Genomic DNA, 72089 nt, shown 5'->3' on the forward strand with positions numbered 1-72089 from the left:
TTATATGATTTTTTTAGACATCTACACCATTATAAGATTCATTCAAATGAAAAATGTACCATGTTTTGTAATTTGCAATTTTACTATTCATTAAAGAAATTTTGACAAAACAACTTTGAACAAAACCTAAGAATCATCTGCTAACATTATAAGAATCATCATGCAAAATATACCAACTAAATGAAAATTTACTTTTATTGCTTCATATTCATGAACTTAAATGTAAAACCTTTAAGCATCAAATCATGTATCATGCAAAATATACGATGTTTTATAATGCCATTTTATAGTATGTTTTCCTTGAACAAATTTATATTAAAAGTTAAGTATCAACCCACATCCATAATAGCTCTTTTATACAATATGATGATCTGTTCATGAATACAAAATGTATATCATATTTTATAATGCAGTTTTAAGTTACGATTAAACATTTTAGACATCTATACCATGATAAATGAAAAATGTAGCATGCTTTATAATTTGCAATTTTACTATGCATTAAAAAACAAGACAAAACAACTTTGAACAAAACCTAAAATCCTGTCTATGTTGGGTCCCTATAATACTAGTAATTACCCCATTACTATTGTAGTTGCATCCCTTATTAATATTGTTGTGCCCCTATTATCCCCATATTGTTATTACTGTGCCCCATAGAATCCCTCTATTGTTATTTTTGTGGCTTTATATTATTATTGTTAGGTCGGCTGGGTTATATTGTGACTCCTTAGACTCCAATATATAGAAAGGAGGTTTTTTCATTTGAATCATCCAAGAATTTCTCATTTATGTAATGTAAAGGAGGTTTCCCCCTCGAAGAGGCTGAATTCTAAGGCGTGGATCTCTCTTTTCTATCTTTTCGTGAGCTGGTTTCATAACATTTGGTATCAGAGCTTTGGATTCTAGGGTTTCGCTGCTCCAAACAGGTCATCATGGCATTTTTGCTATAACTTTTTTTCTGCGACGTTTCACAAGTTTCAAAAAAAAACCCATTTGAGAAGATATAATTTCAAAGCTTTTCACGCTATATTTGCGGAGATATGATCTGAGGAAGTTGGTCTTTTTGCAGACTCCTGAATTACATTCCAAACAGGTGACTTGGGGAAAATCGTCATAACTTTCTCTCTGGGGATCGGATTGAAATTTCGTAAGAAGGTACAGAAAGAGGACAGACTGTAGTTTCTTGTATGCATTTTTTATATCCAAAGGTTGAAATAGTGACTCGTGGCACATCGTACAAGTTTGCTCTACTGAACTAGTCTATAATCAAGTCACTGTGGGAGATTTTGCATAAATCTTCCTTGGAGAATCCAATTTGGGTCAGACTTGTGGCATTGGAAAGAGGACACAGAGGGCTACTGCAGGTCACAAATTCATAACTAGATGATTGGAAAGTACAGAGATACATCAGAGGCAATATCGAGCTCCTACAAAGTGAAGAAAGGTGTGTAGATTTTCTTAAATTTTTACTTAAGCTTGGTTTGAAAATTTATTTTGAAGGAATTCAAAGGGCATAGTAGAGAATTATTATCGGTAACTGATGCCCCAAGGAAAGAAAATGCAAACATCTAGTAAGCAACCTGAAATCTGTAGCATAACTCATGAAGAAGAGGAAGAAATGCTACATGATATATCAAAATTACAAGAACAAGTGCAACAAATGTCACTGTCACAAAATCTAACAGAAAATAATATGAATGGCATGGAAGCTAAGATGGACAACTTGAATATAGATTAGAACACAAATTTGAAGACAGGCATGGTAGATTTGAAGACAGATTTAACAAATTTTCTACAAGAAATACTTACCAATGGTGAAAAGGTAGTAAAGGAAACTCATGATGCGAACAAAAAAAATGTTAATCATGATTTATTAGACTCTAATGTGGGATCGAAAACCCACCATATTCCAAAAATTGATATGAGGAATTTTGATGGCAAGGATCCCGCAACATGGATATTACAAATGGAGCAATTTTTTGATCTCAATAATGTGAAAAACACACAAAAGGTACGTATTGCAACTTTATATTTGGAACCAAATCATCTTGTATGGTATCAATGGCTTTGCTCTCGTAAACAAATTATCACTTGGGCAATTTTTACGGAAGAATTGATAGCACATTATGAGGATACAAAAAACAACACTTTTTTAAGCCAATTGATAAGTCTCAAACAAAAGGGTTCAATAATAGAGCACATTGAGGAGTTCCAAAAATTGAACATAAGGGTAAAAGATATTCCAGAGGAGCATAGGATTGATGTGTTCATAGGGACTTTAAAGGATAATATCCAACATGATGTTCGCCTTTGGGAACCTGATTCATTAGAGAAGGCATTCAGGTTAGCAAGAAAAATGGAAAGAAAAATTATGGCAACCAGGAAGCATACCACTCACAACTATAAAAATGGAAGTGTGGTTGCTCCTAGTCTTCCACAACCTATAAGGTTGACACCACAACAATTGGAAGAAAAAAGAGCAAAAGGGCTTTGTTACATTGGTGATAGCAAATACGCTAAAGGTCATAAGTGTGCTGAGAAGAAATTATTCTACATAGATTGTGAAGAGGAAGAAGAAAAGGAGCAAGAAAGGTCAAAATAAGAGGATATACTCCAAGAAAAAAGCCTAGATAAAGAAGAAATGAATCCGACTATATCTTGTAATGCATTGGCAGCAATTACCACTCCTCAAACCATTAAGATAGAAGGACAAATCAAGAAGAAAAAGGTACTCGTGTTGATTGATTCAGGAAGTACCTACAATTTTGTTCATTGTAAGGTATCAAAAGAATTGAATTGCTTCTTATACCCGGCACCAGAGTGTCAAGTGATGGTTGAAAATGGAGGAACAATAAATTGCTCTGGAAAGTGCCATAATATCAAGCTATCGATGGGAGAATATGTATTGACTAGCCCAATGCTTTCCATTCCAATGGGAGGTGTTGATGTTGTACTAGGAGTACAATGGCTACATTCATTGGGTACAATAGCTTTCAATTTTAAAGAACTTTTCATGAAATTTTCCGCGGAAGGAAAGGAAGTTGAATTAAGGGGTATTGCAGGGAAACCGGGAAAGATAATTAGCTCTAATGGTATGACAAAGCTTCTAAAAAAGTAACAAAGGGGTGTAATTGCACAATTATGTTCGCTAGATGTTTCCACATTGCAATCATCTATTTCTCCAAATCTCCAAAAAGTCTTAGACAATGATTCCAAAGTATCTGAGACTCCCAAAAGTCTCCCACCTATTCGTGATCATGATCATGCTATTCATTTGATTCCAGGAAGTGTTCCTCCAAACATCAGGCCGTACAGATATCCCTATGCCCAAAAGAGTGAAATTGAACGTATGGTTGCAGAAATGCTAGAGGTTGGTATAATTCAACTGAGTCAAAGTTCTTTCTCTGCTCTAGTAGTATTAGTGCACAAGAAGGATGGATCATGGCGCATGTGTCCAGATTATAGGGAGCTCAACAAGCTCACTATTAAAGATAAGTTTCCCATTCCCATCATTGATGAATTACTGGATGAATTGCATGGATCAATTTACTTCACCAAGTTGGATCTTCATTCAGGGTATCATCAAATCATAATGAAGACTGAAGACATTTCGAAAACAGCATTTAGAACTCATGAGGGTCATTATGAATTTTTGGTCATGCCTTTTGGCCTTACCAATGCACCTTCAAGATTTCAAGGTCTGATGAATTCCATTTTCAAACCATTCCTTAGAAAATTTGTGTTAGTATTTTTTGATGATATACTAATCTACAGCAAGTCTTGGAAGGATCATGTTGAACATGTTGACAGGGTGCTACAACTATTGGAGGAGAAACAATTATATGCAAAAAGATCCAAATGTTTCTTTGGAGTACAAGAGGTGGAATATCTGGGTCATATTGTATCTCATGAAGGAGTTAAGGTAGACCCTAGAAAAATTAAAGCCATTAAGGAATGGAAAATCCCCACATCCATAAAGCATCTACGAGGATTTCTCGGGTTGACAGGGTATTATCACAAGTTTGTTAAGAATTATGGGAGAATAGCAGCACCTTTAACAACATTATTGAAGAAAGATGAATTTCCATGGACTCCAGAAGCAACAAAGGCCTTCGAACATCTTAAAGAGGCAGTGTGCCAAGCACCGGTCTTAGCTACACCGGACTTCACAAAAACCTTTATTGTGGAATGCACTGCTTCAGGAAATGGAATTGGTGTTGTTTTAATGCAAGATGAAAGACCCATTTCTTTTGAAAATCGTCCAATCAAGGGAAAGTTTTTACACAAAGCTATTTATGAGAAGGAAATGTTGGCAATACTCCATGCACTTAAGAAATGGCGGCCCTACCTAATGGGAAGACACTTCAAGGTAAAAATGGATCATGATATCCTTAAATACTTTTTAGAACAAATATTATCCTCTGAAGAGCAACAAAAGTGGGTCACAAAGATGTTGGGTTATGACTTTGAAATCATCTACAAAAAAGGGAAGCAAAATGTGGTGGCAGATGCACTCTCAAGAAAGGATGAGGATGTGGAAGCATTGTTGTGCGCCATTTCTATTATCCAACCAGATTGGATAAATGAAGCAAGGGAGGAATGGAAGAATGACGAAGAAGTATGGGCACTTATTCAAAAGTTACAACAAGATTCCAGTACGTCTGATACATTTAGCTGGCAAAATGATTCTTTATGGTACAAAGATCGCTTATACCTTTGTAAGAATTCCCAACTAAAACAAAAGATTCTTATGGAATTGCACACTTCTCCCTTAGGAGGGCACTCAAGATTTTTAAAAACTTACCACAAGGTTAAGAAGGAATTTTTTTGGGATGGCCTTAAATCAGATATTCAAAAATTTGTGGCAGAATGTTTGGTTTGCCAACAAAATAAATCTGAAACAATTAAGACACCGGGTGTATTACAACCTTTATCCATTCCAAGCCAACGTTGGGAGGAGGTTTCAATGGATTTTATCACAGGTTTACCCAAGTCTGAGGGAAAGAGTGTCATCATGGTGGTAGTTGACAGACTTACCAAGTATGCACACTTTTGTGCATTATCACATCCATTTAAAGCCAGTAAGGTTTCTACTGCATTTATGGAAACAATTCAAAAGCTACATGGAAACCCAAAGATTATTGTAAGTGACAGAGATCCCATTTTCACTGGAAATTTTTGGACAGAATTATTTTCTTGTCTTGGTACTCAGTTAGCTCATAGCTCATCTTATCATCCTCAATCTGATGGGCAAACTGAGATAGTAAACAAATGTTTGGAAGGATATCTTCGTAGCTTTGTATCAGATAAACAGACACAATGGGTCAAATGGTTGCCTCTGGCTGAATGGTGGTATAACACTTCCATACAGCAACAAAAATGACCCCATTTATGGCACTTTATGGATATCAGCCACCATCCATCACATCATATTTAAGAGAAAATTCTAAGGTTGAAGCAGTGGAACATCACATCGAACATCAACAACAAGTCCTTCAACTCTTAAAGGATAACCTCGTGTTGGCACAGAATAGAATGAAACAACAAACAGATCAACATCACAGCGAAAGAATTTTTGATGTAGGTGATTGGGTATTCCTATGGCTACAACCATATAAGAAAATGTCCCTCAAACAAGCTAGGAAGGATAATAAATTATCACCAAAGTATTATGGTTCGTACAAGGTGTTGCAAAAGATTGGTACTATGGCATACAAATTGGAGCTTCCTGCAGCTTCTCGATTGCACCCAATTTTCCATGTTTCATGTTTAAAGAAGGTTATAGGCGACAAGCTCCCAATTCAAACAATATTGCCAGAACTTGACGAGGAAGGAAAAATTATATTGGAACCGGAAGCAGTCACAGAAACAAGAACTCGACAGCTATGAAATCGATCAATTTCAGAGTATCTTATCAAGTGGAAGAACTTATCCACTGAATATTCCACATGGGAGGATGAGAATTTTATACAGAAGCATCCAAACTACTCAAGTGTTGAGGACAATACTTTTTTTGAAGGAGAGGGGCATGTTGGGTCCCTATAATACTAGTAATTACCCCATTACTATTGTAGTTGCATCCCTTATTATTATTGTTGTGCCCCTATTATCCCCATATTGTTATTACTGTGCCCCATAGAATCCCTCTATTGTTATTTTTGTGGCTTTATATTATTATTGTTAGGTCGGCTGGGTTATATTGTGACTCCTTAGACTCCTATATATAGAAAGGAGGTTTTGTCATTTGAATCATCCAAGAATTGCTCATTTATGTAATGTAAAGGAGGTTGCCCCCTCGAAGAGGCTGAATTCTAAGGTGTGGATCTCTCTTTTCTATCTTTTTGTGAGCTCGTTTCATAATAGTCTACTAACATTATAAGAATCATCATGCAAAATATACCAACTAAATGCAAATTTTCTTTCATTGCATCATATTCATGAACTGAAATGTAAAACCTTTAAGCATCAAACCATACATCATGCAAAATGTACCATGTTTTATAATGCAATTTTATAGTATGTTTTACTTGAACAAATTTATATTAAAAGTTAATTATAAACACACATCCATAGTATCTCTTCTATACAAGATTATGATCTATTCATGAATACAAAATGTATACCATAATTTATAATGCAATTTTAAGTTATGATTAAACATTTTAGACATCTAGACCATGATAATATTCATGAATGCAAAATGTACCATGTTTTGTAATTTACAATTTTACTATTCATTAAACAAATTGGAATAACAACTTTGGACAAAACCTAAGAATTGTATCTACTAACATTATAAGAATCGCCATGCAAAATGTACCAACTAAATGCAAATTTACTTTTATTTCTTTATATTCATGAACTTAAATGTAAAGCCTATAAGCATCAAATCATGCATCATGCAAAATAAAGAGTACTATTTAAAATGCATCAAACCATGCATTATGTATTATGCATCCAAGGGATCTTCACTCAATGAACCTTTAACATAGCACATGCGTTCATGGCATACTAAACAATACCCTTAATTTGACTACATATTAGAAAATATCTTTAAAAATAATATTATTTAGCCCCATACCAATACAAATCCAATACACCTTCCCAATTAAAAAAAACCTACTTTCACTAGATATTGTAGGTTTCCATTTTTTTATTAGCATTTTTTATACCCCTTTATACTTTTCCATTAACTTTGAGCTCCATTTTTTATACCTCTCAGTGTTAAAACCCTTTAACCCCTATTATATGCTCAATATATGTGACATTTTTTCCTCAACATATATCCCCCAATATGAACCCACGTGGTATGGTATTTCTCCCCCAATAAATCCCCCATGTATGCATCAAACCATGCATCATGCATAATAAAAAGTTTTATTTAAAATATGTCCAAAATTTATATCATTATAAAAGTAAAGATAACAAAAAATTGTCAAACAATTATCTTCCACAAACATTATAAGAATCATCATGAAAAATGTATATAAACACAAAAATTAACACATATTAAATATCAATTCATAATAAAGAGTTATATTTAAAATATGTCCAAAATTTAAGTTTTTTTATACAAAATTATATTTTTTATTATTTTTCGAAGTTGGAGAAGTAATATTTCAATTGCATTTTGGAGACACATGTGTTCACGTAATAAGTTTTTCAACTCTTTAAATAAATTGAAAAACCAAGAGTACCTTTTTGAAGAGGACTCGTATTCAAAGATAGTGGTATATTTTGAAATTTCTTTTTTGTGTATATTTTATGTTATTGATTTTTTATTCAACCCTTTGAATTGTGAAAAAAAATTCAAGAGTTATGTTTAAAAGAAATTAGATGAAAAATATCATATGAATTCCAAACTGTCAAATTCATATTCCATTGGATAGAGGATTCTTTCATGAATCCAACATGATCAACTTCGTCACTTAAGGACAAATTCTACCCTAAATTAGTTAGGGTACAAAAAGGGGTTGAAGAGAAATTTGTAGAAGGGGCATTGAAACTATGATTTTTAGGACCTCAAGAGCTTGATTGAGTGCTTCAAATGCTTGATCGAGTGCTTAAATTCAAAATTCAAATTGCTTGATCGAGTGTTAAAGAAACCCTCCATTGAACCATATACATGATTAACGAATGGCTTGATCGAGCCATTAAAAGCCTAACCCGCCATTAAAATATAGTTTGATCTAGATATAACCCTCGATCAAGACATTAACTTAGGTTAGAAAGCGGTTCGATCAAGGGTTTGCTTAAACACTCGATCAAGCATCATTTTTTTCACTAAAACGTGCCCTTGTTTTGTCAAAAAAATATAACCCAGCTCCATGCTATCACCCACACACACACACACACACACATACAGATTACTTTACCTTTCTTTAAAGTTGATATAAAAGTAAGTTACTTCACATGGACATTAAAATATTTTATTTATGGTATAGAGTGAGAGTGAAATATTTTTACGACATCTCCTTCATATTGGGTTGAAATATCATTAACTAATGGAAAGTGAAATATTTTCACCAAATCTCCTTCGTATTAGGTTATCATACTTTTAATTAGAACTATCTAAATACTTATATTAATTTATATGTTTTAATTATAGTGGACATTGTTTTTTATTTAGATAATATTTTATTTTTATTTTACAAGGGACACATGCCAACTCCATGTTAAGTATAGACAAAATCAGACATCGCTCTCACATTGGGCTATAAAATGTTCCTCTCAGCACAATCAACAACAAATCGAACGACATTGTGAGGTTGAGATTATTGATGTTTTATAATGTTTTTAATTAAAAATAACTAAACGTGCATAGTCATTTTTGGTTTTTATTATAGCTAAGATTGTTGAGAGAATATTTATTTTAATTTTAAGAGGGACATATGTCAAATCCACATTAAGAATGAACGAAATCACACATCACCCCCCTAATCAACTGTAAAATGCTCCTCTTGACCCAACCACCTTTCTTGATTCAATTCCGCTAATAATACCACCTTCCTTAATTTAATCCCCGATATAGCTTGCTTAACATGATTTGTAAAATAATCATTGTTTCCACTTATTAGAAAGGACTAATCAATAATCATAAATATTGTAAATTAGGTGGATGGTAGGAATTTAGCCTCCATATAATATTTTGTATGCTATCATCAGGATAGGTAATTGGTTTTAATTTAATATTAATAGAATATTTTGGATGTTATCATTAAGATTGTGGGAAACTTGGTCAATCCTAGACACCCCTTGAGATAGTTTAATCCCTGCAAAGGTGGTTTCCTCCCACACTAACCAATTGGTCAACATCTCATGGGCTAAATCCATGGTTTAGATTTATCTCCAAAGTAGTTATGTTACTTTTACGCTTTTATTTAAATTTAATAATCAAAAGTAATGTAATAGGAAGAGGTGTTATATGAAGTATGTTATGATTTTTTGGGCATTTGATATTGATAAGTCATGGTATCGACCCATGGTAATGTAACAAAGACTATTTACAAACTAAGAATATTCATGATAATTTTGGGTTGGATTTCCATGATTAATAATCTTATTAGATGTTTTTTTTCAATGTATGTATGTTTAACTTATATATTAATTATTTCTATCATTAATAATAATAGTATTATTTTATAAAAAGTTACAATGTAGTTAATTCTTATAATTGTTTTAATTTTAGAAACTTGAGATGTTTGATTAAGTAAATGTTCTGATTCTTATTATGGATTGATGCTTATAGGCATTTGCTAGCCATTTAATTTATATGACTGTGTTATATCATACTAATTTAAAATAAAGCTATAATTTTATTAATTTTCTTAAAAAAAAAAATAGCAATGTGAGATGTAATATGAAGTAATTGTTTTGATTCTTATTATGGATTGATGTCTATTGGCATTTACCAACCATTTCATTTATATGGTCATGCTAATAGCTATTCCTTTCTAATATTGATATTATTCAGTATTTTATTTCTTACTAACCATGCATATAGGTCTCAACATACTTTGAAATATATTATTAACTTTAGCCAAAGACTTGCATTGTTGTGATTTATCTTTTACTTTGAACTCATTAAGTTTTAAATTATCCATGTTGTAGGCATCATTAACTAATCACATATGAGTCATTTTTTTGATAGGCATGTCTACTTTGGAATAGGGATTCCAAAATTTAATTTAATTATTAATAATTTATAGGCTAACCTCCATGGAATATTCTTAGTATTATACACAAATCAAAGGTTGATATTTATCTTCAAAGTAGTTATGCTCTTATTACCCTTTTAATTAAATTGATTAATTAAAAAAATGGCATATAAACAAGTGTCATATGAAGTGAGTTATGGTGTTTGTTCATGTGGTATTAACCCATTGTATTATAACAAAATCTATTTATAGATTAAAGAATCTTAATTGTAAAGTGTGAATAAATCTGTATGGTTAAGAGTTGTTGGACACCTAATCTGCAAAGGTTTCATGCAGAATGTGAACACTCACCAGAGTCCAACATACCACCTAGTATGTTAAGACCAAGGGTCATAATGAAATGTATAAATGTACATTATTGTGAATAATAAATGCAATGAATGTTTAATCCTATATGATGTCTTCTCCATGTGTGTGTTTAACATGGTATTAAAGTAAACAAATTTTGACCTTGCTCCATTTTAAGCCACTAGTTTTTGTGGTCTTTTTGTGCATGTCAGTCTTGCATCTCTCCCCAAAATCCCTAAATAGAAAACATTTGCATCCAGACATGAAAATTCACACGTTTTCTCTTTGTTGAAAACACTGAGGTTCTGTTGATATACTAATGGTCTATATGTGCCTATCTTAATTATCTATCAACGTAACATCATTTCTGTAATCCCTACCATAATATATACACCTGAATCTACCATAATGTCTACATGGTAGTTTTTTGTCATAATTTTTAGGCCAACGAATGCCATCAAACCCCTATTCCAATCCAAAGATTTCTTTTTTTTGTTTTGCACACATTTCCAATGTCTTGAAGCATCTATGTTTTGGTTTGACTCATAGTTATAATGCATAGAATACTCTGCTCCCTCTGCATTGAGTATTGTATGTTTTCTTCTCCCCATATGTATTGAAATATGAACGTTAAATATCTATTATAAGTTACATTGTTCGTGTTGACATACAAAATGTTGAATAATGTGGACTGTATTGAATATTAAAACAATGTGTTGATTAAAGTCTTGTTTTTATGCTAGTTGTGAGAGACGAATTGTGAGCTTGACTTGTGATAGCCAGGAAGCCAATGAAGAAAGATAATTTTGGAATTTTCTCCTTATTTCCTCATGTTTTTTAGGCCACTCAACCTACCGCATCGAAGTCCAATGGATGATACAAGAAACACTACATATTGAGTTACCTCTAATAGGGTTTTCTAAGTATAATCGTGGTCCAAAATTCACTCTCTGGACACACATGAAATGGACATATGTGAAGGATAATTGTGAGTTAAGTTTCACGTTAAATCACTACTACGCATGGCTCCTACACATGGTTTGTTGATTTACGTATGGTGTGTTGTTTTTTGACTAAAAACACATCGAATGTAGACAAATGTGAAGGATAATTATGAGTTCATTTTTGCATTAAATCATTATTGTGTGTGGTTCCTACACATGGTTTGTTGATTTTCGTATGGTGTGTTACTACTTGAATACCATTCAACTATACTGTTGATTTTCCTGTGTTGTTCATCCATGATGCCTTAGTCGATTGGTATGTATGGTATGTGTTCTTGATGTGCATATTGTATATGCAGCAATTAGATTATACGTGTGATCGTAATTTTATTTAAATGGTTTGTATGAATGGAGCCATAATATGTGTGTGTGTGTGATGGGAATAACATTTATATGTTTGAAATATTTTGGAGCCATGTTATATATAATCTATTTGGTGTTGTAGATTGAGAGTCATGTTTATATTGAGTTTTCTCGGTGCTAAAACATGGAAACACTATGGGGAGGGTTTCCTAAGAGTCGTTAGCAAAATCTAAGGTTTACTCTCTCTCTAGTAACTACAACACAATCTTCACATGCCAATGACACTGTGAAGGACTCCTCCATCATCAATATCAACATTTTCTACATGCCAATTTCAATGATCTGATAAGAGGGGCCAAAGAATGTAAAGATTCACCCCTATAGAAGATAATGATTAGTTGTTTCATGATCAACGTGTCAAACATTTGAACTCGAAAGTTGACCATAGTATCCTTTGTTTATTCGGTTCAACTCGTTGTCCGAAGGTTTCTACAATGAGGCAGAAATTGGATTTAAGATAATTGAATTTAAAATTGGATTTAGGTTCATTATGTTGTCTACTTTCAATTCCTCCTTTAATGTGGAACCCAAAAGATCCTTTATCATACATATCAACAACCCAGACAAGGTTGTTCCGCCATCTGCAAGATTTTAGAATAAACGAAGGGTATCGCTGACCTTCCTTGCACACTTACAAGGGCACATAAGCTCGTGAGTTCCTTCTCATATCTTCCTAAAAGACATTGATGTAGACCTTAGATTTGATATGAAAGCTGAATATTACTAAGTATTTGTGGAAACTGTCACAACAAGCACTAAAGATTTCAAGAAAACTCTCTCAGAAAATTAACACAAGACAGTTATGCAGGGAAAAAATATTGATTGATCATGGAGGAAACCTTGGGCACCTAATTCCAATAGCTACAATCGATAATAAGAATATTTCATTGAAGGCTTTCCTTCCATAAGATTATTGGAGCATGGAGTAAAGCTTATTTTCTTTTTACCATTTAAATATGAGTTGGAGCACAACGCATTAGCAAATCCAATTTAAAAAATGTAAGAAAATGCTAATGCTAGCTATGGCATATTCATGTTGATTTTTTTTATCAAGATTCATTGCAGTGTTTGAGTAATAGTAATTAAAAAAAAAAAGAGTTGTAGTATTGTAGCTATATTCTGTTTGGTGTGTAGACTGAAAATTCCCATTCCATCAATAAGTTTCCTAAGATATTGATTGTAAGGTGCATTTTTGTGACACTTTTAGTTTCTAAGCTTGACAAAATAGTCAGAATTACTGAGTTATTAGAGTTTATAAATACTTTAATTCACACCATTTTTCATGGTACAGTAAAGGTCAACAAAGACACTCTCATAGATATTCAAACCTCTCTGCAAAATGCATAAGAGAAGATTGATTTTTTGTATCTTGAGTCACATTTTAAGAGAGATGAATTACAACAGAAAATATAATATTATGAACTTTCTTTTGTTCAAAACAATCCCAATCACATTAGCTGCCAAAAACTAATCAAGACAGAGCATATTTTCATGCAAGTCCCAATCCTATCATCATACCTTGGGAAGAGACTGTCAACAGCAAGCACAAACCGGTCTTGGATATGACAAGGATGTGTCCTTCCATATTCCAAACTATTCCAAGCCAATCCAATTTCAACATGTTGGATTTCTTGAGGATAGTTCATATTCGCCTATTTTTTCTCCTTCTCCACAATAGTATATTGTGAAATTCCAACATTGTAACAGAGTTGGCCATGTAAAAGATCATTATTTTGATCTTCATCCATGTGATAATTGTGGTCAACAAAATCATCATGGGTTAAATCAATGGTGTAGATTTATCCCCAAGGTAGTTATGTTACTTTTACCCTTTTATTTAAATTTAATAATCAAAAGTAATGTAATATGAAGAGGTGTTATATGAAGTATGTTATGATTTTTTGGGCATGTGATATTGATAAGTCATGGTATTGACCCATCGTAATGTAACAAAGACTATTTACAAATTAAGAATCTTCATGATAAAGTTGGGTTGAATTTCCATTATTAAGAATCTTATTAGATTTTTTTTAATCTATGTATGTTGAACTTATATATTAATTATTTCTATAATTAATAATAATATTATTATTTTACATAAAGTTATAATTTAGTTAATTCTTATAATTAATTTAATTTTAGAAACTTGAGTTGTTTGAATAAGTAAATGTTTTTATTCTTATTTTGGATTGATGCTTACAGGAATTTATTGGCCATTTAATTTATATGATGGTGTTAGCTAATATTAATTTAAAATAGAGCTATAATTTAATTAATTTTTATAAAAAATAAAAAATAAAAAAATTTAGCAATGTGAGATGTAATATGAAGTAATTGTTTTGATGCTTATTAAGGATTGATGTCTATTGCATTTACCAACCATTTCATTTGAATGGTCGTGCTAGTAGCTATTCCTTTATAATATTGATATTATTCAGTATTTCATTTCTTACTAACCATGCATATAGGTCTTGACATACTTTTAAATATATTATTAACTTTAGTCAAAGACTCGCACTGTTGCGATTTATCTTTTACTTTGAACTCATTAACTTTTAAATTATCCATGTTTTAGGCATCATTAACTAATCACAGAGGAGTCATTATGTTGATAGCCATGTCTATTTCGAAATAGGGCTCCCAAAATTGAATTTAATTACTAATAATTAATAGGCTAACCTCCATGGAATATTCTTAGTATTATACACAAATCAAAGGTTGATATTTATCTTCAAAGTAGTTATGCTCTTATTACCCTTTTAATTAAATTGATTGATTAAAAAAATGTCATATAAACAAGTGCCATATGAACTGAGTTATGGTGTTTGGTCATGTGGTATTGATAAATTGTGGTGTTGACCCATTTTATTATAACAAAACATATTTATAGATTAAAGCATCTTAATTGTAAAGTGTGAATAAATATTTATGGTTAAGATTCGTTGGACACCTAATCCATAAAGGGTTCATGTAAAATGTCAACACTCACCAGAGTCCAACATACCACTTAGTATGTAAAGACCAAGGATCACAAGGAAATGTATAAACGTACATTATTGTGAATAATAATTGCAATGAATGTTTTATCCTATATGTTGTCTTCTCCATGTGTGTGTTTAACATGGTATTAAAGTAGACGAATTTTGGCCTTGCTCCATTTTAAGCCACTGGTTTTTGTGTCCTTTCTGTGCATGTCAGTCCTGCAACTCTCCCCATAATCCCTAATAGAAAAAGTTTGCATTTCTTCAAATGTTTCCTCTTTGTTGAAAACACTGAGGTTTCATTGATATACTAACAGTCTGTCTGCGCCTACCTTAACTATCTATCAGCACAACACCATTTCCGTAATCCCTACCATAATATATACACCTGAATCTACCATAATGTCTACATGGTAGTTTGTTGTCATAATTTTTGAGCCAAAGAACGCCATCAAACCCCTGTTCCATACATAGATTTATTTTTTTGTTTTGCACACATTTCCAATGCGTTGAAACATCTATGTTCTTCTTTGACTCATAGTTACAGTGCATAGAATACTCTTCTCCCTCTGCATTGTGTATTGTATGTATGTTGCTCCTCATATGTATTCAAATATTTGTGTTAAATATCTACTATGAGTTACATTGTTCGTGTGGACATACAAAATGTTGAATAATGTGGACTGCATTGAATATCAAAAAAATGTGTTGATTAAAGTCTTGTTTTTATGCTGGTTCTGAGAGATGAATTGTGAAGTTGACTTGTGATAACTAGGAAGCCAATGAACAGAGATAATGCTAGATTTTTCTCCTTATTTTTTCATATTCTTGAGGCCACTCAAGCTACTGCATCAAATTTCAATGCATGATACGAGGAGCACTACATCTTAAGTTGCTTCCAATAGGGTTTTCTAAGTCGAATCGTGGTCCTACATTCACTCTCTAGCCACACATGAAATGGACAGATGTGAAGGATAATTGTGAGTTAAGTTTCACGTTAAATCACTACTATGCATGGCTCCTACACATGGTTTGTTGATTGTTGTATGGTGTGTTGTTTATTGACTAAACACACATGGAATGTGGACATATGTGAAGCATAATTATGAGTTAATTTTTGCATTAAATCACTATTTTGTGTGGTTCCTACACATGGTTTGTTGATTGTCATATGGTGTGTTACTACTTGAATACCATTCAACTGTACTTTTGATTTACCTGTGTTGTTCATCCATGACACCTTAATCGATTGGTATGTGTGGTATGTGTTGTTGATGTGAAGCTTATATATGCAACGATTAGGCTATATGTGTGATGGCCATTTTATTTAAATGGTTTGTATGAATGGAGCCATAATATACATATGTGTGATGGGAATAACATTTATATGTATGAAATATTTTGGAGCCATGTTATATATAATCTATTTGGTGTTATACATTAATATTCATGTTTACATTGAGTTTTATCAGCGTTAAAATGTGGAGACATTCTGGGGAGGGTTTCCTAAGAGTCATCAGCAAAAGCTACAGTTTACTCTCTCTGGTAACTACAATACAATATTCACATGCCAATGAAACCATTTGGGACTCCCCCATCGTGGATATCAACATTTTCTACATGTCAATTTCAATGATCTGATAAAAGGGGCTAAAGAATGTGAAGATTCACCCTTGTAGAAGATAACAATTAGTTGTTTCATGATCAACGTGTTAAACATTTGAAATTGAAAGCTGACCATAGTATCCTTTGTTTATTCGGTGTGATTGGTTGTCCGAAGGTTGTTACAATGAGGTAGAAATTGGATTTAAGATAATTGAATTTAAAATTGGATTTAGGTTCATTCTGTTGTCTACTTTCGATTCCTCCTTTAATGTGGAACCCAAAAGATCCTTTATCATACATATCAACAACCCAGAGAAGGTTGTGCCGCCATCTGCAAGCTTTGAGAATAAACGAAAGGTGACTCTGACCTTCCTTGCACACTTATAGGGGCACATCCGCTCGTGAGTTCCTTCTCATATATTCCTACAAGACATCGATGCAAACCTTGGATTTGATATGAAAGCTGAATATTACTGAGTATTCGTGGAAATCATCACAAAATGCACTAAAGACATAAAGAAAACCCTCTCAAAAAATTAATACGAGACAACTATGTAGGGAACAAATATTGATTGATCATTGAGAAAACCTTGGGCACCTAATTTCCATAGCTACAATCAATAATAAGAATATTTCATTGAAGGCTTTCCTGTCATAAGTTTATTGGAGCATGTAGTAAAGCTTGATTTCTTTTTACCATTTAAATATGAGTTGGAGCACAAATGCATTAGCACATCGAATTAAAAAAATGTAGCAAATGCTAATGCTAGCTATGGCATATTCATGTTGATTTTTTTAATCAAGATTCATTGCAATGTTTTAGTAACAGTAATTAAAAAAAAAAAAAAAAAAAGTTGTAGTATTGTAGCTATAGTCCATTTGGTGTGTTGATTGAAAATTCCCATTCCATCCATAAGTTTCCTAAGATATTAATTGTAAGGTGTATTTTTCTGACACTTTTAGTTTCCAAGCTTGACAAAATAGTGAGAATTACTGAGTTATTAGAGTTGTTAAATACTTTAATTCATGACTATGAACCACACTGGTTGGTTCGAAACGCGTCGACAAAGGTCTTTCCTCATGTGATTTTCGCCGAAGTTTTGCTTACAACTTTAACTCATGTCATTTTTCATGATACAATAAAGTTCAAAAAAGGCACTCTCATAGATATTCAAACCTCTCTGCAAAATGCACAAGAGAAGATTGAATTTTTGTAGCTTGAGTCACATTTTAAGGGATATGAATTACAACAAAAAAGATAATATTATGAACTTGCTTTTATTCAAAACAATCCTCTTTTTGAGATTGAGACAAAATCACATTAGCTTCCAAAAAATAATCAAGACAGAGCATATTTTCATGCAAGTCCCAATCCCATAATCATACGTTGGGAAGAGACTGTCAACAGCAAGCACAAAAGTGGTCTTGGATATGACAAGGACGTGGCCTTTCATATTTCAGACTATTCCAAGCCAATCCAATTTCAGCATGTTGGATTTCTTGAGGAAAATTCATATTCACCTGTTTTTGCTCCTTCTCCACAATAGTAGATTGTGAAATTCCAACATTGTAATAGAGTTGGCCATGTGAAAGATCATTATTTTGATCTTCATCCATGTGATCATTGTGGTCAGCAGAATAATCATTCAAACTAATTCTTCATAAATAAGCCTCCAACAAGAACAATGATTCAACTTGGATGTATCACTTACTGGCAATGGGCTTTACCAACCAAGAAGATATTTAAATCATACCACAAGATTTGTTTTCGAGTATTAAAAAGTATTGAGTTTTCTTCATCTTATCACCTTGTATCTGACAGAGGGGAATCGATGATCATCTATAACTTTCAAATTTAAATCAAGAGAGTCTGAACCACAACCTGAACCTGTTGCATGAGCCTACAACTAGAGAAAAACATACCCATATTTAGATTTGTAGCTAAATACACAGAAGCCCATGACATGTCTTTAGTTGGTCGCTTTCCTTAAACTACCGTAGGTTTCAAACCTCCCTTTTTCCACATTGAAGGTCTCTCTCTTCAAAACGTGAAGGAGTACTTCCTCTAACAGAAGACTTCAGCTTCTTTCCAGATTTGGAAGAGCTCCAAGGATTGTACTAAGTGTTCCAGTGTTGGTTGTAATCCTTAAAACATCACCATTTGAGATCTTGAGTTCTCCCACCTTATGCCATCATCTCAGATAGCACATTCAACTTATTGTTGTCATGCATTGTTGTATTTTTGTGTTAGAGCTCTCTTCTTGGACTCATATATACCCCTCCGAATTAAGAGGGGTAATGTTGGACACCTAATCTACAACGGGTTGGTGTGGAATGTGAATAGTCATCGGAATCCAAGAGACCACTTGGTATGTGAAGACCAAGGGTCACAGGGAAATGCATAAATGTACATTATTGTGAATAATAAATGAAATGAATATTTTATCCTATCTGTTGTCTTCCATGTGTGTGTTTAAAAAGAGTCTTATTCCATATTTTTAATCATATATATGTTTAAGTTATATATTATTATTTTTAAAATATTAATAATAATAAAGTTATAATTTAGTAAGTTTTTATGTTTTTTTAGTAATGTCAGATGTATTATGGAATAAATGTTTTGATATTTATTGTCGATTAATGTCTATCCACATTTGCAAACTATTTAATTTATATATACCTATTACTTAACTTTAAATTATACGTGTTCTATGTGTGATTAATTATTGATTTAATTTAACTTGTTAAAATTTATTTTTATTTTAAAATTAAGAGGATTTTTTACTTACAATTGGGTGATATATATTTTTTTAATAAAATTGTAATATTATTTTGTTTAGATTGTTATTCTTAAAAGTAAAAATCAACAGTTTTATTTATTTTTTTAATATTTAAATTAAAAACTCAATCATTGATGATTTTCCAAATTTAAAATATTGGGTTTCCACATTGGAGAAAAAAAAAAAAAAAACCAAAATTTTCCAATGTGAGGTTTAAAAAAAGGAATAAATTGCATTGTTTGACTATTCTTAACCTACCTGGAGGAGATAAAGTTGACAAAAAAAATTCAAAAAATAGTGACTAGTTTTACATTTTTTTAACGAGTAAGATCACAAATAATTTTTTTAACTAGTAAGATCTTCAATGCTTCACAGATAATGGCTTATGGAGAATCACGCAAACCGCATTTTCACACCGTTTCTTCTCATCTGAGTTCACCTAGTACTTTCATACGTAGTTTCACAATTTGGGAAGAATATTTAGCTAACAACAAACTTGTGAGAATTTTAAAATAGATAAATAGAATATCGGAGAGATGCATACAAAAAATATATAACTATAACAACGCAATCTCACAATATGTGAAATCACACTCTATTACGGTAATGTTTGATCAAACATTACATATATAGAGACTCTTAGACAAATATTAGACATTCTATATTTTAAGAAATTGGATCTAATATACTAAAAATAAACAATGGCACGAAAAACAAAAAAAACTAACTCATCGAACTAATTGTGAAGTAAACTAGCTCAACATCCTACGAATACAACTCACTAAAGGACAAATCATCAATGAGACAACTTACAATTCTAGAACACTCCATTTCTACATTATTCTAACATCCCCCCTTAGTAGATAAATGGCTTTTTCACAATGCCTAGTTGTTGTCTACATATTTCAAAGTCCATCTTTCCAAGAGGCTTGGTAAAGATGTCAACTACATTTCCACTTATATTATAATAGACTAAGTGAGTCTTCTTTGACTATATCGTTTCCTTTACAAAATGGTGTTGGACTTCAATATGTGTTATTCTAGCATGATAAATTGGATTATTTTCCAACTTAATGAAACTCTATGCTTGTTGGTCCTTTTTTTTCTCCAACATATTTCACAATACTCCTTAACCAAACAACTTCACAAGTTTCACTAGTTAAGGCTTTGTATTCATCTTTTTTAGATGAAAAAGAGATAGTTGGTTAATTTTATTGCTCCATGATATGATCATTGGTCTTATATTGAATGCATATCCAAAGGCTGATTTTTTGTCACTAGGATTTCCAACCCAATCTAAATCAGAATAACCTACCAATTCATCATCATATTCATCAATATACATAATATCAAAATTAAGTGCTCCTTTCAGGTATTGAAAGACTTTGTTTGTTGATTTCCAATGGCTGTCACAAGGCATAGCCATGAACTACCTAAGGATGTTGATAAAATATGTTATATATGGCCTAGTAGTGGTGAGGTAGTTTTGAGTTCCCACTAGTTGATGATACAAAGCTCCATTCACCTCTTTAGTTCCATCATCGTTTCACAATTTAGCATTCCATTCTAGAGGAGAAAATACTACCTTGCACTTAATCATATTTAACCTTTTAAGAAATTCCCTTGTATTTTCTTTGTGTGACCAATGTCTTACCATATTGCCTTCAAACATCAAGACCTAAACAATGATGTAATTCACCAAGATCTTTCATCGCAGATACCTAAGAAAACATACTTTTAATTTCTTTCATCAAGTTGGATGCATTGCATGTTATGATAAGATCATCAACATATAAAGATATCAAAGAAATATTATTGTCTTCATCTTTCTTGATGTATATGTTAGAATAACATTTTCTTCTCATATAACCTTTCTCATAAAAGAAAGAATCAATTTTCACATACCAAGATCTTGGTGTTTGTTTCAAACCATATAAAGCTTTCTTTAACCCGCAAACAAGATGCTCTTGTCCCCTTTTTATAAACCCTTCAAGTTGAACCAAATAAACTTTTACTCACCATTCAAAAGAATATTTGACATTTAATTCATGCATTTTACAATTATGCTTTGTAGCTAATGCAATCATGATTTCGATTGCGTTCAACTTGAACCAAATAAACTTCTTATTTTAACTCACCATTCAAAAAAGAATATTTTCCATCTAATTCATGCATTTTAAAATTATGCTTCGTAGCTATGCAATCATGATTTTGATTGCACTCAACTTAGCTACAGGTGAAAAAGTATCTTCATAATAAATTCCCTCTTTTTTTTAATAGCATTTTTCAACCAATCTAACTTTATAATTATGAATACTTCCATCAGCGTTATAATTGGATTTGTACAACCATTTGCATCCTATGGGAACTTTTTCTTTAGGCAATTATATTAATTCCCATGTGACATTATCCATTATAGAGCTATGTTCTTCATTCATTGCATCTCTCCATTCTTTATTTTCTTCATAACTTGAAGGTTCTACAACATTCATTACATGAGACATAAATGGATAATATTTATACCTTATAGGCTCCTAAATTTGATGTGATGACCTTCTTGGATTTTTACGACGTTCATATTCTTTTTCATTTTTGGAGTCTGTTCACCTCTTCTTGGAGTGTCATGATTGCTTCATGCCTCCTGCTTTTGAACTTATACATGTCCCTTTGCTTGTTCGTATTTATATTCAACACTTATATCTATTCTGACACAATCATCAATATCATGCCATCAGTGTTTGGGGAATTGTATTAAAGTATTATGAACCACACGTCCACATAATTGTAATTCAAACCCTTTGTATATGCATTATTCACCTTGAACACACCATCACTGCTAATCAATTTGTTTTACCAACCATTACAAGTAGAGTAATTGCTTATATTTTACTTTGAAATTTGGCAATTGCCTTGGAGCTCGACCTAGTCAAACTCTCGCTCGAGCTCCTAACTCAAGTTACAAAGGAGCTCGATCGACCTATGTTTATGCCCTTAAAAATCTCAATCAAGTGCTTAAAAATTGATTGAGTGAGCCCTTATAATTACTTGACGAGCTTCCATTTTTTTTTCCAAAACATGCCCTCACTTTTCCAAAAAGTGTAACCCCACTCCATGCTATGACCCTTTAAGGAAAATCATCTATCATCTATAAGTCTCTTGATTTTCCAACAATATGCACTCTCTTTCTTCTATTGATATCTACATCTCTCAAGTGTTCTCATGTTTGTTTCAATTTCACCCATCTTTTCCTATTTATACTATGAGAGAGAGATCACTAATCTCTTCAATTGTATCATCTAATTCACCATATTTTAACGCATAACCTCCTTAATCATACCAACCACGTTATCTCAATAATGAGGTGTATAGCTAAGATAATCACAATAATCACAAATAAAATCTAAGAAACCCTAAAAAGTAAAAGAATTTGGGAGAATGTTGATGTTTCATTGATCTTAAAAAATGAAAAAAATAAAATAAAAAATAAAATAAAATTATTTCAAAGTTTTCAAAACAATCATTTACGTGTAGTTTACATTAAAATAATTTGCAAGAATCCTGATGTTTTACTAAAAAAAATAAAAAATACCAAAGGGGTTGGACCCAATGGTGGAAAACAAGGAATTTTTCACCGATGGGCAAGGTTCAATTCTCATGAGGGATTCTCTAGAGCCATGGGGGTGCATTGAGGTAATGGTTGAATGTGTGGCTACACGCAAAGATACCATGTTAAATGGTTTCGTGACTACTGCACATTTAAGTGGATCAAAGCCCACCCGCATGTCCCCCTTTAAAAGGACCAAAGGGGTTGGATCCAATGATGGAAGTGAAGAGTTTTTAACCATTGCACAAGGTTCAATTCACATGACGACTTCCTTCGAGCCATGGGGGCACCTTGAGGCAGTGGTACAACATGTAGTTGTACCTAGAGAAATTTACACCCAGAGAGACCATATTAAATAGTTTCTTGACTTGAATACACATAAGTGGATCAAAGGCCACCCAATGTCCTCTCTTATAAAGGTCAAAGGATCTTAGCTTGAGTGGTTTGGTGAAAAAATTGTTTCCCTGAGTGCTTGGATTCAAGTCTACTAAGACATGTTGTCATTGGCTCATTTGCGACATTTATGAAATAGTTGTAATTGGTGTAATAGCGCCAATTGAGAAGTCATCAATTTTTCACAACAATCATTTATCCTTACTATTTTTAGTGATTAAGAAAAAGTTTAAATGTGTTATGTTTTAAAATGTTTTAATTGAATTTTGCTCTATATTGTTTAGTAAGATTTTTTAATTAATATTAAAAAATCATTTTTCAATATATAAATAAAATTAATATTTTTAAAAATATTTATAATATTTCAAATTAAGTGTAATTTAATTATTTACTGTTTTAACATTTGGATAATATTTTTTCTAGGTCAATTTTACTTAATATTTAATAGAGATTCATTGGAATCTTGAGTTAGATGTATATAATCTATACAATCCAAATTTCCAAAAAAAATAAAAATAAAAAACTTAAAAAAAATTGAAAAATTAGAATTCAATCTCTAAACAAAAACCAAAACTTAAAATAGTTACAATATACTCTCTCCAATTATATTTTTCAGGGGGGGAAGGGATCCCCGCTGAAGAAGCCACATGTTACATATATTACACCTCATGTTATATATATATTACAACATACGTCTGTACGACAAACACATTACATCAAATACACTGCTGCGCAGCGGGATCGAAACCTGGTGGGGAGCGTGGCAACCGACCGCCCCCACCAACATATCATGCACGTCGCATGCAATACTCTCTCCAATTATATAAACTTCACAATTTAAATTTATAATTTTAACAAACCAAAACTTAAAACAGTTACAATATACTCTCTCCAATTATATAAACTTCACAATTTAAATTTATAATTTTAACAAATTCTTATTAAATTTGAAAAACAAAAAAAAAACAAAAACAAAAACATATTTTAAATTAAGTTTTATAAAAAATATCAAACATATTTTAAATTATAATTTATCTTAAAGAAATATAAAACTACAAATTTAAACTATGTAATGTTTTCAAGATCCTAAAATTGTTTTCAAGATCCTAAAATTCTTTAATTCAATTTATTTATGCATAATTTAAATAACTATAAAAAATACAATCTAACCAAATACTATAAACGGAACCATTAAAATGATTGATTTCTCATCGATTTCATTTGATTGGTTTGTCCTCATGAGCATTATTAACTATAATTAAGTATTTAATACTTAATTGTAAAAAATTTCAATTACCAAAAAGTTTATTAAGTGTATCCATGGTAATTGAGAAGCTCCAGTTTATTTGATATGATTATATATGATTATGCTTAAATATATTGTACTATGTTTTTTTTTTTTAAATTAGGTAGGTTGACCCAAATTTGTGTTCAATTAATTATAATTTTATAATTTAATACTTAATTGTAAAATTTTATAATTATGGTTTAATGATAACTTCACACTCAAATTAAGTTTCTTTGATATGATTATATATAATTATGCTTAAATATATTGTATTACATCCTTTTTCTTTCTTTTTTAAATTAGGTAAGTTGAGCCAAATTTAGGTTGAATTAATTATAATTTAATAATTAATCGTAAAACTTTGTCATTATCTTAATTACTAGAAATTAATTAAATATATTATTGATAATGGAGAAAATCTAATAATAACTTCCCACTCAAATTAAGTTTCATATAACTATATATGATTATGCTCCAATATGGTATACTGTGTCCCCTTCATTCCTTAAATTAAATTAAGTAGGAAGAGAGATGTCCCCTTCATTCCTTAAATTAAGTAGGAAGAGAGAAATCCCTTAAGTAGGAAAAAAAGGGAAGGCTTTTGAAAAGAAAAACCCTTCCGCAGAGATAATTGGTTAGACCTCTCACTCACTTACTTTTCGACGATCCCTTTTTTAAAATTTCTGAAGCCTATCGTACCCGGCGGCACATCGCCTCCTTCCTGGAATTGTCTTTTTCAGAGGAAAAAACTATATATGTTATATTGAGTTCATATAAACTGTTTTGATAAATACATAGCAAAATATGGATCGGAAAACCATCGATCAACATATCGCATCAGGTCTCATGCTGTGGATAATAAAAAACAAAAATGGTCAAAGACATTCTGAGCATATGTTCTAAAAAAAACATTGATACAAGTATTCACTGATATTGTGTGTGCACTGAGACATATTGCCAATGTGAGAAGATGCTAGCAGATGTGGAGCCGCCAGAGGAATGCCGCCTGTAGAAAGGAGTCGACGTCTGGTGTGATTTACTCCGGAGGCAAGCTGCCAGTAATCAAGGATATAATGGTTTCGGGAGGTGAATGAGAGTCCCGAAAAACATAGCCGCACCGCCACTTCCAGACATGCCAGAGCGTGAGGAGGAAGATGGCGTGCCAGAAGGGACGCTGTGAAGACCACCAAGAGAAAGAATCCTTAACCGTGGGGAAAAGGAGGACAGGAAAGCCATAGCAAGTTGACAGCTCGATCCAAATGGCAGAGGTGACAGTGCATTGGAAGAACATGTGGATGTTCGTTTCCAAGTGAGAACGACAAAAGCAGCACTGACTTGGACCCTGCCACCCTTTTAGTTGAAGAACATCCCATACAAGATTCCTGTCATGAAAAAGAAGCCAGCCAAACAGAGTGGATTTGAGAGGGCAGTTGGCTTTCCAAAGTTTGTGTGGGAAGGGGGAGGGAAGAGGCGGGGTGAGTGAGGTGAGGGCGGAGTAGAGTCGTTTAACAGTGATGGGGTGGGTGGTGGAGTCTGTAGAGCAGATGAGGGAGTCATGTGGCCCCATTTGAAGGATGTTCAGGCGAGAGAAATGAAGGGTGGCGGAGGACCAAAGGGGACGAAGGGGGGGGGGAATATGAAGTTGATAGTCCGATTTCCAGATGGGCGACAATGAGGACCATGAGTCAATGAGCATGGACCAGGTGAAGATGCCCCTGGTGTGAAAAAAGGTGAGAAGCGCCGGGGGAATATGGGATTCCAGGTTGTGAAGGGTGGGGTCAAGTGCAATGAAGACGGAAGAACCAGAAGAGAAAGACCATTTGAGAATACTGAAGAAAAAACGTTGATTCTTGCGAAAGCAGCACCAGATGGGAGATCCATTGCAGATCCCAAGAGTGGATCTTCTGAGCCAGAAATCTAAGCTGCGACCCTTTAAATATTTCTGCTTGATAAGAGTAGACCATGGGCTGTTCCCGAAGAAGGCCCTGTGCATGGATTTGACGATGAGAGCATTACCAAAACGCCGCATATTAATAAGACCCCAACCGCCATTCTTTTTGGGAATGGTGATGAAATCCATTCGTGCCAGGTGTAATTTCGATTGGTAGGAATGGCCTCCCCAAAGGTAATTAGCGGCAATTGACTGAATGATTTTGTGAACTTTTGCAGGGAGTACAAAGAGATGACCCCAATATACTGATAATTGGGAAAGAACCGCTTGTACAAGGACGAAACGGCCAGCAAGTGATAAAAGTCTGTGTTCCCATTTGGAGATTTTGCTATAGAATCTGTCAATGAGCCATAACCAATCAGCAAATTTGTTATTTTTGACTTTGAGTCGGAAACCAAGATATGGGAGGCCTTCCGTGAAGAGTGCGAGGTTGATGCCGAAACGAGTCGCTACCCAAAGGGCAGTGGCAAGGTTGGAGTTGTTATGAAATAACTTGGTTTTGTCATTATTGATGAATAGGCCAGTTGCCGCATGGAACTTCTGAAAGATGATGTATAAGCATGCCCAAGATGATTTACATAGCATGGCGAAAATAAGAATGTCATCAACAAAAAAGTTATGAGAGAGAGAGATGTCCTTACAAATCTTAACCGGCTTACACCTCCCATGTGAGACTGCAAGGTTGATATGCGAACTAAGAGAGTTCATCACCAAAATAAAGAGAAGAGGGGACAGTGGACATCCCTGACGGAGCCCTCGTTCCGCCTGGAAGAAGGTGGATGGAATTCCGTTGATAATGACAGAGTAGTGAACGGATTTAACACATGCCATAATCCATCTGCATGCCCGTGGCGAGAGTCCGATTTTTGCAAGTAGAACTCGGATGAAGCTCCAACTGACACAGTCAAATGCCTTTGAGAGATCAATCTTGAGGGCGGCCGCGTCAATGTTCTTGGAGGAAATGGCAAAAAGACCTTCTTGTGCAAGGGCGACGGCATCAAGTATGAGCCGATCCTTCAAAAAAGCATGTTGCTGAGGAGATATATAGGAACTGAGAGTTTTTTTCATGCGTTCAGCAATGATCTTAGAAACGATTTTATATAGAGCATTGCACAGGGCAATGGGCCTGTAATCCCCGAAGGATGTTGGTTTCTCTATCTTTGGTATTAAGGCAATGAAGGTGGCCGATAGTGCACTGTTAATGTTCCCAGCTTGGCAGGTAGCATTTACCATGTTGAGAAGATCGTCTTTGAGAATATCATAGAAATGTGAGTAAAATTCGATTGGAATACCGTCAGGCCCGGGGCTTTTGTCCTTCTTGAAGCCTTTTATGATGCTAGAGAGTTCCCCTTCCGAAATAGGTCTGAGGAAGAGATCATTAGCAGCGGCGTCAAACATGGTCGGGAGGTGGTTAACCGCCCACATCATGTCATAGATGTCATTATGTTGGCGTTTGTATTGACCTCTGAAGAATGAAGTTGCCTCGGCAGAGATGTCATGTTGAGTGTTGTGGGTGTTGCCCATCGAATCATTCATACTCCAGATCGAATTCCTTGTTCTGCGCGCGCTGGCGATGTTGTGGAAAAACTTAGTGTTCCTGTCGCCCTGTTTGAGCCAGAGAGCTCATCTTTTCAATCTCCATGAGGCCTCCTCTTTTAGGAGCAGATCTTGTTTCCGTTTCTCAAGGGACCATAGGAGGATCTTCTTGTCGAAGGATAGTCCGTGAAGATGGATGGAGGACGAGATGAAATTTATTTCTTGCGAGATATTGCTTAGATCCCGAGAGTCGGATGCTTTTTTCTTGATTTGCCATGACTTTACGTCCCCCCTGAGTTTGTCCATCTTTTCGCGGAAGGTGAGGAAGGGAGCATCCTCAGAGAGAGTGATATGGCCCCAAGTGGACTTGACAAAGGCCTCAAAGGAATGATCCTGTAGATGAACTGTATTAAACTTGAATGAGTAACCCTTCCTTTGTTGTTCATTGACCCATGCTAATGAAATGGGTTTGTGATCGGAGGTGGCGGCAACACCAGTTTTGGTTGTGGGCATCCCCCAGTCCTCAATGATAGAAGAATACAGGATGAAACGATCAATTCGCTTAGCAATATAAGCGTTACCCACTCTCCCATTGTTCCACGTGGGGGCCATAGGAACCGGAGGGACGTCGACCAGGTCCCTATTGAGGAGCTCAGCACGCATTTTAACTGCTAAACTGTCCATAGACGAGCAGTGACCCCAACATTCTTGTGAGCAGAGCGTGAAGTTGAGATCACCCGCAATGATCAAAGATTGTATGTCAAGGATGCCTGTTAGGAGAAAAGAGTCCCAGAAGGGGGTTCTGTTCTTGTAAGGCGCGTAAACATTGAGCAGCTTTATTGGTCGGGGTCTTCCCCGAATGCTCGCGGAGAGGAGAATACCAGCTTGACATTTGTATGCGATGGCTTTGACCATAAGAGGGTTCCAAAGGGACACTAGACCTCCCGACAGGCCCTCAGCACTGATTGCCGACATGTGCCAGGAGGGAAACATTCTTCTGAAGAAAGCGATTGCAGACGAACTGGTGTGCATGGTCTCCTGTACAAAAATGATGCATGGATTTTCCGATAGGAATGTAGCTTTCAAAGCCAAGAATTTTGGGGCCATTCCTAAACCCCGAATGTTGTAAGAGACGAGGAAGGTCATTTAGAAGAGCTTCCAGCCACGCTTGCTCTAAGAGGCTGAGGGGGAGGAGACTCAAGGATGGGGACGTCGATGAGAGGAAGGTTAATGACACCCAAATCTGTGGCGATCGATCGTCCTCTAAAATGCCTGCTGCCACCTCTGGTTTTTTTGCGGACGGTAATGTTCTTGGCGGAGGCGGGACTGATGGAAGGGAAGGCGGGCTTGTGGATGGTGAGCGGTTCAAGGATGGGAGGGTGACGGTTCAGGAGTTGGTCAATGTCGTTGTCCGGTTCGTTGAGAGGGGAGGAGACAGGGGAGTTGAAAGGGGTCGAAGAAGGGTGAAAATCTTTGGTTGTTGGAGATGGAGGGGACGAGGATATTTGTATTGGATGGGAACCGACAACGAAATCAGCGACATTCAAGGGGAGCGGGGAGGGGACCGAGTTCTCTTCTGGCTGTTCCGGGATGGGAGGGCATGAGAAGTCGGCCATATTCATGAGAGGGGGAGATAGCGGGGGGCTTTTAAAGTCGGCGAGGTTAGGCGATTCTCCCTTATTAGCATGATCAGAGGACATAAAGGAGAAATGTCGCCCTGAGAGGCTGTCACTATCAGATGGATCCTTGGTTTTTATAGAGCGAAGGGGCCTCGTTCTCCTGTATTTACAATCATTGTGTAGATGGCCTGTGCGGTGGCAAGTGGAGCATCTGAAGGGGATGCCCCAGAAATCAATTCTCTGATATATACGGGATCCTTCCCATATGATTTCCAGCTGTTCGGGGTAGCCGCCTTTGTAAGGCCTCTCAATGAGGATCCAAGCAATGCGCTTATCCTTTTCCCCCGAATCCATGGGTCAACATAGATAAATTTACCAATCGCATTGCCAATTGATTCGAGAGATTCCTGCGTCCATAGCTCGAGTGGGAGATTGGGAAGCTTTAACCATATCAAAGAGTGGGAAGGTGTGTTCTTGAGAGGGTCAAAGCCCATGTACCACCTTGAGAGCGATAGGAAACTCCGTCCAGATACCCACGGTTTATCCAGAACCCTTTCTAAGTCCTCCTGCTTTTGGAAGTGGAAAGAATACCATTCTTTCATCATACGGGAGATAATGGGAGTGTAGCCGATTATAGGCATCCATGTTTTTGAAATCCATGCTCTCATGTCTGCTTCGGCCAGTTCGGGGAAATACCATTTCCCAACAAGAGCAAACTTCTGTAGACTGTCTATGCGCTCAGTCAAAAAAGACCCGGAGATCGTGACCGCCTTTGGGGGGGGGACCGTCTTAGCTGGTGCTCTGTTTTTTTTCCGACGGGATAACTGTTGCTGAGATGCGAAGAGGGGAGGGTCCCTTAGCCGTGAAGGGAGGGAGCCTGACAGAGTGTCATGCCAGCTGGGGTTCCCACTTGTAGCATAGATAGCCTCTTCGGTTTCAATGGCCGCCGCCAATAGAGCCTTTGTACCCGGGGAGTCGCTGTCTGCGGCCATCCCCAGGCCGGTGAGAGATCCCAAAAAGACCGAGGGGAGATCCAAGGGAGGGCCCCGTACAATCAAAGGCTTGATTTAGAACCGTCGAAAAAGAAGCCGACGGAGAGAGATGCCCAGATGGAAAGTCGGCGGTGGGAGATAAGAGCTGGATGGGATACGGAGTCCTGACAAAATTCAAGTCCCAACAAGGTAGAAGGCCCAAAAGCTGACAAAGAATGATCTAAGAGAGGAGAATGGTGGCGCGGGTGACGTTGTGAACCGCCATAACCGCAGATCCCATGCAAGGTGGTGAGCAGAAGGGGCAGTGGTTGCAGAGAGGAAGGTGAGGAGTTATGACTGAGAGCCGGGAAAACGTGAATTTTGAAAAAGAGCCGGAAAGACAATCGGAAAAAACGTGTGCTCCCGGAGAGAGCGCTATGCTTCCGGGCGATTGTTACAGTCTATGCAGCAGCAACAGCACTGTAAAACTATCCACCATTTCCCAATTCGAATTCTGAAGTCTTGACAAGGCCGATAAATGTAAAATGATGCTCTGATTTTCTTGACTAGTGCACAGAGCATGTTGCAGACGGCCTGGAGTTGGGCTGAGAGAGCTTGCCAGAACTGTGGAAGGGAAGAAATACCCTTCAACCCCAAAATGAGACCTGAAGGAGGAGAAAATCCTCTGTGTAGGAGCCAATTGGCGAAAGAACAAGAGGCGAGGAGATTACCAGGACCCAGATAGCAAAGACTTATGTGATAAACCAAATAAAAGCAGCTATACTGAGAGCGATATCTAATACTGACTGAAACGTTATATAAATCCCGGATCCAGATAGAAAAACTATATAACAGCAGAGACTTATGTGATAAACCAAATAAAAGCAGCTATACAGAGCGCGATATCTAATACTGACTGAAACGTTATATAAATCCCGGACCCAGATAGTAAAACTATATAACAGTAGCAATACGAGCATAAAACAGGGGAGCCGTACCTGGAGTCGCGCAGAGGACACCGGATGCAGAAGGCTGAGCCATGGACGCCGGGAGAGACAGAGAGGAGGCGTGAGCCTCCGGTCCACAAGGACCAGAGGAGAGTGGAAGCGTCAAGAATGAGCCGAGGCGAGGTTAAAAGGATGGCGGAATGTGTAGTGGTGTAGACACGTCGTCGAGGGATCAGGCGGAGGACGTAGCCGAGTGTCTAGCCATGCAAGAGCAGCCAATGCATGAGCCTGTAGTTGACGTGTGAAGGATTGTGGGTCTGGCCAGCAAATGCAGATTATTGGCTGGGGGCGGTTGGCAGAACCAAAGCCTGGCTCGTAGGTGGATACCGCGGATTATTGGCTGTTGGTAGTAGTCGTGATAGGCTGAAAGCGGATTATTGGCTCCTGGTGAGTGGTCGTTGGCCAGAGGATGCCATGGCTGTAGCTAGCTTCCCACCCGGCGTGCGCGCAGCTCCCAGCCTCCTTCCTGGAATTGTCGCAAAGCTAAATCCACCACACGTTCCTCCCTCCTTGGCAAAAGGTGTCCACATCAGGACGAACCAGCCTTCTTTCTCAGACAGCGGTCACGTGCATCTACAGATCAACTTGTGAAAATGACTATCCGTAAATTACACGGTAGAATTTCATCCGTTTGAGTCAACAAGTATTTGAAGATTGCGTAGTCACGTTTATGATCGCGATTTTATAAATATGTTCCAGAAGATTCACCATTAAGATTAACAAAATGTGTACCTACAATAAGGTTAAGAAAAAGTCCGATTCATATTCGCGACATATAAAGATTTAACAAGGGCAGCTGCGAGGCAGCGAGTCCCTGCATGAAGTTAAGAACAGGGAGTTGGGCAGATAACGCAGTGGAGTGTCGAATGAATTAGCATGAAGTTAAGAACAGGGAGCTGGGCAGATAACGCAGTGGAGTGTCGAATGAATTACTTAACTACTAAGTCTCAAGGAACAGATGCAAGTGTAAGGCTGAAGTACCAGTTTCGGTAGACTGTGTCAACTTCTTCTGAAACTCAGACAACAGGCAATGATAAATGCCAAAATAGTAAACTACTAAGTCTCAAGGAACAGATGCAAGTGTAAGGCTGAAGTACCAGTTTCGGTAGACTGTGTCAACTTCTTCTGAAACTCAGACAACAGGCAATGATAAATGCCAAAATAGTAAACAAGAAAATAAACCAACTACTAGGATCAATAAAGAATACCATTCATAAGTGTCCATACTGCAGCTGCTTTTACGCCTGTATGGTTGATCTGGTTGTTTGGATGAGGCATATGATTTTATAAAAAAAATGCCATTTAAACCTACCACCCGCCAGTGATACGGGACATACATTGATAGCAGTGGATAGTGGGGTCTAGAGAGCTGGGCAGATAACGCAGTGGAGCTTCTCCTGCTTTTTTGTCGAATGAATTACTTAACTACTAAGTCTCAAGGAACAGATGCAAGTGTAAGGCTGAAGTACCAGTTCCGGTAGACTGTGTCAACTTCTTCTGAAACTCAGACAACAGGCAATGATAAATGTCAAAATAGTAGACAAGAAAGAGTGTAAGTTTCATTAACTATGGGCTGCAATATTACATGATATGTTACTGGAAAGGGCATAGCAATAGTCACATGAGCACTATATACCAAAGATCTGAACATTATTGAATAACTAACTTGCAGAGAATCGTCATCAATTCAAGACACAAGTAACATGAAAACTGCCGTGGAGCTTACATTTGACCTTGAAAATAAGCATTTCTTATGACAGACTGTAACATGTGAAGAATACAAGACAAGCACGAATGCTAACAATTAGGACATTAGACCGGCATCCGAGCAGAGACGATAGAAGCATAAAAAATGCGAGTTGCACCACCATGGCAGACCCAAATGCATATTTGAAGCATCCGTTGTACACTTGTAACAGAGAAGGAAGCGGGGAAATGAGACAATGCGTAAAATAATGCAAAAATAGGCTTGAGATTCAGAATTATTGTTTTCTTGGTTTCTTTTTTCTTTGTCTTTCGACTTTTACGATGTCAATAATCAGAAGAGCCATGAGAACAAGTGCTAAGAGAAACAATGCCGCGAGTTGAGTAAGTTGGCTTATGCTAATGGATTCCATGTTATGTGAAGCGGGGAGATGTATGTGAATATCCAGGTGCAGAAGAGGCCAATTTATAAAAAAGTTCAACGTGTTTGTAAGCTGGTTTGAAGTGTGAATGGAGCTAAAATACTTGACTAAAATACTTGAAGCTCGGATGGAGCAGGCAGTATTTAATGGTCGGCATAAAACGAAAAGCTTACGTTATGTGAGCAATTGGTGCAATTAAGTGATCGATATGACATGGGGAGCAAATGGCATATGGAATGATGTATGTGGCGGCAGAAGTAAATGCGAAATTAGGTGATGTATCTGACATCGGGCAATCTTGGTGGTAGATTGGGTCGCGCTAGACAGGAGATTTATGTCAATATCTAGGTGCAGAAATAAGTACATATACGGATTGATTTGGAATGGAGCTAATGGGCATAAAACGAAAACCTTACGTTAAGTGAGCGATCGGTGCAATTAGGTGATCGATGTGACATGGGGAGCAAATGGCATATGGAATGATGGATGTGCAATTAGGTGATCGATGTGACATGGGGAGCAAATAGCATATGGAATGATGGATGTGGCGGCAGTAGTAAATGCGAAATCAGGTGGCTGTGGCTAGTAGTGATTTACGTATGAGAGTTAACAGCAATGGTCTAAGCAATGGGAATAGCACTAATCTAATGCTTATCTGACTAATCAAGTATGGATATCACGTTACTCACCACTCTTTATCCCGAAACAATTGAACGGGCATGGCCTAGTAACGTCTTGAGCGGACTGGGGCTGCTAGGTTAACAACGTATCCATGCAAGTAGAGCAAGTAGAGTATGGCAAGTAGAGAGGTTGTAGTAGGTCCAGTTGGCTGATGGCAATGACTTCTATCCTTACCAATAGAATCATTAACTAAATAGATTCCCCTCAAGAACTCATTCGTTCTTACTAGTTCAAGGAAAAGGAATTGACTCAACTTATTTAGTTAAGGGGGGGCTGCATTCTTGATTTCTCAAAGGGGAGGAACAAACAATTCGATATAGGAGAAGAGGTCAGCGGAAACACTTCGGGACTAGGTCAGCTCTTGATTGTTAGAGCAATCGTGATCATGAGAACATTGAGAGTTAACAGCAATGGTCTAAGCAATGGGAATAGCACTAATCTAATGTCCCGAAACAATTGAACGGGCATGGCCTAGTAACGTCTTGAGCGGACTGGGGCTGCTAGGTTAACAACGTATCCATGCAAGTAGAGCAAGTAGAGTATGGCAAGTAGAGAGGTTGTAGTAGGTCCAGTTGGCTGATGGCAATGACAACTTCTATATGCCGATATTCTCTATGTATGATTTCTGTAGTGGATGGAGACTTCAGATTTCATAGGCCTTGTCAGCTATGGAAGTGGGCCTTGATGAGTTTAGAGAGAAAGTTTCTATTGACTAATCAAGTATGCAAGTAGAGAGGTTGTAGTAGGTCCAGTTGGCTGATGGCAATGACAACTTCTATATGCCGATATTCTCTATGTATGATTTCTCTAGACAGTAGGCTACCTTACTGCACCAGCCCATCTTATCTTTCTGCCTTCTATCCTTACCAATAGAATCATTAACTAAATAGATTCCCCTCAAGAACGAATGAGTTCTTACTAGTTCAAGGAAAAGGAATTGACTCAACTTATTTAGTTAAGGGGGCTGCATTCTTGATTTCTCAAAGGGGAGGAACAAACAATTCGATATAGGAGAAGAGGTCAGCGGAAACACTTCGGGACTAGGTCAGCTCTTGATTGTTAGAGCAATCGTGATCATGAGAACATTGAGAGTTAACAGCTAACGTCTTGAGCGGACTGGGGCTGCTAGGTTAACAACGTATCCATGCAAGTAGAGCAAGTAGAGTATGGCAAGTAGAGAGGTTGTAGTAGGTCCAGTTGGCTGATGGCAATGACAACTTCTATATGCCCATATTCTGGCTCATGATACTTGACACCTCTGAAAGAACACAAATTATTCTTATTAGCACATTTTCCTAAATGTAAGACAGTAAATATTAGAAAACTGCGAGAACCAAGGTTTTGTATTGCAGCAGGCACACGAAAATCCTCAACAGGGAGCCTTAAAAGAACACCTCAGTTTAAACTTCAAACTCCACAGCAGTCTACACATGATTTACTGCCATTCAAGTATTATAATACCATGGCTTTTGATTCAAACAAAGAACCTCAATTCCGTGGAAGACATCTATGTCCCCTCTAAATATAAAACGACTTCGGAAACTGTTTACAAGCCACTAATTTGAATTTTGTACAGAGTGACAGAACACAGCACAAGGATATGATTTGCTTTGATATATTTCACTTAGTATCTTTGTACATTATTTCCCTGGAGATGGAGACTTGAATTCACACTGTTAGATTTGAATCCACACAATTAGGATGGTTTCATGTTTTTATAACTATTTCTAAAGACCTGAACCAATAATTATCTTGAAACCACACAATTAAAAAACACATACCACTTCTGCTAAGTTCTTTTGACATAATGATCATACGTCTTATTCAATATGTTATAGTAAATATACATCTTATTAATTACATTAAACAAACATCTTAGATATCACCTGTTAATGGGAAACTGTACACAAAAGCATACACACCGATCATACATCTTATTCAAAAGATATGTTATATTCTCAAGGGCACTTGTGTCTGTTGCCATGTGTTGTTAGGTTGGCGTAGCAGGGGCAGAGATCAGTATTTCCCGATGTACCAGGAGGAACAAAGTTGCATTTGGCACAGCATGTACCACAAGCTCTCAAGCATATCCTATGGCGGGATGCTTCTTTGCATCTTTCTCCACATGCTGCATTGCAATCTGCCACAAGCAAATCAAACAGCATGGGATTCTGAGCAAGAGTCTTGAACTTATTAAAAAATGTTAACACAACAAAAAAAATAATAAGTGATTATGAGAAAGAGTCTTGAATTTATAAGAAAATTTTGAAACATCAACACCAACAAGAAATAAGTAATAAACAGAAAACAATAATAAGAAATAAGGTCAGAAATGAACCTTGAATTCATTTATTTAAAAAGAGTGAGTCAGCAATAGCAGCAACCAACGGTTAAAACAACAACAACAAACAATGAGAGTTTTCAGAAATAATGAAATATGTTTAAAACTTTCAGAACGTTTTATACCTATGCTCTGCAAAATCAGCCCATGTATCTCATTCCTTTGGACCTGGAAGCAGGAAAAGAAAGGAACCCAATGTGATTAGTTCAATATATGTAATATTGGGCTTTCTGTGTCTAGTCATGATTTGAACTCTCACCTGAGAATAAATTATATCAATGTGATAGTCTAGCCATATATATACTCACCCCAGCTGTTGTGGAAACTCCAATCTCAGCAGCTTTCACAGACAACTGATTCATAAATTACCAATGAGTTAATTTCTAACCTAATCAACTACTTCTTGTTTACACTAGCTAAAAAGATTAGGAAAAAGAGACTTGAACAATTGGGCTTTAACTAGAATGAACATGCATAAATATACATAACTAAAATTTAGCTATAGCTGGACACAACTTGATGCCAGTATACAATATCACCCTACAGCACAAACCTATGACACAGAATGGATTATGAAAATGGCTAGTATATAAATGTTTTATCAGAAAAGGAGACAAGGTAACAATATAATTCTCCTACTAAAAAAGGAGTGCAGGAAATCCTCTCGTTTCTTTTTCATAGTTACACATATATATGTAACCCCAGAGAAAAGTATTAAGTACTCCATTAGAGAAGCAGAAGAATATAATTTTAAACATGTAAACTGGAATGGTAAGTCAACAGCTACATAACACTTCGCTACCTGAACAACAGGTATCATTACAAGAAATAAGAAAAACGCCCTGCTTGCAGGAGCCATGGGGATTGCCCAGACCCTAATGGAGTATATACACAAGTGAAGAATAATTATGATGTGTGTATATATTTTGACAGAAAACAATGAAAAGATTATGTGGATATTCCTCTTTTCTTTGCATCCAATGTAACGTAGATGATACACACTAAAATCATTTAGCTCTATACATCTTCAATCACAATTTTCACAAAATTATAAACAAATTCAATTCGGAAAGGTCCAGTATTTTAGGATATTCTCTGGAAACCCAAATTGCTTTATGCTATTTGGTCATAGCTACTTACTTCTGTGCAAGAACAGGTCCAGACTTCATGCAACCAATGTAAATTCTTGGTTTAGATCGGTATCGTGCAAGAGTGGTGGCCAGCATCCCTGAGAAGAGCATCTGTATGTTCTTAGTGATAACAGAATAGGGCAAAGATATCCTTCCATTGATAGTAGTTATCAACTTATCCTGGTTCTAAAAGAATGAGGGATTGGTACCTAAATTAACATGCACATCATCATCGACCTTAACATAGAAATCTGCATCCCATTTTGCTACTGCTGTAGAAAAATAGGTCTTGGTCTTTGCTGAGAGCTCGTGGTAGCCTTCAACATGTTCCAATCTAAGGAAATCATGATGCTATGCGTCTTCTGAATCAATGGAACGATCCAAAATACCACCAGGTGTAACACTGTGTCCAATAACGAATCTAATAACAATGCCTTTCTTCTCCTCCAACTGCTTCAGTTTGGATCCTGTGAGGAACAAAAGGTCCAATTATCAAAATCAACGGATATCTAGAAAAGCTACAGACAGCAGAATATCCCTACCCTAGGTTCATACACACTCATGAGAACTATTTTTGCAATTAAAAGCATTTATTATTTATTAACCAGATTTCAAAACCTATAAATTTATTAGCAATAACTGATATGGACCTTGTGGCATCCAGGTTTCTCGAACAGAGTCCCGCTGCTTTCTACTGCTAAAAGCTGTATTGATTCCAATCACAACAAATGCCTTCTGGCGTACCTTAGGGCCTTGTCCATCAGGCTTCTCAAGAACAGGTGACCCATTGAGGTTGGCTGATTTTTCAGTCCGAGCAACTGCTAATTCCATTTCAAGAGAAGAAATTGTTTTGTCTAAATCTGGAAACCCAAATTGCTTTATGCTATTTGGTCATAGCTACTTACTTCTGTGCAAGAACAGGTCCAGACTTCATGCAACCAATGTAAATTCTTGGTTTAGATCGGTATCGTGCAAGAGTGGTGGCCAGCATCCCTGAGAAGAGCATCCGTATGTTCTTAGTGATAACAGAATAGGGCAAAGATATCCTTCCATTGATAGTAGTTATCAACTTATCCTGGTTCTAAAAGAATGAGGGATTGGTACCTAAATTAACATGCACATCATCATCGACCTTAACATAGAAATCTGCATCCCATTTTGCTACTGCTGGCACCTGTGTGCTGTCAAATGCTTCATGTGCTGTCAAATGCTTCATCTGTAATTCCATTTCCAACCAGATAACCCTGAAAAACTAGCCATGCAAGAAGTCAGCAGGCCTGAATGAAGCCTATGAATTTCAATTAGATTAGCAAAGAGACTGGACGTAGTAATAAACAGGCTAGTAATAAAAAGAAAAAACGAATAATTAAAAGTTATATAAAAAATTATTAAATAAAATAATATGACAATTAGAATATATAAATATATAAAAGTCGCCACAGCTGGACCGCTGGACTTCATGCTACCGCATGGATACCAAGTGTCGCGTTACCTGCACCCTAAGATCGCCATGATCGAGCGACGAAGCTGGAATACGTTGTAAGTAAAGATAAGAAATCAAAGAACCATCCAGTATATGTCGTATAGGAATACCTGGGATGTTTCAGCCTGTGTGTTGATCCTGACGGTACAGAAAAACCAGAGACATATCAATCTGTGGTGACTCAACCAATTCCCCCATATCTTCCTCTTCTTCTTGTTTTGGGTTCATCCAAGTCCCGACGGAAAATCCCAATGGCACAATTCATGCAGTGAATGAATGGCTTCTGTGCGCAGCGGGTGAACCACTTTCTGTGTGCAGTGGGTGAACCACTTGAGTTAATGGCTTATTTGAATGGCTTCGTGCAGTTAATGACTTGGGAGTAGGTAGGTGATGTTGTGAACGGCTTGCTTTCTTTGCGCTGTTAGACAACAAATTCTATGCCTTCAGAGAAGAGCAGAGAGATCCAGGAATTATGAAAAGCTGGCAGTTCTTGCTTTGCTAACATGGTAATGGTGAACAGTAGATTTTATGCCTCATATTATGAGAATTGTAATTTGATATTCAGTTTCTATTATACTAGGATTTACTCTAGTTGCAATTAACTTTTAATCAGGAGTCACTTAGGTTGATGATTATCAGTGTTTTTGACATACCTATTATGTGAGTGTACTTGAGGATATATATAGCCTTGTGCACATGCATAGAATTGTGAAACGTTGCCTCAGAATTCCGTTGCTTTCACGGTAGGCCAATCCTCTGTCCTCTTCAGGAGGGCCTTCGATGCCCTAAAAGATCAATCCTCAGCCTCAGGATGATTCTGGTACCCAGAAGAGTAATTCGTTGTTCCCAGGAGGCCCTTCGCCGCCTTGGAAGACCAACCTGCAGCCTCAGGCTCAGGAAGACTCTGCTACTTGGCAAAGGTAATCCGCTGCCTTACAAGGTTGACCCAACCCTCGCTGCCACAGACAATTAAGTTTCCAATCTTTGCTGGCCACAGAAAGTCTGATTCTTAGCCCTGGTATGCCACCCGCCCGACAGCAATGGCGTTTACAACGTCATCATGAGCCTGAATCGTTTCGACGCACTTGAGGTCCGAGACTCGCCATACCTTCACAGTCATATCTGAGGAGCCTGAATACAAGAAACCATTGGTGTAAGCCAGAGAGCATATCGCGCCCACATGCTTCGGGGACTTAGGGTTTGTCGACTTAGGGTTTTCAGTACCGCCTGACCAACATCCAAAAACGTCGCGCTTCGGCTTCATCCAGTGATGTATGCAATCCAGCAGCGTGAGTATTGTGGCTATTCGCTTGTGGCCATCCCCAGAACTCGAACCAGAGCGGCCTCATACGCGGATTTCGTGGTCTGCGTGGGCGCTGAAAAGCTTGTCCTCTGTAACTACTATTCCTCTCACCATTGCGCACGGCCGAGGAAACAGCACCTAGTACCTCGGAATAACAGCTGTTGAACCATGGTGCATCATGGCATGCACCAGCTGCCAATGCAGAACATTGTAACAGGGAACACGGAGCTTTACTAAACCTTCGCATACCCGGGCAGAAGTAATGCTAACATTAAAACCAGACACCCGTGACGGTTAGCGAAAATGCACTGGGCTTATTGCTTTTAAGCTATGGTCGAGCCTCTTCCGCCTCGGGAAGAGGCCAAATAAGATGGCGAAGTTGAGCTGCGAATGAAACTTAGCATACGTCCCACACAAAGCATTTCGAAACTTTAGCATAACAACCGAAACAACCGAATAACACCTTCGAATTAATGCTATCTCCGTCCGGAACGATTACTATAGTCCCTGCCGGATGCCAGATGGCAGGGACTAATAATATTTTATTAATTATTAAATTTATTTATTAATAATATATTAAACCATTTTCAAAGTTATACAAACATTTCATTTTAAATGATATCTCTTCTTTTGAGATATATGGAATAATATTGATTTCATTATAACAGGTAATAAATAATATGGATGGGTACTTTTTCTGCATTTTATTCTGCAATGCTGGGAATTTGTGTAGTGCAGCCAACAATGACACCGTGGTGAATATAGGCGTTATCTTGAACTATAATTCGTGGGTAGGAAAAGTGGCCAAAACCTCATTGAAATAGCAAGGGATGACATTAATAGAGACACTCAGCTACTCAACGGCTCCCGCCTGGTTCTCCACTTTCGTGACTCGCTTGGTGATGCGATTCACGGGGCTTCGGCTGGTAATTTACATCTCTTTTCAATTTTCTATTTTCTATATGCAGATAGAAACCGACCCTGTTTGTGAGATTGTTTCTCATTTAGAATCATTTTTTTTTTATATATAGATCTACAGCTTCATTTGCTTAATTATTTTCTTTTATTTCTTTTATCATTTCCTTGCTGGGCAGTTTGATATTGATTGTTAATTTTTCTTTTGGTAAAATCAGTTCTTGATCTGTTGGAAATGGAAGTGGTGGGAATAATTGGGCCACAAGCCCCTGATGTTGCAGAATTCATATTACATTTGGGAGATACCGCCCGAGTCCCAGTTGTATCTTTTTCTGTTACTAGTCCCTTGCTCTCTCACCACAGATTTCTATATTTTGTTCGCATGGCACATAGTGATGCCTTGCAGATGCACCCCATTGCAGCTCTGGCTCAGGCCTATGGCTGGAAAATGTAAATGTGTTAGAAAACCTGCGCAGATGAATCTAGCTAGTAAAGGTTGAACACACAGCTTTGCAGAGCAAAAACACTAAAAGAAAATCAAAAGAACAAAAGAATGATTCATTAGAAAATAAGTTACAATGCTCATGGTATAGCATTACTGGGTGAAGATCTCAAGGTAATGCACCATAGTGGTGATCAATGAGAAGACTCAACACCTACAACAAGTTCCGGAGAGAACTAGCCAGTGGCGGAGTGAAAGAAGGGAGTAAATCATGCAGAAGAAATCTTGCATGTAGTCCCATGCTCTAACTAAAAGTATGCATGTAGGTGTGCAGTACTTCCAACACCCCCCCAAACACCACTATGGGAAAAATAGAAAATGGGCCCTAGCAACTAAGGCCAAAGGTCACCCAAAATACAGTGCAACTTGTACTAAAATTGAGGAAAGAGGGAAAACCTCGTGGGAAAAACCCCCCTCAAAATACAATGTAATCAAAAGAAAAGAGGAAGAAAATACAGTTGCTAAGCAACTATGTCCTTCACTCCAAGACAATCGCGCAGAGAGCGAAACTTCTGCTCAGTGAATGTCTTGGTGAAGATGTCTGAAATTTGTTCTGTTGAAGGACAAAACTGCAAATCAATGACCCGATCATGTACTAAGTCTCTAATGTAGTGCATATGGATCTCTATGTGCTTCGTCCGCTGCCGCTGCACTGGATCCTTGCAAAATTTGAGAGTGCTCTGGCTGTCACACCAGATGACAATGGGCTGGTGGAACTAGACGCCCAACTCAGTGAGGAAGTGTTGTAGCCACAGAACCTGAATGGTGATGTTGACTACTCCTCTGTACTCAGCCTCGACTGAAGAGAGAGAAATAGCAGCCTGCTTCTTGCTCGACCAACAGATAGGGCCAGACCCTAGACTGAGTGAATATCTGGAGGTGGACTTGCAATCAATACTGTCGCCCGCCCAATCAGAATCAGTGAAGCCAAGGAGATTCAATGCAATGCCTGCTCCATAGTGAGTCCCGAAGGTGATGGTGCCCCTGCACATATCAGAGGATGTGCTTGGCAGCATTCCAATGTAGCTCATGCAACTCCTACATGTATCCGGAAACTGCCCCGACTGCATATGAGAGATCTGGTCTGGAGTGGGTGAGGTACAGTAAGCTCCCCACTAGCTGTCGGTAGAGAGTGTTGTCAACTAATGGAGTGTCACCTCCATTCTCAAGGTGGACCCCAAATAGAAAAGGAGTCGGTGCTAGCTTGCAGTCAATCATGTGAAATCTCTCGAGGAGATCCCGCGCATACTTAGCATGACAGAGTTTGATGCCTGTGGCATCCTGGCTAATCTCAAGACCAAGAAAGAAGTGTAATGGACCCATGTCCGTCATCAAGAACCTATCATGCAAGGCCCTCTTCACTGCAGCAATCGCTAAAACCGAGCTGTCGTTGATCAGGGGATCATCCACATACAAAACTAAGATAAGAAGAGAATCATGTGTCCTGAGCATGTAAACGTTCAGATCAGAGTTACATCTTTTGAAGTTTTGTGATAAAATAAAAGAATCCATCTTCGCATTCCAAGCTCTCGTGGCCTGCTTAAGGCCGTAGAGAGATTTCTTCATTCTGCAGACCAAAGATAAATCCTGAATGAAACCATGTGGCTGCTCCATGTAGATCTCCTCTGATAGGTCTTCGTGAAGAAAGGAATTCTTCACATCCATCTGATGTACTTCCCATCTCCGGGCAGCGGCAATGGCAAGTGTAAGGCGTTTGGAATCCATCTTTGCTACTGGAGCAAAGGTCTCGTCATAATCAATGCCATGCACTTGTTGGAAGCCTTTAGCTACTAGCCTTGCTTTCTGTCTGGTGATTTGAAAATCTGCAGCACTATTGGTCTTGTAGACCCATTTGCATCGGACAAGTTTCCTTCCTGAAGGAAGGGGGACCAAATCCCAGGTCTGGTTCTCGAGGAGGGAGTTATACTCCTCCTCCATGGCGGACTCCCAAGATGGATGCCCAGCAGCCTCAGCATAAGACTGTGGATCAGAAGACTGAACCAAATGACAATGCCAGGATGGCGATGGTTTAGTGGCAGTGAGGACAAGAGGAGGCTCAATAAACTCTAAGCTAGTCCTCTGCAGATCAGAATTATCCCCCACAAGACCATTTCTAGCAACTGGGTGGTCTTGTGCATATATCTCATGTAAGCTCCTTGTTCTCTGATTTATGACAGGAGAATTTGATTCACTGCTGGAAGCCCGATCTGGTTTTGGATGTAGATCATCATATGCATGCACTGGATTTGAACCTGAAGACTCTGTCTATGCATCTGCATGCTCTACCACGGCATCTGCATGCTCTGTATCTGCATCTGAGTGTACTAAGTCATCATCTAGGACATGAGGTAGATAAAAGGTGTTTTCATGTGGCAATTGAGGTGCATGTGAGAGAATTTCCTCAAATTTGACACTTCGCTCAATTATGAGCTTGTCCATAGATGAAATCAGTAGTCGGTATCCCTTCACACCATCAGGGTATCCAACAAAGATGCACTCAATGCTCTGTGGATCAAGAGCTTTCCTCTTTTCAGAGGGGATCCTGGCCCATGCTCGGGAGCCGAAAACACGGAAGTGGGTGACCTCTGGTTTAGTGCCGCTTTGGGCCTCAACGGGGGTCTGATCCTTGACATACCTATGAGGAAATCTGTTCTGGATGTAGTTAGCACAATTAAGTGCTTCAGCCTATAGCTTATGAGGCAGTGACTTAGCATGCAACATGCAGGAAGCCATCTCTTTGAGAGATCGGTTCTTTCTCTCAGCAACTCCATTCTACTGCGGAGTGTATGGAACTATGTACTGTAACTGTATCCCGGACTCAAGGCAAAGGTTCTGAACTGTTGTGTTAACATATTCCCCCCCATTGTCTGTACGGAGGGCTTTGATCTTTCTCTCTGACTGTGTCTCAACTAGTGCTTTGAAATCTTCAAAGTGTGCAAAAACTTCAGACTTGTTCATGAGAAGATACACCCAAGTATACCATGAGAAATCATCAATAAATGTAAGCACATACCTTGCTTTGTTGATGGAAGGATGAGAAAAAGGCCCCATGAGATCACTATGGATCAGATCTAGAGAGGATGCTCTGTGAGTCTTGTCAGTGTCAAACGTTTCTCTAGGATGTTTGCCAAGGACACACCCTTCACAAACTCCATTGGAGAAACTGATATCTGGCAAGCCTTCCACCATCTCATGATTGCTTAGCTGCTGCATATACCTGTAATTTAAATGACCAAACCTCCCATGCCAAAGCCTACTACTATCATTAGCATGTGTAAGCAATAAGGAGGATTCAAATTCAATAAATTTAGAAAATGTATACAGTCTGGCTCCACTGTTTACCTCACCAGTTGCAATTTTGGAGCTGCTATGTAGGTCATATATGTTCACTGCATCTGGAGTGAATTCCACTATCTTTCCGGTGTCATAATGAGTGATCTGATAAACTGAAAGCAGGTTTACCAAAAGTTTTGGAACGTGAAGCACATCTTCAAAGCTTCTGTGTAAAAGTTCCACTCTACCTTTTCCGGTGACCTCAATAGGTGAGTCATCTCCCATGAGGATGGGAGGTCCTTTGCATGCATCCAAAGAGGAATATACTTCCTTTGTAGCAGCCATATGATGTGATGCACCAAAATATATAATCCATGCATCAGGGGAAGATTTAATTGCAACTAAAGCATGAAAATTGTTACCTTTCCCGTGTGGCGGATCTTTAGTTTTTTTCTTGGCGCCCTGAGGGATGTGGTCCCCAAGGTTGTGCTTCTGAAGGATTTCTACCATTTGGTCAATTTGTTTCTTCATGCAAGAGGATTCTGGATGGAATCCTCTTTGACAATAGGTGCATTTGTTTCCTTTCTTCCCTTTCTCATTTCTCGAGCCGGAGGAGTCATTAAAGGGCTTGGTGTACCCTTCCTTCTTTGGATGGGAATGCGCTTTTCCCTTGTCTTTTTGCTACTGATTTTTCTGATTTGAATCAGATCTGTGACTCTTATTGTGGCTGCCATCATGCACAGCAAGTGCATGTGCTTTTGGAGGTTTGATTTTCCCCATGCCAATGAGTTTATCTTGCTCAAAAGTAAGGGACTCCATGAACTCTTTGAGAGAAGGCATAGTGTAGGATTTACCTATTGCGAGCCTTACTAAATGAAATGTAGACACAAAGACAGAGTATTCCGGTCCGAGCTTTGATATAATAGAGAGAACTTGGCGACTCTCCTCCTTGGATTTGTCAATTCCACAACCCTTGAGTTACAGTAATAGATCATTATATTTGGTGAAGAAGTCTTGAATTTTGTCATAGTTTTGTGGATCCAATGACAGTAGCTCCACTTCGAGCAGATGTCCTTTCATCTCATCCTATTTCCCGTAGAGTTCTTCAACTTTTTCCAAATCTCATTGGGAGTATTGCAGGCAAATAGATGAAGCTGCAACTCTGGGGAGATGCACATGCATATGGATCCGCGGGCCTCATCCATATGGTTGAGGTACTTGGATTTCTCTATGGCTGAAGTGGGTTCCACTTCTGTAGCCATGGTAATCCTGTACAACCCTTTTTTACGAAGGTATCGAGCCATTTGGTCCTTCCATTCACGATAGTTGTACGGTGTTAGGATCGATGCTTTGGGAAACTCCATTTTTCTGTCAATCTTCGATCTCCAAGCTGTAATACCTGCAAAATAAAGTACTGGTGCACTTTTTATCTAGCAACCTATGGGCTCTGATACCATGTAAATGTGTTAGAAAACCTACACAGATGAATCTAGTTAGTAAAGGTTGAACACACAGCTTTGCAGAGCAAAAACACTAAAAGAAAATTGAAAGAACAAAAGAATGATTCATTAGAAAATAGGTTACAATGCTCATGATATAGCATTACTAGGTGAAGATCACAAGGTAATGCACCATAGTGGTGATCAATGAAAAAACTCAACACCTACAACAAGTTCCGGAGAGAACTAGCCAGTTGCGGAGTGAAAGATGGAGAAAATCGGGGAGTAAATCATGCAGAAGAACTGACGAGTTGCAGAGTTAAAGAATGAGCAAATCAGGGAGTAAATCATACAGAAGAACTAACCAGTTGCGGAGTTAAAGGAGTAAATCATGCAGAAGGAATCTTGCATGTAGTCCCATGCTCTAACTAAGAGTTCGCATGTAGGTGTGTAGTACTTCCAACAGAAAAGAGTTACAGCGGTTTACTCGGATGATGAATTCTGTAGCGGTGCAGTCGTCTCATTAAGTGATGCGCTTAGGGATATTGGGTCGGAAATAGAATATAGATCGGTCATATCGCTAACTCCGGACCAAGTAGCCATTGAAGGGGAGCTATACAAGTTAATGACAAATGAATCGAGAGTTTTCGCTGCTTATATGCCGTCTGATCTTTGTTCAAAAATCTTAATGAAAGCCTAAGAAATAGGAATGATGGATAGTAGTTATGTCTGGATAAGCACAGATGAATTTACCAACCTTTGGGATGTTCTGTTAAATCCTTCTTCCATGGACTACATGCAAGGCCTCCTAGGTGTCAAAATTTATATCCAGAATTCCAAAAAGCTAGCAGATTTCCGTGGAAGGTGCAAATACCAGTTTAGACTTGAATACCCTCATGAAGAAAATGCTGAAATAAATGTTTACGGCTCATTTTCATACGATGCCGTCTGGATGATAGGTGGGGCAATTGAGAATCTAGGAAACACAAGTTTTAATTTCATGAAGCCCATAAGTTCTTCAACAAGTTTTACACAACTGAAGGTCTTGCAGGAAGGACCACAGTTATTGATAGAGCTCGGAAAGACAGACTTTAGTGGTGTGAGTGGAGTTGTTCAGCTTAAGGATGGAGAAATTGTGGGTTCTACTTATGAGATAGCCAATATGGTGGGTAATGGATACCGTGTAGTTGGGTATTGGAATGATGAAACTCAGCTCTCCAAACGACTTCCCTCTGGTGCATCATCACCGTCCAGCGCCAATAATACCATCGGCGACCTTAAAACTGTCACTTGGCCCGGTGGATCTATAGAAGTGCCTCGTGGTTGGGAACAACCAACAAGGGGTAAGAGGTTGAAAATTGGAGTTCCCGTAAAACATGGATTCACTGAATTTGTGACAATAAAATTTGAAAGTAGCCGTAACCGAAGCAACGTCACTGGTTTCTGTATAGATGTATTTGATGCGGTTGTGAATCGGCTGGATTATGCACTGCCTTGTGATCTCATTCCATACGGGGATAACAACCATACACACTACTATGGTGACCTTGTCGATCAAGTTCATCTCAAGGTACGTTCTATAGCCCGTTGAATTATTAGTTTTCTACTTTTCTGATTACAAAGACATCAACTCCTGCCGATACTGATTTCGACTTTGCTTGGCAGAATTTTGATGCAGTTGTGGGCGATACCACAATTTTCGCTAGTCGAAGTAAACATGTCGATTTCACACAACCATTCACTGAATCAGGTGTAGTAATGGTGGTTCCTGTCAAGGCAGACGAAGCAAATATGGCTGGGGCATTCATGCTGCCTTTTACTCCGGGAATGTGGTGTACAACAGCGGCATTTTTCATATTCACAGGATTTGTACTATGGCTAATTGAGCATAAGGTAAATCCCGAGTTTAGAGGAAGACCCGGGCAACAAGTGGTGACTCTACTCTGGCATTTTTCTCTCAATACTTATCTATTGTCTATTCACTTATGTCCTTGGTGTTTAAAGTCTCCAACAACCTCACCTTTCTTCTTTTCCGTTCTCCCTGCTCTTCCAGGTTTTCTTTCTCGACATTGGTTTTCTCACACAGTAAGCGATTCTCCTTTCACGTGACATGCTTTGTTTTCTCTTCTGGTTTGAAAATGAAAAACTAGAATGTCACCATTTACATGGGTTTTATGAAATTCATCCTCCTAACCTATATACTGTACTGCAGGGGAGAAGTTAGTTAGTAGTTTGTCTCAATTGGTGCTTGTAATCTAGTTATTTGTAGTTCTGATTTTAACATCCAGCTATACGGCCAGTTTGACGTCTATTCTCACTGTGCAAAAGTTGAACCCCACTGTTAAAGACGTTGAATCTCTCAAGTCCAGTGGAGACGCAGTAGGGTATCAGATCGGTTCTTTTGTAGCTCAATACCTCCAGCTAGAGCTTGGCATAACAAATATCAAGACATATTCAACACCAGAGGAAGCTGGATTGGCTCTCTCAGAAGGCCCAAAGAATGGAGGCGTTGCTGCGATTTTCGATGAGATTCCTTATATCCGTATTTTTCTAGCGTCACAATGCAACTACACAATTGTTGGACCAATCTACAGGACCGGTGGCTTCGGCTTTGTAAGTTCCTTCAAATCCTCAATAATTTGTCTAAACTCCTGTGCATTTCAGTTTTTCTATTGTTAGTAGCTCACGATCAGGGCATTTGCTCAGGTATTTCCCAAGGGTTCACCTGCCCGATATTTCCAGGGCCGTTCTGTCACTCTCAGAGGACAAAGAAATGCAACAGATTTAGGCCAAGTGGTTAAATAGCACCGCCTGCACAGATTCTGGAGCAAAAGTGGATTCCAATAGGTTAAGCATGGAGAGTTTATGGGGTCTGTACTTGATCACAGGATCTATGTCAGTGATAGCTCTGGTTATATTCCTTTCCATGCTTCTCTATGAGTACATGAGGGATCCTAATGTTATGGATAATGATGATCCATCAACAGGGAAGTCTTTGAAGAGAGCATTGAAGTCGTTTATGGTGTACATTGACCAGAAGGAGGGTTCAACCTCACCTCCCAATCGAAGAGTATCATAAATGAGCCCAAATCAAAGAAATAGTCCATTCTCGCCGCCCGCTTTAACAAGTAGCCCTTCAGCTCTGGGAACGAGTCCTTTCAGCACTAGGACACTTTCAAGGAGAAGCTTCTTCGTCCTGGATCATGAACATGTGGTCGATGTAGGTGAAAATGCAATTGCTCGTGCTTCATCCGTTTCAGCACCTGATCAGATAACAGAGTAAATTCAACCAAACACACTGCAGTGAGCGAAGACTTTTCCCTCAACTACTATTCCAGGTATACGCACGGCCTCCCATTGGGTTTTTGTGTCACGAGATTTCTCTTCCTTTGCTTCGGTCAAATTTATTTTGTGAAATGATCACAATTTACCTGTTTGGATACATAATCTCCCAAAAATTGTACAGTTCTATATGGAATTACCCAGCCGAACTCGCTGAATGCAACAATGTAAATATGTGTCTGGCCTGACTATGCATAACCCAGTATCTATGAATAATCAAAGCTGTTAATTAGTTAAAAAAATGTAAGTAATGACCGCATTTTTGAAACTTTCCGCCCAACTTTATCTCATCCTTGAGAGTCAATTTCACAGACAAAACTAGAATGTCATTTAAAGCTAATGAGTTCAAATTAAAAGATTCTTTTCAATAGTCAACGCCACAGTCAGAACTAGCGGGCCATTGAAGCCTAATGCGTTCAGAGTAAAAGTTTCTTTTATTTAAAATAGTAGCACAGTGACAGTCTTATGCCTCAAGATCAAGAGGATGAAATATATATATATATATATATTCTCTTAAATATATATGGCAGCAAAGTTATAGGCTATTTAATTTAGCTATGAATGATATATGATAGGCTATTTAATTTAGTTATTAATGATATATGATATTAATATAGAAATTTGATATATTGTTTTCTAAATTTCTAAATTATTATAATTATCACTACAATATTAAAAAAATTGTTTTACAGGATTTGGACTCGATTTAAATTTTAGGACTTGCATACCCATGTTAATGAAGTGGTTGATATATGTTGAATTCATTATTTCTATTTATAATAACATCAATAAGGTAGAAAATAATGTCCATTAACATATATTAACCACTTTATTAACGTTGGGAATGATCATGTTAACCATGTTGATGATGGGTGGCATGACCATCATTGAATATGGTTAATCTTAACCATGGTTGACTAAGATTAACCCTGCTTGACCTTGTTCATGTTCACCATGATGGCCTTGCCAAACATGGATAACCATGTTAACTATTATCGACTCTGGTTGATGTCAATTGTGATTAATTATGGTAGATTGTGGTTGATCTTGCCCATCTTCATTGTTTACTATGCCTCACTATTTCCTTTTCTTTAAGCTCTTCCAATAATGATTGATTCGAGCAAAATTCATCAGTGTTGCGCCAGGGGATTTTGTTGAACTCACACCACCTTCCATTGTCCTTTCATGACTTCCCATTATCCTTTTTCGCCTGCAATCTCTTGGGATGATTATATTGAGGTTTGTTTTCCTTGCTTTGTCCCTTTTTCTGTGAGTTAATATACCTTTTTGAGGCTTCTATTATGGCGGATTTGTAGACATGAACTCCTGGTTATCTTGTTGCCTCAATTTCTGCTTTATTTTGGTAGCATATTGATAACTATCTCCCAATGAGGATATGTTTAGGGAATCCATATACATTTTGATGTACCTATGTAGCCCACTACGGTACTTCAATACTAGTTGTTTCTCGAAGTATCTAATACCTAGCTTCAAGCAGAAGGTATGGAAATTATTGGTGTACACTGATACCAAATAGTCTCTCTGCTACTGCAGAGTTATCCACCTCGTGTATTGGTTATTAGAGTTCCCTACAAGGTATAATTCCTTCTTGAAGGCATTAAGAAAATCAACCCAAGTTGGTCCTAAAATAAACATCACAGACTCATATTTGTTGTGTCTTTCCCAGTAACCTTCCCACCAATGTTTGACATGGGAACAACTTTCAGTGGTGCAAATGTGATTTTCTCATTGTTAGAAAATTGCTGGATAGAGTAATATCCCTCTAACAGATTTGAACATTTCTCCAAAGCATCTGCATCCATTTTTCCTTTAAATAAGGGGATATCAAAGTTAAATTTTTCCTTGAAGGGTGTTGCACCACAAAAATTATTGCTTGTTGAAGGTTCCTTCACTGTTATTGGTAGTTGTACAATTATCTTGGTGAAATTGTCCATTATCTCATTCCTTTGTCATGTAAGTGCTTCCTTCATCACTTCATAGGATCTTCTTATATTTCTTCTCTCTTTTGTTTCACCATAGGAGGGCACCTAGGTTTGCGAGAGCGATCGTTCACATCTGAAACTAAATCAAGACCCAACTATCTGCACCCAAACCTCATCGGGGACATGCACTGAGAAATAAGAAGGAATAGATTGTTTTGATACCAATGTTCTAGGGTATATAGGGAATGAAATGAAATATAATAAATTAAATGGAACACACATAGATAATTATAACAAAGATTACAATAATGTGGTGGAAATCTCAACATTTAGTAAAAAATGGAATACTAGAATATTGTAAAACATAAACTGGCTAGAATGGTAGTCACTATCGCTAAACAAAGAGATATGGTGGCTACCCACAATCATAAAGGATATTAAAGGAGTCCAATAAAGTGGAATTTTAACGTAAAGAAAGTTCCCTATAGGTACGAAAACCTAACCCTGAAAGGTTAAATGAAAAAAGGTTTGCAATCTTCGATGGAGTTAGTTGGTATGCCAACTTCTTTGGGTCATAAATATTGCATACAACCTCTACTTGGTGCATTTGGTAGCCCATTGGAAATGTCTAGTCAAGAATTACACTTTTTGATTAAGGTGAAGGCCAAAGATTATGACTATTGTTTGTGCCCCCACCACATCGAAGAATAATCATTTGGGGCCTCAAACGAACCTAGATGTTTAGGACCCTCAAAACCATAAAACTACCAAGATGGAGAATTTTTCTTTGAGCTAGAGGACTAGGTGGGTTGTCGTTGATATCTACCTAGATAAAAACCTTAAGAGATGACACTCATTAGGAGGTATTTTTTTTCCAAATATTAAGACAATTTGGCCATTTCTACCTTCCAAGAGCCTTGGTGGAACTCAATCCTTGGGATTTAGAGATTAAATTGGAATGAGAGCAAAGAATCCTCTTCATGAATGGATCCTATTCATGAGAGGCTTATAAAGTATGGGATACCTAATGAGAATTTACAGAAATTGATGTGGATGCAAATAGTTATATGTATTTACATAGTGAAAGAAAATTCCACAAAAAAGAGCTATAAGAATCAAAGAAACAAGGAGCATAAGCCCTAGACCCATAATGGACTGAAAGTTATTTAATATTGAATGATTTGAAATTTCCCAACAAGACATGAGAATCCCACCCATTAGTAGAGCTCTACATTTGATTGTGACTAAACAATATTTGAAGGAATTTTACTAAACAAGTCATAAGCTTATATACTTTTATATGAATGAAACTATCAACAAATATAAGAGAGAAATACATACTAGGCCATACAGATTAGCAACAAATCACAAGAATAAAGATAGTTGAAAAAATAGTCTCAACTACTCCATAATATTATAAAACTAAAAAGGTTCTCATACAAATATACATTAATAATATCCTAATAAAAATAATATTATGATAATCTAAGTACATATGGTAATCAATATCATTATGATATATATACTAGGAAAGAAAATACATTAATATTATTCAATATTCACTCTATAAAACCTCTCTAAAACTATAAACTCTTAGTTTAAAACATTTTTAGAAATGGCCTATATTTACATACTTGAACATGTTTTCCTAAAAATAACTATCTCTAAGTAATTGAACATGTTTCCCTAGAGTAAAGAATGATAGTCACTAGCTCTTACACCTATGTGAGCATATAGAACAGAATTCACATGTTCAAACTAGAAAGAGAATTCACATGTTCAAACTAGAAAGAGAGAATACTAATACTTAATGCATGTACATCTCCATAACTCACTCACTTTTCTTCTTTGATGGGGCTCTTCTTTAGTTCAAGATCCCTTCAATTCCAAAGTTCCAAAGGCATTGAAAACACTCTCTCCAATATATTCAAGGACTAAAAGAAGTTTGTCATTATCTCTATTAAACTGTATAAATGTTAATAAATTTATTGTTGTTTTAGTTTTAACCATTACAATATTAATAAATTTTTACAAAAATATTTGTTCTCTATAATTTTAACATTTTATTAATATAATAATTTATTTTAACTGTAAAAGTACTTAAGTATGATTTTTTTTTTAAATATTTTTATAACAATTTCAAGAGTTGATAATACTAAGATTAACAATGCACTTTTTATACATATTTAAAATATTTGCATAGTTTCTCTTACTCTAATAAAATGATAACCATTTTTTTATATATATTATATCTTCAACAAATTGTACTGTGCAAATTGTATAGATGATATAAAATGATAACCCTTTTTTCATATATCTTATATCTTCAACAAATTGTACTGTGCAAATTGTATAGATGATATAATTTTATTAGATATTTTGTCTAAGTATATTAGATATTATAATTTTATTAAATATTGTTAGATATTTTTTAGATAAATTAAGTTAAATTGGTTTTAATATGAGATTTAATAAAAGTACAAAAAAATTGGGCATAAATTTTTATTTAAATGTAAAATTTAAAAAGATTTAATAGATTTAGGATTAAAATAAATCTAAATTAATTTATATTAAATTGTAATTGTTATAATTTTTTTTTATATTGATTTTTTTTTTGGAAATTTATGATCTTAACTTTTGGTAAGTTAAAGTAATTTTTTGTGTAACTTTTTGTTTAGAATTTCATTTGGTAGTAATAATATAATTTGTCAGAAATTTTATTAGTTTTCTATTGCTTATTTTTTAGAATTTTTTATTCATATTTGATATGTCAACTTAGCAATTGTTTGACTGGGTGTTCTTTTTATTTTTAGTATGAAAAAAATGTTGGTATTAAAAGTGAAATAAAACCAGTACATTTGTCAACATATGACGAACATCGGTATCAAACATATGGAATTAGTGGTCCAGGCAGAAAGCCATCTTTTCCCACATATAGCCTCTAGATAGCAAGTTAAAGACAAAAGTTATACAGACATATTCATCTGCCATCAAAAATTGGGTGTTCTTTAAAAATCAAGGGATTCATAAAAGGTCACGTTTCTAGCATTAGTGTATTCTTTGTTAACTTTCTATTTTCGAAAAAAAATTGTGTTGCAACAATATAGACAGACTCTACTTCGATATGGCTATATTCATGAAACCAACAAATGCACATCATAATTACTAGAATATTTTGAATTGAACCAATATGAAAAAACTACAGATTTTGAAGATGTTTAACATAGCACCATGTTTCTCAACATATTAGTTAAGAACTAAAAATCTAAAATCTACTGATTAAAAAAGATGGATCAACGTAATGCACCATACATTTTCCATTTTTTTTCACAATTTGTTTTGGAAGATAGAAAATTTTGATTTCACTGAATCATAATGACCTTCAGAATTTTGTTGCGCATATTTTATTAGAAAATTAGTTAATTAACAAATATCTATGAAATTTCATAAAAATTATATCTAGTAAAAGTATATTCAATTATGCAAATGTTGGTATTGGTTCTGAAAGTAAATTTACCATGTTTGATGGTGTTTAATCATTCTGAAATTGGAGAAAGGCGATTTGAGCGAGTTGTTGCAGAGTTGCAGGTTTTCGGTTGATTAAAAAAAAAATCCCTCTGAATTACTTTTTTCCCCGAACGGTCATTAAAATAAATGGAAAAAAAACAATCCAGCCAAATATTTTTAAAAATTCAACCGAAAAATTATCCATAGTTTATGTCAGTCATAAAATTGAAAGGGTGTGACCCTCAAATATAAGTGCTTCGGCCAAATGCTATAAATAAACATGGCCAAAACATTATTTTCACTCTCACATTCTTCATGTGCGGCTTTTGAAATCCAAACTTCTTTGAATCTAATTTTTGGACAAAAAAAGTTTTTGGGAGGGATTTTAAAGTGATTTTTTTGGGTTGAACTTTGAAAGTAAGTCTTTTGCACTGAATTTTGAAAGTGATATTTTTGGGCTAAATTTTTAAAATTAGTTTTTTAGGCTGAATTTAGAAAGTGAACTTTTTATTTTTTTCCAGGATTTTTAAAATAATTTTTGTTGGTTGGATTTTGGAAGATATTTTTTTGGGCTTGATTTTAAAAATCTACATAGATTGAATTATCATGGAAAATCAAAGAAATTTCAAGAGAAAATATGATTTAATTAGAGACATTGAGGCTCGTAGAGAGTACTCGAGAAACTATTACAAAAGAAAGAAGGAAGAATACTTAAATATTGAAAGGGAAAATCAATCTCAACAAGAAGTTGAACCAGGTATGTAAATGTAAATATTATAAAAGATATTTAAAAGTTAATGTATATTGTGGAATTTAATTTTTATTTAATGAAATAATTTGAAAAATATTTTTCTATGTGAATAGAGATAGATTTTCCTCATAACATTGATGATGAGATTGAAAATGTTGAAGGACAAAGTAAAAAAGAAAATGAACCAATGATTAATGATGTTGTTGAATATGTTGAAAGAGATTGAAGTGAAGAAGTTGAATCACCCTTAGGTATGTATATATATGTCATGTATTAATGAAATTATACATATTTATTAGTTTCAGTTTGATGAGCTCTATTTTTTAATTTAATTATTTAATGTATATGTATACTCATTTACATTAAATTCTCTTATGTAAAGATCAATTCAATATCGATGATGATATGTTAGAAAATGTTGACACTTGCACATATGGAGATAAAAAAACTGACATACAATATCGTGTTAAGCTCATTAGTGATAAGTTCTTCAAAAACGAAAATGTAATAGTTCTACCTCAAATTTTAAGAGGTCTCTTGACATCAAAGTAACTAAAAGAATCTACAACATTATTAGGTATTTGTAAATCAATGAAAGAAAAAAAAAGTGAAGGCAAATGTGATTGAAAATATAAATACTCCTCTAAAATCAATTGGAACATATAGAAATGAAAGTGATCTAGATGCACATAGAGCAATACAAATTGCAATGGTTTTGTCAAGTAATAAATAAAATCGTTTAGCAAAATTTATGGCAAAAGAATTAGGGATCTCACAAAAAACATTGCACAAACATAGGAAATTTTGATTGTAAATAGATGCAAATGATGAGATTGCTTGTTGGATAATTATTTGTAGGAAACCATACAAAAATAGACTTGCAGAAGATGTTAAAAAAAATAATATATGAATATTGGATGAAAAAACCATGTGTTTCACAGAAAGTAAGGGATTTGATGCGGTGAAGAATAACAAGAAATCAATATGAAGAATGTGCAAGATTTATCTTTGACATCACTCAGATGTATTTGTTCAATATGTTCATAGAAGATAATCATGGAATTAATGTCTCAATTAGTACTTTTTTGCAACAAAAACAATGGTATGTTAAATCTATCACTGTACATGACACTTCCTGTTGTCCTTATCATGTGGAGTTTCATTTATATTATGACACCATCCTTAATTTGTGTAAAACATTTTGGAAAAATTCACCTCCTCCTTCCACTATCCATGATTTCATATATGAAATTCTATGTGGAAGAGAAAATCATGAAATATTTTACCAAAATAAATGTGTTCGTAGTAAAAATGTGATGATTGTGGAAATTTGACTTTGTTTCACGACAAATATTCTGTTGTATGAGTGATCAATCATTATCCAACATAAAAGTGAAATGGAAGATATATGAATATATTCATACATCGATTGGTTCAAGTGGTAGTACAAGTGCTAAAAGAATTTATTTACAAGTACAAGATACTTTTGTGATATAGTTTTTGAAGAAGTTTGAAATAGGAATTTATAAATACAGCAAGCATTCTCATAGAGCTAGATGGAAAGAACTGCAATTCAAAAAATCCCGTAGAATTTTTCCACGAGGGTCCATTTTGTCAATAGTTGATTTTACAAAAAAAAATTACACATTTGTTACACAAAATGAAATACACAGTGAATATTATCATTCTAACCAAGTCTCTATGCATTTCCATGTTATATGTAGACATGCTAAACAAAATGTTGATCATATAGAAAGCACTAGTGAGAATCAACATGTTATTAAAGAATATCATTTTTAGATCAACAATGATCGTACACATGAAACACATTTTGTACAACATTGCTTTGAAAAGATTTATAACTCATTGAAAGGTCGTGGAATAAAATTCAATGAATGTTGGATATGGTAAAATGGATGCGCAGGTCAATTCGAATCTTCACGATCATTCTTTTGGTTGTGTCATCTTCATATGAAAACCAATATCAAACATTTTTGGAATTTCTTTGAGACAAATCATTGAAAAGGAGAACATGATGGCGCAGGGGCATGTATAAAATGAGCACTTCAAAGATATCAAATGGGCCACTCTACAAACTGACTTGTCTCAGCTTGAGCAAGTTGTTCAATGGCATATTGTTGCACTAAAACCATGAGACTAACCCATCAAGGGAGGTACGCAGGTATGTACATATATATTAACTCAAGTATATATTTTTAATATATGATAATTTTCATTAATTTTCTAATTTTAAACATTGATAAATTATATAGTTTAAATAATTGATCGAATATTATCTTTGATATATCAATTGTATTTTAAATAATATATTTAAATTCCTGTTTGAATTTGCTATAGTTTTTTTTTGCATATTGGAGTCCAAGATGTAGATAGATCAATTACATATGAAGTTAAAATAGTAAAAGATACTAAAAAAATGCATTCAATTAAAACAAAAAATGTGCTAAAATGCATTTGCATTTGATAGAAGAAAATAATCTTGTTTTTGTCCTATTTGCATAAAGGACACACAATTAATGATGTTTGTGAAAACAATAGGTATGTAAAATCTTGGCAACATAAAAAACTTAATACAAAGGGAAAAATGTCTCTTGCAGGCTTCAAAGAAATGGAATCAAAAGAGACTATAGTGTCATCTGAAGGTGATTGGGTTTTTGGTCTTGTTAGAGAAGGTGACATTTCAATTTATTTCAAGGGATATATATATATATATAATAAAATCAAGTACATGTTGATAACTAATTTCTTGTTAATTATGATCTAAATTTACACCTTTTTTTATTATGGAAGAGAGGTTTTCGTTGTAGTTGCACCCATTAACAACATAGAAAATGTCAAGTATCATTTGATGTGGTGCATTGAAAAAAGATGAATTTATTGGAGGACTATGATGATAACGATTTTATATATGGAAGAGGGTCTATTATACTAAAAGGATACTTTTTCCAAGAAACGCATCAAACTGAGAGTAATGTTTACTTTCAAGGCTATAAACCCAATGCCATAAGTTCTCAATATAGTCACTTGGTGTGTGTAGTGCACATAAAGTTGAAAGAAGTTAAATTAGGAAAAAAATTGAAAGTTCAAAAAATGGAGAATGTCGAAAGTTGACCACGAATGGATCATTGAGGATGGAATTCCCTTAGATTTTTTTAGATTGAATTGTCCAACAATATCTTATCCTTATTCATCGTTGAGAAAGAGTTCAAGTAGATTGTTATCATTTCTTTTTGTGCACTCTTAAGTTGTCCATTCTAACTAACTTACTAAGTATTACATAATTGCTTTCATTAATATGCTGGCTTTGTTGTTAAGTTAAAAAGAAATTCATTTTATTGTGTTTGTCCCATACATGTAGTGCATACAAAACCTATTAAAACTAACAATGCATTCTCTACACATAGTATTTAATATTTGAAAATTTCATAAATGCTTTAATGCAACTTTTGAGATTAATACAACTTTAGTTTATTCAACATTGCAATTTTTAATTCTTAATCTCTACGTTGTCTCAAATTTCATGAAAAATGCAATTTAGTATCTGAAAGTAGACTTTAAGACAAAGAAGGTACAATTTAGAATGTATGTTTTATAATGCAATTTTATAGTATGATTACATTGAAGAACTTCACAAAACCTAAGAATCAACCCAAATCCTTATTATCTTATACTAACATTATAATTATCATCATGCAAAATGTACCAACTAAATGCAAATTTACAAACATTGCTTCATATTCATGAAGTTATACGTAAAACATTTAATCATCAAACCATGCATCATGCAAAATGTTACATGTTTTAAACAATGTTTATTGTTGATTAAACTCATAAGCTATAACTTGAAACCTTACATCAAATGAAAAGTTGGAAGCTAACTAGAACAACCAAGCAAAGGTTTATCCATTAAAACTTTGGTGGGTAATAATGAAATTTAAAATGGCATGCATTCTTCTTATCAGTTGGTTTGAAACATGCATCACTTGAAAAAATGGTATGGGGAAATTGTAACTATTACAAAGGGTATCAAAAGTTGGTTAGAAACTTTATATTAAAAGTTAAAAGTATCAACCCACATCCATAGTAGCCCTTCTATACAAGATGATGATATATTCATGAATGAAAAATGATCTATAGTGATATTATTTTCTTATACATCTACACCATTATAAGATTCATTCAAATGAAAAATGTACCATGTTTTGTAATTTGCAATTTTACTATTCATTGCAAAAAGTTTGACAAAACAACTTTGAACAAAACTCAAGAATCATCTACTAACATTATAGGAATCATCATGCAAAATGTACCAACTAAATGAAAATGTACTTTCATTGCTTCATATTCATGAACTTAAATGTAAACCTTTAAGCATCAAACCATGCATCATGCAAAATATACCATGTTTTATAATGCCATTTTATAGTATGTTTTCCTTGAACAACTTTATATTAAAAGTTAAGTATCAACCCACATCCATAATAGCTCTTATATACAAGATAATGATCTATTCATGAATGAAAAATGTATATGATATTTTATAATGCAATTTTAAGTTATGATTAAACATTTTAGACATATACACCATGATAAGATTCATGAATGCAAAATGTACCATGTTTTGTAATTTTCAATTTTACTATTCATTAAACAACTTGACAAAACAACTTTGAACAAAACCTAATAATAATGTCTACTAACATTATAAGAATAATCATGCAAAATATACCAACTAAATGCAAATTTACTTTCATTTCCTCATATTCATGAACTTAAATGTAAAACATTTAAGCATCAAACCATACATCATGCAAAATGTACCATGTTTTATAATGCAATTTTATAGTATGATTTCCTTGAACAAATTTATATTAAGATTTAAGTATCGACCCACATCCCTACTATCTCTTCTATACAATATGATGATCTATTCATGAATACAAAATCTATACCATATTTTATAATGCAATTTTAAGATATGATTAAACATTTTAGACATCTAGACCACGATAAGATTCGTGAATGCAAAATGTACCATGTTTTGTAATTTACAATTTTACTATTCATTAATCAAATTGACATAACAACTTTGGACAAAACCTAAGAATTGAATCTACTAACATTATAAGAATCAACATGCAAAATGTACCAACTAAATGCAAATTTACTTTTATTGATTTATATTCATGAACTTAAATGTAAAACCTTTAAGCATCAAACCATGCATGATGCAAAACAAAGAGTTATATTTAAAATGCATCAAACCATGCATTATGTATTATGCATCCACAGGGGCTTCACTCAATGAGCATTTAAAATATGTCCAAAATTTAAGTTTTTTTTATACAAAATTATATTTTTTATTATTTTTCGAAGTTGGAGAAGTAATATTTCAATTGAATTTTGGAGACACATGCGTTCACGTAATAAATTTTTCAACTCTTTAAATGAATTGAAAAACCAAGAGTACCTTTTTGAAGAGGACTTGTAAACAAAGATAGGGGTATTTTTTGAAATTTGTTTGTTGTGTATATTTTATGTTATTGATTTTTTATTCAACCCCTTTGAATTGTCCAAAAAAAATTCAAGAGTTATGTTTAAAAGAAATTAGATGAAAAATATCATATGAATTCCAAAGTGTCAAATTCATATTCCATTGGCTAGAGGATTCTTTCATGAATCCAACATGATCAACTTCGTCACTTAAGGACAAATTCTACCCTAAATTTGCTAGGGTACAAAAAGTGGTTGCAGAGAAATTTGTAAAAGGGGCGTTGAAACTATGATTTTTAGGACCTCAAGAGCTTCATTGAGTGCTTCAAATTCTCGATCGAGCGCTTAAATTCAAAATTCAAATTTCTTGATCGAGCTTTAAGGAAACCCTCCATTGAACCATATACATGGTTAACCAGTGGCTTGATCAAGCCATTAAAATCCTAACCCACTGTTAAAATACAGTTTGATCTATATATAACTCTTGATCCAGACATTAACTTAGGTTAGAAAGAGGTTCCATTAAGGGTTTGTTTAAACGCTCGATCAAGCATCATTTTTTCACCAAAACATGCCCTTATTTTGCCAAAAAAATATAACCCAGCTCCATGCTATCACCCATATAAAATTGATATAAAAGTAAGTTAATTCATATGGGCAGTAAAATATTTTATTTTTGGTATGGAGCGAAAGTGAAATATTTTTACCACATCTCCTTCATACTGGGTTGAAATATCATTAACTAATGGAATGTGAAATATTTTTCACCAAATCTCCTTCATATTAGGTTATCATAATTTTAATTAAAACAACCTAAATACTTATATTCATTTATATGTTTTAATTATAATGGACCTTATTTTTTATTTAGATAATATTTTATTTTTATTTTACAAGGGGCACATGCCAACTCCATGTTAAGTATAGATGAAATCACACATTGCTCTCACACTGGGCTATAAAATCTGCCTCTTAGCACAATCAGTAACAAATCGAGTGACATAGTGAGGTTGAGATTATTGATGTTTTATAATGTTTTGAATTAAAAATAACTAAACATGCATATTCATTTTTGTTTTTTTATTACAGCTAAGATTGTTGAAAGAATATTTATTTTTATTTTAAGAGGGACATATGTCAAATCCACATTAAGAATGAACAAAATCACACATCACCCCCATAATCAATTGTAGAATGTTGATATTGACCCAACCACCTTTCTTGATTCAATCCCGCTAATAATACCACCTTCCTTAATTTAATCCCTGATAAAGCTTGCTTAACATGATTTGTAAACTAATCACTGTTTCCCCTTCTTAGAAATGACTAATCAACAATGATAAATATTGTAAATTAGGTGGATGGTAGGAATTTAACCTCCATATAGTATTTTGTATGTTATCATCGAGATAGGTGGATGGTTTGAATTTAACATCCATAGAAAATTTTGGATGTTATCATTAAGATTGTGGGAAACTTGGTCAAGCTTCGACACCCCTTGAGATAGTTTAATTCTCACAAAGGTAGTTTCCCCCAGACTAACCAATTGGTCGACATCTCATGGGTTAAATCAATGGTTTAGATTTATCTCCAAGGTAGTTACATTACTTTTACCCTTTTATTTAAATTTAATAATAAAAAGTAATGTAATATGAAGAGGTGTTATATGAAGTATGTTATGATTTTTTGGGCATGTGATATTAATAAGTCATGGTATTGACCCATGGTAATGCAACAAAGACTATTTACAAATTAAGGATCTTCATGATAAAGTTGGGTTGAATTTCCATGATTAAGAATCTTATTAGATGTTTTTCTAATGTATGTATGTTTAACTTATATATTAATCATTTCTATCATTAATAATAATATTATTATTTAACATAAAGTTATAATTTAGTTAATTCTTATAATTGTTTTAATTTTAGAAAACTGATATGTTTGATTAAGTAAATGTTTCTATTCTTATTCTAGATTGATGCTTACAGGCGTTTATTCGCCATTTAATTTATATGATGGTGTTAGTTAATATTAATTTAAAATAAAGCTATAATTTAATTAATTTTTATAAAAATAAATAAATTTAGCAATATGAGATGTAATATGAAGTAATTGTTTTGATGCTTATTATGGATTGATGTCTATTGGGATTTACCAACCATTTCATTTATATGGTCGTGATAGTAGCTATTGCTTTATAATATTGATATTATTCGGTATTCCATTTCTTACTAACCATGCATATAGGTCTCGACATACTTTGAAATGTATTATTAACTTTAGCCAAAGACTCGCATTGTTGCAATTTATCTTTTACTTTTAACTCATTAACTTTTAAATTATCCATGTTGTAGGCATCATTAACTAATCACAGATGAGTCATTATGTTGATAGGCATGTTTATTTTGGAATAGGGATTCCAAAATTTAATTTAATTATTAATAATTAATAGGCTAACCTCCATGGAATATTCTTAGTATTATACACAAATCAAAGGTTGATATTTATCTTCAAAGTAGTTATGCTCTTATTACCCTTTTAATTAAATTGATTGATTAAAAAAATGTCATATAAACAATTGTCATATGAAGTCAATTATGGTGTTTGGTCATGATAAATTGTTGTATTGACCCATTGTATTATAACAAAACCTATTTATAGATTAAAGAATCTTAATTATAAAGTGTGAATAAATATTTATGGTTAAGAGTTGTTGGACACCTAATCCACAAAGCATTCGTGTGGAATGTGAACACTCACCAGAGTCCAACATACCACTTAGTATGTGAAGACCAAGGGTCACAATGAAATTTATAAATGTACGGTATTGTGAATAATAAATGCAATGAACATTTTATCCTATATGTTGTCTTCTCCATGTGTGTGTTTAACATGGTATTAGAGTAGATGAATTTTGGCCTTGCTCCATTTTAAGCCACTGGTTTTTGTGGCCTTTCTGTGCATGTCAATCTTGCACCCCTCCCCATAATCTGGCCTTTCTGTGCATGTCAATCTTGTACCCCTCCCCATAATCCATAAATAGAAAAAAATTGCTTCCAGACATGAAAATTCAAACGTTTCCTCTTTGTTAAAAACATTGAGGTTCTATTTATATACTAATGGTTTGTCTGTGCCTACCTTAACTATCTATCAACACAACACCATTTCTATAATCCCTACCATAATATATACACCTGAATCCACCATAATGTCTACATGCTAGTTTGTTGTAATAATGTTTGAGCCAAAGAAAGCCATCAAACCCCTGTTCCAATCCACAGATTTCTTCTTTTTGTTTTACACACATTTCCAATGCATTGAAACATTTATGTTTTGCTTTGACTCATAGTTACAATGCATAGAATACTCTGCTCCCTCTGCGTTGAGTACTGTATGTATGTTGCTCCTCATATCTATTGAAATATTTGTGTTAAATATCTACTATGAGTTACATTGTTCATGTGGACATACAAAATGTTGAATAACGCGGACTGCATTGAATATCAAATAATGTGTTCATTAAAGTCTTGTTTTTATGCTAGTTCTGAGAGACGAATTGTGAAGTTGACTTGTGATAGCCAGGAAGCCCATGAATAGAGATAATGCTGGAATTTTCTCCTTATTTCTTCATGTTTTTTAGGCCACTTAAGCTACTGCATCAAAGTCCAATGCATGATACGAGGAGCACTACGTATTGAATTGCCTCCAGCAGGGTTTTCTAAGTCGAATCGTGGTCCTACATTCACTCTCTGGCCACACATGAAATGGACAAATGTGAAGGATAATTGTGAGTTAGGTTTCACGTTGAATCACTACTATGCATGGCTCCTACACATGGTTTGTTGATTTTTGTATGGTGTGTTGTTTCTTGACTAAACACACATGGAATGTGGACATATGTGAAGGATAATTATGCGTTAATTTTTGCATTGAATCGCTATTGTGTGTGGTTCCTAAACATGGTTTGTATTGCGTTACTACTTGAATACCGTTCAACTGTACTGTTGATTTACCTGTTTTGTTCATCCATGACGCCTTAGTTGGTTGGTATGTATGATATGTGTTATTGATGTGAAGCTTATATATGTAGTGATTAGATTATATGTGTGATGGTCATTTTATTTAAATGGTTTTTATGAATGGAGCCATAATATATATATGTGTGATGGGAATAACATTTATATGTTTGAAATATTTTGGAGCCATGTTATATATAATCTATTTGGTGTTTTACATTGAGAGTCATGTTTATATTGATTTTTATCAGTGCTAAAATGTGGAGACATTCTGGGGAGGGTTTCATAAGAGTTGTCAGCAAAAGCTAAGGTTTACTCTCTCTCTGGTAACTACAACACAATCTTCACATGCCAATGACATCGTGAGGGACTCCTCCATCGTGAATATCAACATTTTCTACATGCCAATTTCAATGATCTGATAAAAGGGGCCAAAGAATGTGAAGATTCACCCCTGCAGAAGATAATGATTAGTTGTTGCATGATCGACATGTTAAACATTTGAACTTGAAAGTCGACCATAGTATTCTTTGTTTATTTGGTGCAACTGGTTGTTCGAAGGTTGCTAGAATGAGGCAAAAATTAGATTTAATATAGTTTAATTTAAAATTGGATTTAGGTTCATTGTCTACTTTCAATTCCTCCTTTAATGTGGAACCCAAAAGATTATTTATCATATAGATCAACAACCCAGAGAAGGTTGTGCTGCCATCTGCAAGCTTTTAGAATAAATGAAACGTGACTCTGACCTTCCTTGCACACTTAGAGGGTGCATCAGCTTGTGAGTTCCTTCTCATATCTTCCTGCAAGACATCAATGCAGACCTTGGATATGATATGAAAGTTGAATATTAATGAGTATTTGTGGAAACCGTCACAAAAAGCACTGAAGACATCAAGAAAGCCCTCTCAAAATATTAATACGAGACAGCTATGTAGGGAACAAAGATTGATTAATCGTGGAGCAAACCTTGGGCACCTAATTTCAATAGCTACAATCGATAACAAGAATATTTCATTGAAGGCTCTCTGCCATAAGTTTATTGGAGCATGGATTAAAGCTTATTTTTTTATTTTTTTACCACTTAAATATGAGTTGGAGCACAAATGCATTAGCACATCGAATTAAAAAAATGTAAGCAAACACTAATGTTAGCTATGGCATATTCATGTTGATTTTTTTTAATCAAGATTCATTGCAATGTTTGAGTAACAGTAATAAAAAAAAAAGAGTTGTAGTATTGTAGCTATAGTCTGTTTGGTGTGTTAACTAAAACTTCCCATTCCATAAATACGTTTCCTAAGATAAGATATTAATTGTAAGGTGCATTTTTGTGACACGTTTAGTTTCCAAGCTTGACAAAATAGTCAGAATTACTGAATTATTAGAGTTGCTAAATACTTTAATTCATGCCATTTTTCATGGTACAGTAAAGGTCAACAAAGACACTCTCATAGATATTCAAACCTCTCTGCAAAATGCACAAGAGAAGATTGATTTTTGTAGCTTGAGTCACATTTTAAGGGATATGAACTACAACATAAAAGATAATATTTTGAACTTGCCTTTGTTCAAAATAATCCTCTTTTTGAGATTGAGACAAAATCAAATTAACTGCCAAAAAATAATCAAGACAAAGCATATTTGCATGCAAGTCCCAATCCCATCATCATACCTTAGGAAGAGACTGTCAACAACAAGTACAAAACCAGTCTTGGATATGACAAGGATGTGTCATTTCATATTCCGGACTATACCAAGCCAATCCAATTTCAGCATGTTGGATTTCTTGAGGATAGTTCATATTCACTTGTTTTTTCTCCTTCTCCACAATAGAAGATTGTGAAATGCCAACATTGTAATAGAGTTGGCCATGTGAAAGACCATTATTTTGATCTTCATCCATGTGATCATTGTGGTCAGCAGAATCATCATTCAAAGAAATTCTTCAGAAATAAGCCTCCAACAAGAATAACGATTCACCTTGGATGTATCACTTACTAGAAATGGGCTTTACCAACTAAGAAGATATTTAAATCACACCACAATATTTGTTTTCAAGTATTAAAAAGTATTGATTTTTCTTAATCTTCTCACCTTGTATCTGACAGAGGGGAATAGATGGTCATCTACAAGTTTCAAAGATAAATCAAGCAAGTCTGAGCCACAACCTGAACCTGTTGCATGAGCCTGCAACCAGAGAAAAACATACCCATATTTAGAGTTGTAGCTAGAGACATAGAAGCCCATGAGCATGTATTTGGTTGGTCACCTTCCTTAAACTACCGCAGGTTGCAAACCTCCCTTTTTCCACATTGAAGGTCTCTCTCTTCAAAACATTAAGGAGTACCTCCTCTAGGAGAAGACTTCAACTTCTTACCAGATTTGGAAGAGTTCTAAGAACTGTATTAATTGTTCTAGTGTTGGTTGTAATCCTTAAACCATCATCGATTGAGACCTTGAGTTCTCCCACCTTATGCCATCATCTCAGATAGCACATTTGACTTATTGTTGTCATGCATTTTTGTATTTTTGTATTAGAGCTCTCTTCTTGGACTCATATATACCTCTTCGATTTAAGGGGGGTAATGTTGGACACCTAATCTGCAAAGGGTTGGTGTGGAATGTCAATAGTCACCGAAGTCCAAGAGACCACTTGGTATGTGAAGACCAAGGGTCACAGGGAAATTCATAAATGTACATTATTGTGAATAATAAATCCAATGAATATTTTATCTTGTTTGTTGTCTTCTCCATGTGTGTGTTTAAAAGGAGCCTTACTCCATTTTTTTAATCATATATGTGTTTAAGTTATATATTATTATTTTTAAAATATTAATAATAATAAAGTTATAATTTAGTAAGTTTTTATGCTTTCTTTAGTAATGTGAGATGTATTACAGAATAAATGTTTTACTATTTATTGTCGATTGATGTCTATCCGCATTTATCAACTATCTAATTTATATATACCTATTACTTAATTTTAAATTATACGTGTTCTATGTGTGATTAATTATTAATTTAATTTAACATGTTAATTTTTATTTTTGTTTTAAAATTAAGTGGATTTTTTTACTTACAATTGGGTGATATATTTTTTTTAATAAAATTGTAATATTATTTTGTTTAAATTGTTATTCTTAAATGTAAAAATTGACAATTTTATTCATTTTTTAATATTTAAATTAAAAACTCAATCATTGATGATTTTCCAAATTTAAAATTTTGGGTTTCCACATTGGAAGCAAAATTGAAAAAACAAAAACCAAAACTTTCCAATGTGAGGTTTAAAAAAAGGAAGAAATTGCATCGTTTGACTGTTCTTAACCTACTTGAAGGAGATAAAGTTTGACAAAAAAATTCAAAAAATAGTGACTATTTTTACATTTTTTTAACGAGTAAGATCAAAAATATTTTTTTTTTAACTAGTAAGATCTTCGATGCTTCACAAATAATGGCTTATGGAGAATCACGCAAGCCACATGTTTACACCATTTCTTCTCGTGTGAGTTCACCTAGGTACTTTCAAATGTAGTTTCACAATTTGGGAAGAATATTTAGCTAACAACAAATTTGTGACCATTTTAAAATAGATAAATAGAATATCATAGAGATGCATACAAACAATATATAACTAGAACCACACAATCTCACAATATGTGAAATCACACTCTATTACGGAAATGTTTGATCAAACATTACATATATATAGAGACTCTTAGACAAATATTAGACATTATATATCCTTAGAAATTGGATCTAATATACTAAAAATAAGCAATAGCACAGAAAACAAACAAACCAACTCATAGCACTACTTGTGAAGTAAACTAGCTCAACATCCTATGAATACAACTCATCAGAGGAAAAATCATCAATGAGACAACTCACAATTCTAGAACACTCCATTTCTACATTATTCTAACATCCCCCCTTAATAGATAAATGGTTTTTTCACAATGCCTAGTTGTTTTCTACATATTTCAAAGGCCATATTTCCAAGAGGCTTAGTAAAGATGTCAATTACATTTCCACTTGTATTATAATAGACTAAGTGAGTCTTCTTTAACTATATCATTTCCTTTACAAAATGGTGTTGGACTTCAATATGTGTTATTCTATCATGATAAATTGGATTATTTTCCAACTTAATGAAACTCTATGACTGTTGGTCCTTTTTTTTCCAACATATTTCAGGATACTCCTTAACCAAACAACTTCGCAAGTTTCACTAGTTAAGGCTTTGTATTCATCTTTTCTAGATGACAAAGAGATAGTTGGTTATGTTTGTTGCTCCATTATATGATCATTGGTCTTATATCGAATGCATATACAAAGGTTGATTTTTTGTCATTAGGATTTCCAACCCAATCTAAATTGGAATAACGTACCAATTCATCATCATATTCATCAATATACATAATATCAAAAATTAAGTGTTCCTTTCAGGTATTGAAAGACTTTATTTGTTGCTTTCCAATGGCTCTCACAAGGCATAGTCATGAACTACCTAAGGATGCTGATAGAATATGTTATATATGGCCTAGTAGTGGTGAGGTAGTTTTGAGTTCCCACTAGTTGATGATACAAAACTCCATTCACCTCTTTAGTTCCATCATCGTTTCACAACATAGCATTCCATTCTAGAGGAGCAAATACTACCTTGCACTTAATTATATTGAACCTTTTAAGAAATTCCCTTGTATTTTCTTTGTGTGATCAATGTCTTACCATATTGCCTCCAAGCTTCAAGACCTACACAATGATGTAATTCACCAAGATCCTTCATCGCATATACCTATGAAAACTTACTTTTAATTTCTTTCATCAAGTTGGATGCTGTTATGAAACCAGCTCACAAAAAGATAGAAAATATAGATCAACGCCTTATAAATGAACCTCTTCGAGGGGGAAACCTCCTTTACATTACACAAATGAACAATTCTTGGATGATACAATGGCAAGACCTCCTTTCTATATATAGGAGCCTAAGGGGTCATAATATAATCAGAGCCGACATAACAATAATAATGTAAGGGAACAATAATAACAATAGCGAGCTTTTATGGGGCACAATAATAGCAATATGGGGACTACATGGGCACAACAATATAAAAAGGGGGATGTACTAATAACAATAAGGGTTTACACTAGTAGTATAGGGGCCTAACATGCCCCTCTCCTTCAAAAAGTGTTGTCCTCAACGCTTGAGTAGTTCTTGATGCTTCTGTATAAAATTCTTGTCCTCCCATGTGGAAACTTCAGCGGGTAAGTTCTTTCACTTGATGAGATACTCTAAAATTGATTGATTTCGTAGCTATCGGGTTCTTGTTTTTGTGACTGCTCCAAGTTCCAATATGATTTTTCCTTCCTATTCAAGTTCTGGCAATATTGTTTGAATTGGGATCTTCTGCAGCTTTTGAATGAGTGGCCACACTTCTTCGTCCTTGTTCCATTCATCCCTTGCTTCATTTATCCAATCTAGTTGGATAATATAAATAGCACAAAACAATGCTTCCACATCCTCATCCTTTCTTGAGAGTTCAGCTGCAACAAAAATTTTCTTCCCTTTTCTGTAGATGATGTCAAAGTCATAACCCAACATATTTGTGACCCATTTTTTATGTTCTTCTAAAAATAATATTTGTTCTAAAGAGTATTTAAGATTATCATGGTCCATTTTTACCTTGAAGTGTCTTCCCATTGGGTAAGGTCTCTGTTTCATAAGTGCACGTAGTATTGCCAACATTTCCCTCCCATAAATAACTTGCTTGAGATGTAGTCGTAAAAATACCAATCACCTACATCAAAACTTTTTTCACTGCGATGTTGATCTACCTGTTGTTTCATTCGATTCTGCACCAAAGTGGCGTTATCCTTTAAAAGTTGGAGAACTTGTTGTTGATGCTCAATGTGATCTTTCACTACTTGAATTTTTTTCTTCTTGATATGTCCTTCTATGAGGAGTCGTAATTTCTTCCAATGCATTACAAGATATGGTTGGATTCATTTCTTGATGCTCGATGTGATCTTTCACTTCTTCAACATTTTTCTTCTTGATATGTCCTTCTATCTTGATAGTTTGAGGAGTGGTAATTTCTTCCAATGCATTACAAGATATGGTCGGACTCATTTCTTGATGCTCAATGTGATCTTTCACTTCTTGAACATTTTTCTTCTTGATATGTCCTTCTATCTTGATAGTTTGAG

At 35.3% G+C, this 72089-nt stretch overlaps 2 protein-coding genes and 1 pseudogene across 3 annotated transcripts; 1 reads left to right on the top strand and 2 right to left on the bottom strand.

Annotated features, from left to right (window-relative positions):
- Positions 1 to 36375: 36375 nt before the first annotated feature.
- Positions 36376 to 37617, bottom strand: LOC149139469 (cypmaclein-like). The gene is made up of 4 exons (XM_089446828.1): positions 37561 to 37617; positions 37067 to 37111; positions 36884 to 36926; positions 36376 to 36557 (listed from the first exon to the last, which is right to left on the bottom strand). The coding sequence occupies exons 1-4, from the start codon at positions 37615 to 37617 to the stop codon at positions 36376 to 36378; spliced, it is 327 nt and encodes a 108-aa protein (XP_089302954.1).
- Positions 37618 to 37898: 281 nt separating this feature from the next.
- Positions 37899 to 39111, bottom strand: LOC149139470 (putative beta-1,3-galactosyltransferase 2). Of its 2 annotated transcripts, XM_089446826.1 has the most exons (4): positions 38993 to 39111; positions 38539 to 38881; positions 38098 to 38355; positions 37899 to 37986 (listed from the first exon to the last, which is right to left on the bottom strand). In XM_089446826.1, exons 2-3 carry the CDS (start codon positions 38717 to 38719, stop codon positions 38240 to 38242), a joined length of 297 nt encoding a protein of 98 aa, XP_089302952.1. In that variant the 5' UTR covers positions 38720 to 38881; positions 38993 to 39111; the 3' UTR covers positions 37899 to 37986; positions 38098 to 38239. The 2 variants fall into 2 exon arrangements, with proteins under 2 accessions (XP_089302952.1, XP_089302953.1); XM_089446827.1 differs by lacking the exon at positions 38993 to 39111 and having other exon boundaries at positions 38539 to 38960.
- A 2347-nt stretch (positions 39112 to 41458) lies between these two features.
- LOC149139471 (glutamate receptor 2.8-like) lies at positions 41459 to 49882 on the top strand (annotated as a pseudogene).
- The last annotated feature ends 22207 nt before the right edge of the window (positions 49883 to 72089 follow it).

Source organism: Pinus tabuliformis, chromosome X (assembly GCF_031772625.1).
Source record: "Pinus tabuliformis cultivar Carrire ecotype Pingquan chromosome X, CPIR1, whole genome shotgun sequence".
Classification (NCBI taxonomy): domain Eukaryota; kingdom Viridiplantae; phylum Streptophyta; class Pinopsida; order Pinales; family Pinaceae; genus Pinus; species Pinus tabuliformis.

Excerpts from the sequence above, each read along its gene's own strand:
- LOC149139469 (XM_089446828.1), bottom strand. The coding sequence starts at position 37,617 with ATGGCTCCTGCAAGCAGGGCGTTTTTCTTATTTCTTGTAATGATACCT. Across the intron at positions 36,927-37,066 it reads GAGTTTCCACAACAGCTGGG|GTCCAAAGGAATGAGATACA; the intron begins GTGAGTATATAT and ends TCCTGCTTCCAG. Across the intron at positions 36,558-36,883 it reads GCTGATTTTGCAGAGCATAG|ATTGCAATGCAGCATGTGGA; the intron begins GTATAAAACGTT and ends TGCTTGTGGCAG.
- LOC149139470 (XM_089446826.1), bottom strand. The coding sequence starts at position 38,719 with ATGGAATTAGCAGTTGCTCGGACTGAAAAATCAGCCAACCTCAATGGG. Across the intron at positions 38,356-38,538 it reads AGAAACCTGGATGCCACAAG|GATCCAAACTGAAGCAGTTG; the intron begins GTCCATATCAGT and ends TGTTCCTCACAG.